This window comes from Nicotiana tomentosiformis, chromosome 5 (genome assembly GCF_000390325.3).
Source record: "Nicotiana tomentosiformis chromosome 5, ASM39032v3, whole genome shotgun sequence".
Lineage (NCBI taxonomy): Eukaryota > Viridiplantae > Streptophyta > Magnoliopsida > Solanales > Solanaceae > Nicotiana > Nicotiana tomentosiformis.
Window position 1 is genome coordinate 116,149,682 of NC_090816.1, and position 72,089 is coordinate 116,221,770.

Below are 72,089 nucleotides of genomic sequence, written 5' to 3' on the forward strand. Positions count from 1 at the left end.
GACCCACAAGGTCGTGTTGCTATTGAATTTAATTATTTTAAAAATATATATTTCATACTGAGTCATGTTCATCCATTGTGAGTATATTTATGGGATCGGGGTTGTCTGCCTGCAGCAGGCCATATTGGCTTTATATATATTATTACTATATGAAACGGGGTTGCCCGCCTGCAGCAGGCCTTATAGGCTTTATTATTAACGGATCAGGACTACCCGCCTGCAGTAGGTCATATTGGCTTTATATCACACTTGGGCTGAAGGAGTCTCTCCGAAGTCTGTACACACCCCCAGTGAGCGTAGATGATTATATATTCAGGATGGACTTCCCAGGGCATGGACTTGCCTTACTTATTTGTATTGTGATGAATTTTCCTTGGACATGGATCTTGTCCGTATCATTTACATTTTGGGATACATTACCCCAGGGTTGTATTGACCTTATACCGTACTTAGTGACTGACTATCAGTCGATGTGTATATATATACGGGATGGAATATCCTTGTGCTGGATTGGCCATAAACAGTACTGAGTGACCGAATGATTAGTGACCAGTAGTACATGAGGTCTTTCTACTGAGATGGCTTATTCCTCATATCATGCAGTATTGATCTATTTTGCTTATACTGAGTTTAACTGTTAAACTTGAAAGTATGCCTACATTTCTGTACCATTATTTATGTACTAGATTGTACCTCCGGAGATCGTCACTACTATCAGCCTAGAGGTTAGTCTTGTTACTTATTGAGTTGGTTGTACTCATACTACACTCTACACTTCGTGTGCAGATCCAGGTGCTTTCGTACACGGTGACTGTTAGATCTCTGAGTGCTATCAGTTAGAGACTATCAAGGTATCTGTCTGGCGTCCGCTAACCTTGACTCTCTTCCCTTTAGTTATTGTATTGTTCTATACTTTCAGACAGTGTTTTATCAGTCAAAATTTGTATTCATATTAGATGCTCATATACTTAGTGACACCGGGTTTTAGGAGTGTTTATATCTATATTTGTGAGATTTCTTTTGCTGAATTTAAATATTGTATTTTCAAATTTAAAAGATATGGTATTTTATTGAGATTGTCGGCTTGCCTAGTATTGAGATAGGCGGCATCACGACAGGTGAGATTTTGGGTCGTGACAAGTTGGTATCAGAGCCCTAGGTTACATAGGTCTCATGAGTCATGAGCAAGTGTCTAGTAGAGTTGTGCGGATCGGTATGATGACGTCCATACTTAACTTCAAGAGGCTACAGGGCATTTAGGATAAACTTCACATCTTTCTTTCCTTATCGTACGACATTGATTCATCTTGAAGCGTACCTCTTTGAATTTATTTGACTCACTCGTATGCGTATGTGAGCGCTCGGTATCAGTTGTGCATCGCCGGCTTATGATTCCATGAACGAGGTTCGAGATGAGTATTCTATGTTTTGGTGATGGACCGGTCTGGATGACTTGAGGCCAGGGTTAGACCGCAGCTTAAGCTCGGTAGCTTCAGTTGTAACTTGTACATTTGGACTCATATGTCAGGTAATGTCCCTACGAGTGGAATTTGTGGCTCGATGAGCGGTGGAATTGCTTTGTGATGAATATGATGTTGACTGCGGGATATGTTAAGACGATTTGAATGTGACGAGAAGTATTTCCTTAAAATGTAAAAGGGGCTATTGGGTGCTTGATTTTTGTTTTGATGTGACGTACAGTCTCGAGTATGAATGTTTTGAAGGATCTTTCACGTTTTGAAATTTTGAGACAAATTAAATTCTCATGTCTTGTTAATGAGTTTGGACTTGGAAAGATTAAGTGATTGCATAGTAATTGCGACTGCGAAAGGGTATAACAAGATGCCAATTTGAGGCTAGGAAGGTGGGTTATCCCTTGCGGAGTAATTTACGTAGGTGTGTTCCTTATAATGTTGAGTGAAGAGTTTCTTTTCTTCCAGCGGGGCGTATGTGTTGAGATTGAAATTTGAATCTGGTTGAGAAAGTTGACTTGAGTATCAAGAGAATGAATGCGAGCTTAGCGGATGATTGAGGTATTTTTAATGGTTGACGTTGCATGAGCTTGAGAAGATTTTTCCTTGAACTGATTGTGGTATTATGGCAGTAATAGAGTATGGGTATTGTGAGTTATCGAGTGTTTTAATCTATGAATTTGAGCCAAGTGGGGGAGCCTACTATTCATGGTTATATGTTAAATTTTAGTTTTGGTCTGAGGCATACTTGTGGATTAGTTATGACTTGCAGAGGTTGAGATCGAGGATGACTCGAGTACTGAAATTCCTAAATACGGGTTATATTGCGCTTTATAAGTATATGAAAATCATAGGATGAGTGAGTTGTTATTTGTGAAGGATGTAGTGCGCACGGAGTATGAATTTGATCGGTGGTGTTAAGGCAGGGTTACCTTTTTTAGTATTGTTGTGCTAATAGGGCACGTGTCTTTTAGCCCGTTTGGGTGGTGCAATTTAGATTTGAGCAAAGTGGGTGACTCCCGAGTAGGTTCTAATGGGTTCGAGATTTATATATAGCAATCGAGAATTTTTCTGGATTTGTGTATGGATAGAATATGAGATTTACATTTAATGGTGTCGGACTTGAAGTAATTCTGTATGACTATGGATTCTATATTTTAGTCTAAGAAAGGTAAGAAGAACAATTTTAAATTCACATAAGGTATTTTCAAAGTGAGTGTTACGGTTGTGGTATTTATGGAGGTGCTTAAGAAGAATACAATGGCTTACGGGCCTTAAGGCAGTGTGGTTTTATGTTAGGATGTCTTGTAGTGAGCTTTGGGTAAGGATCGTGAAATTCTGACGAGGAGAAGTGTCAACTTGAGGGTAATTCAGAAGAAACTCAGAGAAAATAGGACGACTGGGTAGTAGGATGGACCAATATGGTATGATCGGTTCTTTGGGTACCCATGAAGTAGTGAGGCTCTACAGATGTTTTGGTGGCAATATTCTTGGGTTTGGTAACCTACGTGACTTGGTCGAGTTAGAGGAATTCAGTTTTGATAGCTTGGTTATGTGCAAACAGATTTCAAAGTGTTCTTGATAGTTTCTACCATGGTTTGAGGAGGATATTTTCTACCAGTGTGAGGGACGTGTTGTGTATAGTGATTTCCTCCTAGAAGAGAGCATATGGAAGATTTCTAACTAATCGGGTATGTATTCTACTGGTGACTCAGAGTTGATATGAAATTCTCGTACTTTTCGTATGGTGGTCTAATAGAGGCGGTGTGTCATGTGGGATTGAGAATTTGCATGTACAAGGTGGTAGTTCAGTTTTAAGGGGAAGGTCATGAATTATGGACAACATGGTCAGTTTTAGACATTTAGATGAATGTTATAACTGCTCGGTAATTCCTGAGAATGGTGAGTACTTCAGAATGTGCATTGTGTTCTGACTTACGGATGTTCATTGGTATTGTTGTACTCACCTGGTTGATAGGCTGCTGATATTCAAATTATTATTATGTGGCACGGAAGAATTATGGAAGTATTCCTAGTGGGATGGTCGTGCATGAAGTATGTTTTAGCCATTCGAATGCTGGAGTTGTGATCAGTTACAATGGTTCATGTGTTCTATGAATTTAGGGACTAAAAGTTCTCAAGAGCAAATTGTTTGGGCCTCTGACTATGAAGGTGTGGCAAAGTTAACTAGATAATAGTACGTGTTATGGTTAAGTCATTGAGGACCTTTTATAGGGCTATTTATCCATGCTCAGATTGCGTTTGGGCCTTAATAAGCCTGGAATCGACTGTTGAGCTTTAAGCTATGATGTTTCTCATATCTGTAACATTGCGTGAGTTATTTGAGCCGTGATTAAGGCTACATAGGAGTTAAAATCCCTGAATGAACTTAATAAATGCTTCAGTGATGAAAGATTTTCGATTTGAGCTACGATAGCACACTTTGTAGATGCCTACACTTTAGCATGTCATGTATACTAGTCCATGAATGTGAGAATCTTATCTCACTCATCGTATACATGTATACCAGTTTAAATGCTCCCATATAATATGTTTGGACTGGAGGTCTTGGACTATACCGGGCGGATTATGTTATTGGCACGTGAGTTGCCCGTGCGGGTACTATTGTTAACACGTGAGTTGTCCGTTCAGATCCATATATTGATATTATTGGCATGTGAGTTATCTGTGCGGGTATTATTGTTAGCACGTGAGTTGTCCGTGTAGCGTGCAAAATTTGTGATTCCTCAATCGTTTATCGGATTAATTGTTTCCTTCCTTTGCATGCTATGATATTGCCTAATCAGGGCAATCTGAGAAAAATGTGCACATGCACACACATATGGTCTTCTCACGGAATTTTATGAGTTGGTTTTAAATAATATTTTGTGCCAGAAGGGCAAGATTACACTAGAATAGCTAAAATAGTTATGTTTTGTGATATAAGGTCATTGGACCTAGAATGGGTACTATCGAATTTGATTACGGTATATTTGGGAGAATAATATCGGTAGTGTACGAAGGTTTTAGAACGAGATTTTATGGAAAGTGGGGTTTAATACTAGTACTTGGTTGGTTTTAAGTAGTTACTGTGATCGGGAATGGTGCTGCGAGTATGCGAGTTGTGTAGTATGTTGGGTGATTATATCTGGGGTTATGGTTAAAGCTTAATACAGCTTGCTCAAATTTATACAGTGTGTAGATGTGAAATTCGGGTCTTGAAAAGAAATTTTTGGATGTTGGAAATTGAATTCCAAGGTTTATAGGCTAAGGCTAAATTAGTAATTTTCAGTTATGTGGTGTCGTCCGGCCTATAAGGAATAGGGTGATGTGGGATCACCCTCGGGATGCATGCGTGATAAGGTGAAATAGTGATTTGAAGGTTCAAACATGTCACAGAGGAAGCATCACCCCGTGATCAAATATATGGGATAGGAAATTTTATGGTCATATTTATGATAGAACATCTTAGAGAAATTGTTGGAGGTCGCCAAAGGCTTAGTTGGGTGTTCGGTGTAGAGATTTAGAGTTGAAGAAAGTGAACGGATTGTTCTCCATATTTTATTCATGAGGATGTTGTGTGAATTGCTAATAAGGGTAAAGTATGTGTAGTCACATTAGACTTATAAAATCTTGAAGGAAATAGGCTGAACTATGAGTATAATGTTTCTCCATCGTTGTTCTCTATGTACCCGGTATTTCATGTGGCTATGTATAAGAAGGCTATTGGAAATCCTTTGTCCATCGTTCTGGTGTAAACTATCAAATATGTAATTAGTGGGTAAATGGCTGATGAGAGGTACCTAATTGTAACCCTTGATTAAATAAGTCTGAAAGCTGAGAAATAAAGAAATTACCTCCGTGAAAGTGCTATGGCGAAATCAACAGGTTGAAGAGGCTACTTGGGAGGCCGGGGAAGAGATGAAGAAGAATTATCCTTATTTGTTTGAAAAACTATGTAATCTTTCTATGAAATTGTCACTTATGATTATTTTTTTCACTGTACAGTTGATGTTAAAGGTGTTCCTTTCTAGTTATATGCTGTTAGGATATGTTTCTGGGATTCTCTGACAGGTGGATAAGCCCAGTTACAAGGGAAACTCTGGCAAAAGTTTTTGAAAATTTAGAGAGTTAGTCAAAAATTTGGGTATGGTAGTGGAGTCACGTCGGATGCTAATAGTGAACTTTGTCCCTCATTCGAGGACGAATGATCCTAAGCGGGGGAGAATGTAAGGCCCCAAAAAATTTCGAAGTACTTAAGTGCTATTAAGAAAGTTGATTTGTGCTAATTATATTTTTTTTTGTGCAAACGAGAACTATTAATATGATGGATATTACTTGGATATGATAATAAGTGTACGAGGCATATTATAAGTGATGTGGGGTCTAAGGAGAGACCTAAGTCCAAGTCAAGTTGGAAAATTACATGATAGACTAAAGTTCCAAATGAGTATGCACAAGGCAAAACTTTGGACGAGTATATATATATATATGGAGTTATGTGATGAACAACCTATAAACTGAAAGTTCTTCGAGTCTAGTTTCTAACTCTTTATACCGTTCGTCATTTGGACACTCCTACAAGAAGTTATGACCAAATTACCAAAAGCTGGCAGAATGTGACACTACTGCGCCGTCCCATGCAGCGCGGCAATGCATTTTCTGGGTTTTTATAACTCGACCCCTATTTCATTTAATTCGTTTGGGGTTCATTATTTTTGGGATTTTATGGTATTTTAGAGAAAGGGGAGAGCGATTCTAGGGAGAGGTAGAAGCTCAAGAGCTTTATTCATCAAAATCTTGTCCAAGTCTTGAAATCTAACAAGATATCCCTCAAGTTCTTCATCAACGAGGTAAGTTTCCATACCCTAGTTTTCAATTTCGTTTTTGGACGATTTTGAGCGAGAATTCACGGAAAAACTTGGGATAAGTCACTTATGACCATTGTTAGTCAATAATATGGGATTATCATCGACTATTCCGACTAGATTACTTATTTTTGGGGTGAAATTCGAAGGTTTGGGCCTAGGGATTTAAAATTTTGATTTGAGGATTTGGAGGTCGAGTTGATGTCAAAATTTGATAAATTTGGTATGGTTGGACTCGTAGTTGAATGGGCATTCATATTCCGTAACTTTTGTCGAGTTCCAAGACATGGGACCCAAGGGCAATATTTGAGTTAATTTTGAATTTTTATTGGAAAATTAGTATTTTATATGGAATAAATTTCTATAATTTGAATTGACTGAATCGAATTAATTGTGGCTAGATTCGAGGCATTCGGAGGCCGAATCGCGAGGAAAAGGCATAGCGGAGTAAATGATTACACGGGTTGAGGTAAGTAACACTTCTAAACTCGGTCCTCAGGGTATGAATCCCCGAATTTGGTGTTATATAAATTATTTGGAGGTGACGCACACGATAGTTGACGAGTGTGTGGACGTGCACCATAGAAACTGTGACTTGAATAAATTCTGTGAAGTTGTAAAATTAAAGAATCATGTTATTATCTGTACATTTTCCACGTGTTAGGAAAATTGAGCTGAGACTCGTATTAAAGATCATGATTGGGCTACGTGCCGATATTTTGGGACCCACAGGGTCGTGTTGCTGTTGAATCTAATTGTTTTAAAAATGTATATTCCATACTCAATCATGTTCATCAATTGTGAGTATATTTATGGGATCGGGGCTGCCCGCCTGCCGCAGGCCTTATAGGCTTTATTATTATATGGATTGGGACTGCCTGCCTGCAGTAGGCCATATCGATTTTATATCACGCTTGGGCTGAAGGAGCTCCTCCGGAGTCTGTACACACCCTCAGTGAGCGTAGATGATTATATATTCGGGATGGACTTTCTAGGGCATGAACTTGCCTTACTTATTTATATTGTGATGAATTTTCCTTGGACATGAATCTTGTCCGTATCATTTACATTTGGGGATAAATTACCCCAGGGCAGGATTGGCCTTATACCGTACTGAGTGACTGACTGTCAGTCGATGTGTATATATATACGGGATGGAATACCCCTGGGCTGGATTGGCCATAAACAGTACCAAGTAACCGAATGATTAGTGACCAGTAGTACATGAGGTCTTTCCAGTGAGATGTCACATTCCTCATATCATGCAGTATTGATCTATTTTGCTTGTACTGAGTTTAACTGTTGAACTGGAAAGCACGCCTACATTTCTATACCAATATTTATGTACTGGACTGTACCTACGGAGCTCGTCACTACTTTCAGCCTAGAGGTTAGTCTTGTTACTTATTGAGTTGGTTGTACTCATACTACACTGTGCACCTCGTGTGCAGATCCAGGTACTTTCGGATATGGCGATTGTTAGATCTCAGAGTGCTATCAGTTGGAGACTATCACGGTAGTTGCCTAGCATTCGCTGACGTTGACTCTCTTTCCTTCAGTTATTGTAATGTTATATACTTTCAGACAATGTTTTATCAGTCAGACTTTGTATTCATATTAGATGCCCATGTACTTAGTGACACCGGATTTGGGGAGTGTTTATAGCTATATTTGTGAGATTTCTTCCGCTGAATTTAAATATTATGTTTTCAAATTTAAAAGATATGGTATTTTATTGAGATTGTCGGATTGCCTAGTATTGAGATAGGCGCCATCACGACAGGTGAGATTTTGGGTTGTGACAAGTTTTGACTTTTCTTCTTACCAAAAATACCCTTAACAAAATATAGTATATACTAAAATAACCGTTAAACTTAATACTTAGGATATTAATATATAAATATTTCTTATTATTTTTAGGATAGCTTTCTAATATATAGTGACTTTAGGGGTGAATACTTGTATATTTATTGAATGAGTTTTAATATATTTAACTTATATTAAAAGAGTTAAGTACTTTTAAATTTTGTTTTCATATTTTACTTAAATAAAATAAAAATATTTAATTATTGTCTGTAATAATAAATTTTTGAGATTATTTATTTACTTATAATATTAACTATTAAGTAAATCTATTCATAACCTTATTCGTAATTTAATACTTAAAAGCACTTTCTGAAAAGTTTGGCCAAATACGAATTATTGCTCAATAGTGATTTTCAAAGTGATTAGTCAAACACAAATTGTTTCTCTCCAAAAGTACTTTTTTCAAAAGTACTTTTGAAAAAAATACTTTTCAAAATAAGCTAATTTCTCTAGCTTGCCAAATAGGCTATAAGTGCCCCAATTCAATCCGAAACTAACTCGAAAACTAAACCAACCACACTGACAAGTCACGTAACCACAATTGAACATAGAGGAGGCAATAAATAGGGGAACGGGACTAAAATACTCAAAAAAGTCGGCCGGGTCGTTACAATAATATTTGAGATTTTACTCTATATACATTTGTTAGTGTATGATTTTTTTTTTTTGGGTCATTTTTTAAAAACAAATAAACGATCTAAATCAATTAGTACACGTCCCAAATCAGATAAGAAATTCCCAAATTATAAAACAAAAAAAAAAAAAAAAAGGAAATTGGGGAAAAGAAAATTGAACAATGGGGGGAAAGAAGAAAAAGAAAAGAAGGCCACCCGCTCTGTGTTCTGTTCGATTGTCTGCATCCCACGTACCAAATCTGCAACTAATCTCTCTTTCTTTATTCATTCAGGTGCTTCTTTCCTAAAATCACAAAAATATTGCAATTTCGATCTATACCATTTCAAGATTTGCATTCCCACTATCAAAAAAGCCGCTGTAAGTTGTCTGAATCATTTGCCAAATCTCTTCATTTGGCAAAAATATTTTGAGCGTATATCTTTGTAAATGCTCGTTTGTCATTAGATTTATTCAAGATTTTGTAAAGGTTTTTTTTTTTTTGGCCTTTGGTACACAATAAATGCTTGTTTATATGGTTCTTGATAGCATGGTTGATGCAGTATTGAAAAAGTTTTGAGTTTTTAGTAATAAAGTGAATCAAGATTCTTAAGGGGTTCTATTGGTTTTGGTAAAATGGTAGTTGGGCTAATTGTTTCTTGGATATTTACTGATGCATTATTTACGGCTTTGAGGGATCAATGGTACTGAGAAAAATGTGTTTTGGAGGTGATTACATTGGTTCATGTAGAGTTTTATATGTTAAAGTTTGAGTTTTTATTGAAGTGAATCAAGATTCAAAGGGGTTCTACTTGTTTTGGTAAAATTGTAGTTGGGCTAATGGTTTCTTGGATATTTGCTGTTCGATTATCTTGGCCTGTGAGGGACGAATGGTACTGACTAGAATGTGTTTTCAAGGTGATTACATTGGTTATTGGAAGTAGTGGAACCAATGTCTGGAACAATAAGTACTTTCGGTAGAAGTCTCTCTCATAAACAAAGGGCATTGACAGTTAGCAGCCCTAGATTGTTCGATAAGTCCGTTAGTAGCCCTAGATTTAGTAGGAAAAGCGAGGTTTCAAGACTTTTTTGTGTACTTATAGCATTAGGATCTGTTGTTTCCTTTTTCCTGGCAATTGGAGGAGGGTATTTATATGTTCTGCCCAATCTTACAAAAGCATCTCATGAGGAGGATGTCGGCCTTAGTGTTAATGGTTCGGATAGTCTTTGTGACATATTTGATGGAAAATGGGTAGTCGATAACAGCTATCCCTTGTACAATGCCTCAGAATGCCCCTTTGTAGAGAAAGGATTCAACTGTTTGGCTAACGGTAGAACCAATGGTGATTATCTGAAGTGGAGGTGGAAGCCGAGGAACTGTGAAATACCGAGGTTTGATGTGCATAATCTGTTGGAAATTCTCCGAAACAAAAGAATTGTTTTTGTTGGAGATTCAATGAGTAGGACTCAATGGGAATCCTTGATATGCCTGCTAATGACCGGGGTGCAAGATAAGGAAAGTGTATATGAAGTAAATGGGAATAAGATCACTAAAGTAATTCGCTTTTTGGGAGTGAGGTTTAGTTCCTTCAATTTCACAGTTGAATTTTATCGATCAGTATTCCTTGTCCAACACAACTGGTCTTCCAAATATGGAATAAAGAGAGTTAGATCAACCCTTAAGTTGGACAAGCTTGACGATATCAGCAACGAGTGGATTAATGCAGATGTCCTCATATTCAATTCTGGACAGTGGTGGGTACCCGGGAAGCTTTTTGGAGTGTAAGTGCTCTTTCTTCTTTTACTGGCACAAGTTCCTTTCCTTTTACGAGTATATCTCATATAATTGCAAACTATCATTGAACTAAAATATCCTTAATATATGGATGGGCCTTTCATATATGGATTCCCCCTTTTGATTTTCTTTATTCTTTTCCCCCTGTTCTTTCTCTTTCTTCTCACATGTCTCGATTTTGTTTTGTCACTCCTACATTTGTAAATATATGCTTTGTTTCTTCCTAAAAAGTAGAAAGCCTCCTTCTTTGTATGTGCACACAAGGGCGTCGGCTGGATTTTCTGCAAGTGGTTTCAATATGTAAAGAAATAAACAAAGAACATATCATACTAACGACATCATATGAGATGAACATTATGATGCTGAACTTGTTTTGACGGTTTGGTGTCCTTTAAGAAAAAAATCCATTCATTTCCTAAAAAATAGTAGGTAGCAGTGTAAAACCAATAAAGATTTCCTTTCCGATTCATCCTTGACTTATTCAAATATTGTTTTTAATCCGATGTGCAACAAAACACTATGGAAAGATAGTGGTTCAATTTGATATTGTTTAAGGAGTTGATATGAAAAAAAAAAAATCAAATTGCTAACATAGAAAACAAAAATCCAGGAACTTTCATGAGCTGGATATTGTGATTGTGATTCCTTCTTAGTTTTCATCCAGAAGTAGCTGTTTTTTTTGTGTGTCGGTTGTTCTCACAATGTTCCTAAATCGTTCTTTTACAGGGGATGCTATTTCCAACTAAATAATACACTCAAGCTTGGAATGTCAATTCCCACAGCATTCAGAACTGCCCTTGACACTTGGGCATCCTGGATAGATACCAAAATTAACCCTAACAGGACACGTGTTTTTTTCAGAACGTTTGAACCATCTCACTGGAGGTACTTGTTGTTGATAGCTATGCATTCTATACAGCTGGATGCTTTAAGCTCTGCATTAATAATATCAGCAAATATCTTTTCTTTCACCATCAAACAAACGTCGTTTATTAGTCATAGAGCTTGCTGCTTCTCCTATTGTCCTGTTTCTCAGAGTGCATTACTTTTATTGGTTTTAGATCGAACATAGTATGTTTTTGCAACTAATGAAATACATATTGGTTTTGCATCAGCAATCTAACTCTGCGGTTGTGCAATGTAACAAATCAACCTCTTTCAGAGACTAAGGGTCAGGAGAGTAACTCATTTTCAGACGCAGCACTAGAGGTGGCGCGCGGAATGAAAGTTCCAGTTACTGTGCTACACATAACCCCCATGTCTGCGTTCAGGAAAGATGCACATGTCGGTATTTGGAGTGATAATCCATCTCTCTCTGATTGCAGTCACTGGTGTCTGCCTGGAGTTCCTGATCTTTGGAATGAAATGGTCTTTTCATACCTGCATGCTAGCTATCACCATAAGCCTTTGCATCAACAAAGAGAGTAAGTTTTGATACTTGCATATAACATTTATAACACCTGTGAGCATGTGAGGCATCTGTCCTTGATGTGTCGAACTCACGTCCTTAACCAATTGGTTGTAGCACCGTAATACTGCAAATGGTGTTATATCCTTGGTACATAGTCCAAATCACTAGTTTCTTGGCACATGCATTGCGCATGTATGCCGAGTCATGAATTAAATTTATTTGTAAAATAATATCAATAAAAAGCGTTATCCATATTTTACATGAACATTTTTCAAGATAAATGCTTGGTTCTATCTTCCTTGACTCTTCGCGTATACCTTTCTATAAGTTTTACTTCTAAGATAGTCTCGGTAGTTTCCTTGCTGAAACCAAAAGTCTCCATTTTGACATGAGTATTTGGGTACATCATTGGTTCTCTTTATTTTTGCTTTGACGGTAGGGTGTCACAAAGGGTTGAAATGGGGCATCACTCTGCTCATGCAGGTTTCTTCGTCTCTAGATCATAGTGTAATATCTTAGGACCAGTGACAACTCGAGTTCTTTTGGGCCATTAAACTGCCTACCTATAAACATGACGGAGCTGTATAATATTGGATGAGATCAACTCAGATTCAACCCACAATTTTGTTCGCGTCTTCAGCCCTGGTTGTTGGATTGAGACTTGAGAGCAAACTGACCTTTCTAGATAAATAGCCTGGTGCTTAAGTTCTGCTTTTGCCACAATCTTCAACCATTCAACCTAGTGTTGTTTACAGTAAAGGTCAAAATTGCATTCACTTAGGTGGAAATCTGGCTTATAAAATTATCATTAGCTAAAGCGTGCCTGTAAAGCAAATGCTTTATATATCCAGATGGGCCAAAGTCACTTTCCTATTAAGTGAGGTCATTTTGTTTGATGCAGGTTCAACAGCATGGACTGATGTATGATAAACAGGAACTCATACCAGCTTATGTTTTTCTATGAAGGTCAATCATTTTGCAATTCCAGCAACAACAAAAAAAAAAAAACAATTTTGAACAGAAATGTATAGTTACATGGTGAGAAGAAACTCTTGTACCGGGAAATTGATTTCTTTTTCATCTTTTTTTTTTGTTCACTAAATTCATTTTGTAAGAGGGAAGGAGAAAAAATGTATATCATTCCCAGAATGTTTGTCTTGTATCGTGTAATATTTGAAAATTAATATGCAGTTTTCAAAAATTTATTACATTGATGAGAAGTGTTGCATCTGAAGTTTGACATCTCTTGAGCTTTATAAGGTCTGAATTGTTTGAATTTTGTAAACTCTTAAAACGATAGTATTTTTTATTTTTTATTTCATTTTATTGTCCAAACTTAATCATTCAGAGATAGAAGATATACAAATTCAACATTTATAGCTTGGGAATGCTTTTCCCATTTGTATCGGAAAAGTGTGCTTAATACTGAATTTCCACTATAATAGAATAGTCTCTAACCAAATTATGTTTATGGCGCAAAGACAACTTAGTCATTTTTCATTTTTTGGCCATTAATATACTTTTAACAGATTTGTTACACCAAAAATTAGTCAGTATCCGTAATATTTGAAACGTTCTGAGATTATTCAACTTGGTAAATATATAAATCTTCAGCTATAGCTTATAGAAGACAAACTTGTCTAATTTAACTTAGAAAATAGGTCAAAGTGACTATTTATATAACTGGTAGTAAACAATAAGCAAATGATTTGGCTGACAATATTACTGGTATACATATATACATGAGAAGTTGTCCAAATTTCCCCCAACACTTCCGAGCCCCTAAAAAAAAAATGGAACAAAAAGAGAACTATAATTTCAGAAAACTACCAAAATCAATCAATGGCCATTGGTGTGATCCTTTTTCTGGTAGGTTTATTAGGAATTTGTGGAGTTGATATTATTGGTTCTTGTTTCAGTTCTGTTTTCTCTTCTGCTTTTCCACTATCTATATCCATGGACTTATCACTGCTAATAGTTTGTGGAACATTTTCCTCCTGTTTCTGCTCAATATTTCTATCACCTCCAGCAATTTCTTTCTCTGCAAACAATTTCCAACAGAAACAAAATTGTTAGTCAGGATGAGGAAGATAACATGGATAAAACATTAACCATTAGTTGGAGAAACATAGCAAACCTGGGCTACATAAAGTGGATCCTAGTTCCTCATTCTCAAATTCTAGCAGAGTGCAGTAACCATCTTGGGAGGATAAAGCCAGATATTTCCCATTAGCCGACCTTGACAGTCTCATAGAAATACATCATTGCATTGTTATTTAGGTCAAAAGAAAGAACGAATTAAATAATTTCTACAATGCTGCATGGGAGAGAATGGGAGTGCTGACTGCATTTGGAAAAGAATACGGAAGCTAGGAATATACCATGCTATGTCTGTTATAGCAGCGTAATGAAGACCAGCTACGATTGCTATTGGTTGTACGCTTTCCGTGTCATAGACGTACAAAGAATTCAATGTAGCCACAGCAAAAATAAGACGATAAGGGAGCTTGAAGAATGAGGCTGCAGTCATTAAAAAGGATCGTGGTGGTATCAGAAAATAACACAGCACAATCAACTAAAAAAGGAATCCAGTAGGAGAACCTACAATTGCTTGATCCTCTCAAACTAAAAGTCATGGGGCAAAAGCGTACAGCAACAACAGGTTTGCTGGCACCGGGGAGCATTAAAGCTGGCCTGTGAATATCCAAGGAAGTTGAGACGACAGTATTAGACTGTTGTGATCTAGCTTCTAGAGCGAATATAATGGAGTCACCCTAGTAAATAATATAGTACCAAAGAGAAGAATCCTTGCCTTGAGAGATCTTTTCTGGAAAACACATAAGCAGTGTTCGATGGTTCTGAAGCAGGTGTAAACTTGTAAGAACCTGAAATAGCAGAACACGTCTATATCCTTTCAATGCAGTGTTTTTAAAAGCGTAAAAAGAGATGAGGCCCATGTGGCTTGAAACGAAAAGTGAGAAGTAGAGTTCTCGTCCACCCCCCCCAAAAATGATAATCATAACGATAAAAGTAAACAAAAAAAGAATACAGGTAGAACGCCTTTGATCTACCACATTAGCACTATCACATGAAGAAACAGATCCGAAGAAATCCAAGTTTCTTTCTCTAGAAGCTCTATCTCGAGTATAGTTCTACCTTCCATTGGCAGTAAATTGCAAGAAATGCAAATGAAGAGTCCAAAGATATGTAGCTTAAATGGGAATTATATAGCTTAAATGGGAATTACAACAGCTGTCATGTGGAGATTAACCTGACACTACAAAAATGTCAAGACAGTCATAGAGAGCCATGGGATGATTTTAGTCTGAATATTTGGGTGTACTAGTATTATCTTTTGACCACCAAATGAGGTCCCAATGCTGCATTATTGGCTCACTCTGAAAGTTTAGAAATTTTGAAAATTTCATTAGGTAAAAAAGGAACTGTTTGGATATATATATATATATTAGAATATGATATTTCACAACAGTGACTGAACAGACAACAAAAGGGGTGTTCGTCGGTCGGTACGGTATTTAGACATTTCGGTTCGGTATTCGCTTTCGTAAAATGCTATACCAATACCGTACCTAATTAAATTCGGTATGGTTCGATTTTTTTCCTTTCGGTTTTGGTTTATTCGGTTCGGTAACTTCAGTTTATTCAGTTTGAAAACTAACTAGTGCATAGAGTTATAGACGGTAATATTCTTAATTAAAGTACTCAAAAGTACAAAACTAAAAACATTTGTTGACAAAAGTTTTGTCCAAAACCAGCATATACCAACCTAGAGAGAGAAAACTTAGAGAAATGTCTTGTTACTTGCTTAGAGTTAATTGATGAACTTAGAGAATAAAGTAAAATTTTAGATTTCTTATACTTATGTTATAATTAATAAAATGTGTATTGTGTAATATAATATATATTTCGGTACGGTATCGGTTTTTCATTTTAAAATACCAAATACTATACCGAATACCAAAATTTTCGGTTTCGATACGGTAATTCGGTATTTACCAAATTATGCACATCCCTAGTCACCAATGTCACGTCATTGTAAGAACGAAGAAATATGTTCAAGTCTTCAAGATAAAAAGAACACATGAAGGCTTGATAGATCTTTTTCTTTTCGTCTCCGAGGATGGTTTTCTTTTTCTCTCTTTTTTTTTTTGGGGGGGGGTGGGGTTGGGAGCAGGGGAGAAGATGTAGAAAGAGATGAGATAACTTTAGGGAAACAAGTCAAAAGAATGATCAAAATGTCAAGGTTGTACCTGCAGGCACAAGCAGAAAGGAACCATCAGGGGACCAAGATAATCTTCTGAAGAAAGATGGTAGTGTCTCATCAAGAAAGAGATGATTTTTAGTAGACTGCACACATTTGCATGAGCAAAAGTTATTATGTATGTAACATTAACTTATACTGAAGAAGGCAATAAGGAACTGATATGATATATGACCTTGGACTCATCCGGCTGTTGTGGTTCAACCTTCATAATGACATGTTGACACACAAAATTCAACTTCTCAACTCCTTTTGTTTTAGATGATCTGTTGATGTAAATCCGGCAAGATCTATCAGAACTGAGTGAGGCAGCATACTTGGACAATGGATCCCACGTCACACCTTGCACGTAGTGCAAATGAGCATCCAATATCTGATGAACTGAACCTGATGAGGAAATGGCAGACTGTCAGTATAAAGTTTATTTATCTCTACTTAAAAATCCTTCAGTTAGATCCTCATTTATTTCTTACCTTTGTTGACATCCCATATGATGCATGAATTATCAACAGAACCAGAAATTAGAAAAGAACCATCAGTAGACCACTCCAAGTCCAATACATCCTTACGATGAAATCTGAGAAAGATCAAGTCTTGAGTACTTGTATCGAATAAGAAATAATTTCATTAAAACAATGATTATGCTCCTTTTGTTACAGCAACTCAAAGGCAATAGGTGAAATATCTTATCCATGACTATCGCAGTTGACAGTTTAAGCACTTCCTCGAAGAAAAACTAAGCTGGAAAGTTATGACCAACATTCGGGAAGTCTGTTTAATATGGACTATCAGAATATTATGGATTATTTATATTGGGATTACTTATTATTTAGGGTAGACGTTAGAAAAATAAATTTATATATATATATATATATATATATATATATATATATATATATATATACAATAACATTCTTGTTAAAGTTTGATTAGCACATAAATCCGATTCTTTTCCTGTAAAATCAGTGATTATATAGTGCATATGCTGGTTGATTGCAACATTCTGCATAAACCAAAAAGGTAGCCCGGTGCTCAAATAATCTTGCAGTCACGCAGGGTCCGAGGAAGGGCCGCACCCAAGGGATGTGATGTAGACAGCCTACCCTAATGCAAGTATTAGTGGCTAATTCCACGGCGTGAACCCGTGACCTATAGGTCACGCAAAAATAACTTTACCGTTACTCCAAGGGTCAATTCATTTGGATAATATTTTGGTTTAAGCAGAATGAAGGGGAGCCTACATTTGAGATGAATTGAACCCTTCACCTGCCATTCACAAATGGTTCACCTCTAGAGTCTAGATGGAAAGTAACGGCTGGACTCACAATTACACCCATGGACCATAATCTCTCTCTTTGAGTTCCCCTCAAGACAGGAGGCAATGAGAATCCTAGCAGGTGATTGGTTTTGGAATGATCGCCATTTAACTTTAGAATGGTGGTCACCGGCAACTGGTTCAACCTTAACGAACGATCAGCCACACTGGGTTAAAGCCTTTGGTATTCCTCTTCATGCATGGTGCTCGAGTACTTTCCGCACCATAGGAGAACTCTATGGTGGGTTTGTCGATACAGACCTGGACACCAAGTATAGAACGCACCTTCTCTGGGCTAGAATTTGTGTGAAGGATCCTATAGGCCAACAACCTGAGAAAGTAAATATTGAGGTTGGTGACTAGAATTATGAAATCACTATTCTGTCAGATAAATCGGTAAAGCTCAGTCCAATCGGGAAAAGTGATGCCGGCGAAAGCTCCTTGGGCTTATCGGAGAAGAAGGTATTGTCGACTAATGGGGTTGGTACATCGAGCCAACAAAAAATGACTCCTACTGCTTCAGGGAGTAGGCATGTGGGAGAGCAGGTGACTTCTTTTAATCGATCAGTTAAAGCCAACTTAAGTTTTAATCAACTGAGCCAGAATGTGGATCAAAGCTACTATATGGTCGACCTAAAGCATAAAGCCCAAGAGCAAAATACCAAGTCTTATTGGAAAAGGGTGGACCTAATTAGCACTACCCATTGCTCCAATCAATTCAGTGTATTATCAAAGGAGCCCATATCCAAAGCGGCAGCTGGCGATATAAACTCTAATAGAAATATTAGAGTCCCTCCACCAGCTAACTCTCGTCTCTCTACTATCTCTGATGCGGATGACGAAGCCGACCCAGAGGTAGTGTTTGAGAAAACTACTAAGTGTGGTTCCAACACCAGAGAGGTCTCTCATTAGTCAATCCGACTCTGACTTCTCTTCTTCTTCTGATTTTCTATCTCTCACATGGCATGAGGAAGGGCCGATTCCTCAATTTATACAAAACCCAGTTGTGGCCGAGACATCACGATGGACCAAAATGGTGATGGCGAAGGCTAGCAAAGTCTTCGGGGTCAACATGGCTAGATTCGAACATGAGTTTTTGGACATTATTCTGGAAGAAAGACGGCAATTGCAAATACAACAGAAAAAATTATTAAAGAAACCAACAAAGAAGAAAAAGTCAAAGGAGACAGAACTAGAGAAGCTAAAACTTTTGGTGAATTATGAGGGTGGGGAAAGTTCAGAAAGAGGGAGCACTAGTATTGAAAGGGGCAGGATTCACAAACTCCATTCAGAATGAAATTACGAATTCTGAGTTAGAATGTACGGGAGCTCAATGAAAGGAAAAATAGGGGAACTTTGAAGTCTTTAATTCAAAGTTGGAGAGCTGATATTGTATGTATTCAGGAGACCAAAATCAATGAATGGTCAGATTGTCTTTCACAACATTTGATGGGGTCTAGATGGGCAGAGATGCAAGCCATTGACAACAAGGGCGGGGTGGTAAATTTATGGGGTAAAAGGAATTGGAATTGCAGAGACATTCATCAGGGATCCTATACAACTTCAAATATGTTAGAAAGTGCCCATGAAAACTTCAGGTAGTGTTTTACAGGGGATCTATGGCCCACACACAAACCCTGAAAGAAAGGTATTTTGAGATGAACTTGCAGCAATCCGAGGGCTATGGAATAATCATTGGGCGATTGGGGGTGATTTTAATGTATGCAGATACGAGCATGAAAGGCTCAATTGCAACGATCAAAGGTAATGAAAAACTTCTTTGATACAATTAAAGATCTTTGCCTTATTGATTTGCCTCTTCATGGTGCTACTTATACTTGGACCAAGGGTGAGAACATACATCAGGCTTATAGAATTGACAGGTTCCTCATAGCTAATGACTGGAGTGACACCTTCAAGAAGGTAACTCAGATGGTGCTCCCTAATGTTATTTCAGATCATAAGCCTATAATGCTGGAAAGTGGAGACTGAAAGGTTAACCCCTTATACTTCAAATTTAAGAACATGTGGTTACAAACCGAGATATTGCAATGCATCCTTCATCGCTCTAATTCCAAAGAAAAAAGGGGCTATGGAACTCGGAGATTTTAGACCAATAAGTCAAATAGGAAATGTGTATAAAATCGTTGCAAAGCTGTTTGCTGAAAGATTGAAAAAAGTCATTTGGAGACTTATTTCTGGGAAGAAAAATGCTTTCATTAAAGGAAGGCAGATTACAGATGCATCTCTAGTTGCTAATGAGATTCTGGATTGGAAACTTAAATCAGGGGAAGCAGTTCTCTTATACAAACTGGATATAGAGAAAGCTTTTGACCAGCTAAACTAGAATTTTCTCTTTATGATGCTGAGGAAAATGGGTTTTGGAAACAAATGGATTAAAAGGATAAGTTCTGCACTACCATAATTCAAGCTCAACCGGCTTCTTCTCTCCTCAAAAGGGTCTTAGGCAGGGGATCCTCTCTCACCTTTTCTCTTCATCATTGGCATGAAAGGTCTCAGTAACATGCTAAATAAAGCCAGGAATTTACAATGATTCAAAGGCTTTGAAGTTGGTAGCAGGTCTGGGAATAGAGTGATTGTCTCACATCTGCTATATGCAGATGACACCCTAATTTTCTGTGGGGCTGAAGAATCTCAAGTGCTGCATTTAAATCTGGCCTTGCTTATTTTTGAAGCTCTTTCAGGTTTACACATTAATATGATGAAGAGTGTCTTTTGTCATGTTAATGATGTTTTTAATCTGGAGGGCCTGGCTTACATTCTATGTTGTAGTAATGGCACACTACCAACTACATATCTGGAGCTTCCACTAGGAGCAAAGTTCAAGTCATCTAATATATGGAGTGGAGTCACTGAAAAAATTGAAAGAAGACTAGCTAACTGGCAAATGCAATACCTTTCCATGGGAGGGAGACACACTCATCAACGTCTTGGATAACCTTCCCACCTATCTTATGTCTCTATTTCCCATCCTAAGAAAGGTGTTGAAGCACATATACAAATACCGGAGGAATTTTCTATGGGAAGGATAAGGAAGGAGCAAACTCATAAATTCTACTTGGTTAATTGGAAAAAAGTAACACTACCAAAGTGACAAGGTGGCCTAGGAATTAGAGATCTCACAGTCCATAAAAAGAGCATGCTTATGAAATGGCTGTGGAGATATTCACAAGAGGATCAAGCCCTTTGGAAGGAGGTGGTAACTGCAAAACATGGCAATAAAAATCACTGGAGTACCAAGGTTAGTAGATCACCATATGGAGTAGGACCTTGGAAGTATATCAACAAGCTAGGGGAAGAGTTTTATCACCAATGCAAATTTAAGGTAGGCAATGGAGCAAAAATAAGGTTATAAATGGCTGGGGGACTCAACATTGCAAGCTGATTTTCCGAATCTTTATTCAATATTCACAAGAAAACAGTCAACTATTTCACAAAACAAAGTTGATTATTCTTGGAACCCTTTATTCAGGAGGAACTGGGAGCTGCAAGATCTTCTCAACCTACTGGAAAGACTGGGGACAGTCTTAATTAATTATCAGGCATCAGACAGACTCATTTGGGGGAATAAAGTCGATGGTAAGTACTCTGTGAAGGCAGGCTACTACACACAATTTACTCAAAATGAAATGTTAATCAATTGGCCATGAAAATTAATTTGGAAAACTAAGCTTCCTCCAAAGGTGATTTGCTTTAGTTGGATAGCCCTCTATGAAGCCTTGCTCACTCAAGTCAATCTTAGCAGAAGAAGCATCCCCACAGTCAACAGATGCTACATGTGTCAACATGCCTTAGAGACCAATAGACATCTTTTTTTACATTGTACAGCTGTTGCAGATGTATGGAACATGCTCATCTCAGCTTTTGGTCTTGACTGGGTTATGCCTGAGAGTGTTAAAGATGCCCTGGTTAGCTGGAGCTCATGGAAGGTTGGGAAATCCATCAGGAAAGTTTGGAAGATGATCCCTGCATCCTGCTTGTATTTTCTGGTGTGTCTGGACAGAAAGAAACACTAGATGCTTTGAAGGCATTACTACTCCAAATTACGTTCTTAAGGCTAGATGTTTAACAAGTCTTTGTAGTTGGAGTAATCTCTCCCCTGTCAATTCCCCTTGTTAGTTTATAGATATGTATAGTGTAGTCTTGTCCCACATTGAAAGAGGAGTAATATCTCCTTGTAGTGTATAGCTATAAATAGGGACCTCTTGTATTGTATTTATTCATTCAATATATCAATAACATATTTTCTCCCGTGCCCTCTCACATGGTATCAGAGCATTAGTGAGAAAAGATCGTTGTGCGTCATTCCAGCATTAACCGGGAAGAAAGAACTTAGTCATCGTGTAATTTTTCCGGTGACCTAAGGCTTGTCTAAGTGAAAGTCACTTTCTGTCGGTGTTGTGCTAAAACCAACACCACCACCAGGTAGATCACCCTCCGACTACCAATCCCTTGAAATTTTATCCGGCAGAAAAGCCGCCACGCTCCTCCACGCGCCGGAAACAACTTTTCCGGTGAGGGTTCCGACCACTTTCCGGCCATTTTTTCGCGAAACTTCTTCAGGACAGTGTGTTCTCCTCAAAATTCCGAGCCTACCCATCTAATTCAAATCAAATTCCGGCCACTTTTATATTTTTCGGCGTGAACAGTGACCTTCTGACAATTTTTTGAAAATATTTCTTCAGGACAGCTTGCTCACAAAGGAATTCCGAGTCTATCCATCCTGGTTACAACAAATTCTGACAACTTTGGAATTTTCCGGCGAGCTACAGTGTTTCCGGCGTGAACAGTGTTCCGACGCAGAACAGTGTTCTGTTTTCCTGCTGTAAACAGTGTTTTCAAGCTATTTCTTCAATTTTCTCACAAGAGTTACTTATTTCCACTATTTCAAGTTAACCCTACTACTACAAATTGTAGCGACATGGGGACCGATGCTTTGAATAGTCGGATGGTTTCTTTAACAGAGTATATTGAGTTCCTTCAGTATAAAGCATGTAAGCAGACATTGTCTGAGATAGCTTCTGTTGTTCAAACAGGTAATAGCGTGACTTGTTTCAACCCAATCTTCATCCTCTGAGTTTTGGGTCATTGATTCAGGTGCATCAGATCATATTTCTGGTAACAAATCTCTTTTCACTACTATTTCGTATTCTCAATCTCTTCCAAAAGTCACAATGGCTAATGGGTCTCAAACCATGGCAACTGCAATAGGTCAAGCAAGCCCACTTCCTTCCTTACCTTTAGATTCAGTCCTTTATGTTCCTAATAGTCTTTTTAATCTTATAGTTGTTAGTCGCTTAGCCAAATCACTTAAATGCGCTGTTTTATTTCTTGATGACCATGTTTTTATACAAGAACGCAGTACGGGGCAGATCATTGGTACCGGGCGTGAATCAAACGGACTTTATTACCTTATCCTTGCTAATTCACATGGACTCACATCTTGTCTTCCTTCTACAACTTGTCCTGTTACTAATTCACCAGATTTATTACATAAACGGTTGGAACATCCCAGTTTGTCAAAACTTCAGAAAATGGTATCTGGTTTATCTCACTTGTCAGCTCTAGAGTGTGAGTCATGTCAGCTTGGTAAGCATACCCGCTCCCATTTCCCTCGACGTCTTGATAATCAAGCAGAGTCACCTTTTACTTTAGTCCATTCAGATATTTGGGGTCCTAGTCGGGTCAGTTCCACCTTAGGATTCCGCTACTTTGTTAGTTTCATTGATGATTATTCCAGGTGCACTTGGATATTTTTGATAAAAAATCGATCTGAGCTGTTTTCTATTTTCCAGACCTTCCACGCTAAAATTCGAAATCAATTTGGGGTTTCTATTCGCACATTTCGTAGTGATAATGCCCGAGAGTATTTGTCTTCCCCATTTCAGCAGTTTATGAAATCTCATGGGATTATTCATCAAACATCTTGTCCGTACACATCTCAACAAAATGGGGTAGCTGAAAGAAAGAATAGACATCTTATTGAAACTGCTCGTACCCTACTCATACAATCTCATGCTCCGTTGCGTTTTTGGGGATGCCGTTCTTACATCTTGCTATCTTATTAATCGTATGCCATCTTCAGCTATCCAGAACCAAGTTCCATTCTCTGTCTTGTTTCCCCACTTACCTTTGTTCTCTCTTCCACCCCGTATCTTTGGAAGCACTTGTTTTGTCCATAACCTTACTCCAGGAACAGATAAGTTAGCTCCTCGTGCTCTTAAGTGCGTATTTATGGGTTTCTCGAGAACACAAAAGGGGTATCGATGCTACTCTCCTGACCTCCAGCGCTACCTTATGTCCGCTGATGTTACCTTCTTTGAAACCCAATCATACTTCACAGGTTCAGGTCATCACTTAGATATTTCTGAGGTACTACCAGTTTCATCTTTTAGAGATTCAGTCACTCCAGCTCCACCACCTACAACTCCAGTTGTAGCTCCACCACCTATAGCTCCAGTTGTAGCTCTACCACCTATAGCTCCAGTTCCACCACCTACAACTCCGGTTGTAGCTCCACCACCTATAGCTCCAGTTCCTCCACATAATCCAGTTCAACCTTCTGCAGCTCCACCATTCTTGACTTATCATCGTCGTCCACATCCAGCATCAAGCCCAAGTGATTCACGCCCCGCATCAAATTCTGCACCTACTGCGGACTTGTCTCCTCTTAGTCAACCAATTGCACTCCGCAAAGGTGTACGATCCACACTTAATCCTAATCCCCACTATGTCAGTTTAAGTTATCATCGTCTGTCGTCACCACATTATGCTTTTATATCTTCTTTGTCCACTGTTTCTATCCCTAAGTCTACAGGTGAGGCACTATCTCATCCAGGATGGCGACATGCTATGATTGACGAGATGTCTGCTTTACATGCGAGTGACACTTGGGAGCTTGTTCCTCTTCCTGCAGGTAAGTCTACTGTTGGTTGCCGTTGGGTTTATGCAGTCAAAGTCGGTCCGGATGGCCAGATTGATCGGCTTAAGGCTCGTCTTGTTGCAAAAGGATATACTCAGATTTTGGGGCTTGATTATAGTGATACTTTCTCTCCCGTGACTAAAGTAGCATATATTCGTCTCTTTTTGTCCATGGCTGTTGTACGTCATTGGCCTCTTTATCAGTTAGACATTAAGAATGCTTTTCTCCACGGTGATCTTGAGGAAGAAGTTTATATGGAGCAACCACTTGGTTTTGTTGCTCAGGGGGAGTTTAATGGTTGTGTGTGCAGATTGCGCAGGTCACTATATGTTTTGAAACAGTCCCTCGAGCTTGGTTTGGTAAGTTCAGCACAATTATTCAGGAGTTCGGCATGACTCGCAGTGAGGCTGATCACTCTGTGTTTTATCGGCATTCTGCTCCTAATCTGTGTATTTATCTAATGGTTTATGTTGATGATATTGTTATTACTGGTAATGATCAGGATGGTATTACTAATCTGAAGGAACATCTCTTTCACCACTTCCAGACTAAGGATCTGGGCAGATTGAAGTATTTTCTAGGTATTGAGGTCGCTCAGTCTAGCTCAGGTATTGTTATTTCACAGCGGAAGTATGCCTTAGACATGCTTGAGGAGACTGGAATGATGGGTTGCAGACCTATTGACTCTCCTATGGATCCGAATGCTAAGCTTCTGCCTGGACATGGGGAGCCTCTTAGAGACCCTACAAGATATAGGAGGTTGGTTGGCAAATTGAATTACCTCACAGTGACTAGACCTGACATTTCTTTTCCTGTGAGTGTTATAAGTCAGTTTATGGATTCTCAATATGATAGTCACTGGGATGTTGTTGTTCGCATTCTTCGGTATATAAAGTCAGCTCCAGGCAAAGGATTACTATTCGAGGATCGAGGCCACGAGCAGATTGTTGGGTACACAGATGCTGATTGGGCAGGATCACCTTTTGATAGACATTCTACGTCTGGATATTGTGTTCTAGTAGGAGGTAATTTGGTCTCGTGGAAAAGCAAGAAACAGAATGTAGTTGCTCGATCTAGCACCGAAGCCGAATATCGGGCCATGGCTATGGCGACGTGTGAGTTAGTTTGGGTCAAGCAGTTGCTCAAGGAGTTAAAGTTCGGAGAAATCAGCAAAATGGAACTAGTGTGTGATAACCAAGTTGCTCTTCATATTGCATCAAATCCGGTATTCCATGAGAGGACTAAACACATTGAGATCGACTGTCACTTTGTCAGAGAAAAAATACTTTCAGGAAATATTGTTACAAAGTTTGTAAAGTCGAATGATCAACTAGCAGATATTTTCACGAAGTCTCTTACTGGTTCTCGTATTAGTTACATGTGTAACAAGCTCGGTACATATGATGTGTATGCACCGGCTTGAGGGGGAGTGTTAGTTTATAGATATGTATAGTGTAGTCTTGTCCCACATTGGAAGAGGAGTAATATCTCCTTGTAGTGTATAGCTATAAATAGGGACCTCTTGTATTGTATTTATTCATTCAATATATCAATAACATATTTTCTCTCGTGCCTTCTCACACCCCTGAATCTTTTTTGGACTTTGTTAGCTCCTTAACTTTAGATTAGACCTTTTGTAATAGAGCTAACATTGTCTTCTTTTTTTCTCTATTCCTTTGCTCTGTAAATTCTGAATTCTGCATCTTCTTGATGCCTTCTATGAAATACATTAACTGATCAAAAAAAAGAAAAAACATTACTTGTTATCTCACACTGCAACTGTTTCATGTGGTTAAAATATCCTATAATCCCAAAAGCAAAACCCTCGTCTACCTACCTGCATCCACTAAACAAAGTCAGGCTACTCAAATGCCAAATAGAACTATTACTTTCTTCAAACATCAGGCTAAAAATTTATTTGACAAGCATAAAAGATAAGGATCAGAATACGAAAATGCAGGACAAGAACCAAACAGCATTTTCCGATAATTCCCTGGATAAACCATAAAACTCAAACCAGAAAAACAGTAGCTAATGTTTCATTTTCGAGCCAGTGCTCTCAAATGTATTATTTTCCAGTTCCTTTCAGCATTTAAAACGCAGCAAGCACTCTATAGCTATCCCTAAGAGTACTTAGAAATTCAAAATGACAATTGGACCAAATCAAAGGCTTACGATAACGTCTTCAGGACTTTCCATGTTTTACTGTCATCTGAAGAATGAAGCTTCCAGATGATGAGCTCACCACCTACATCAGTAGTAGTACTCTTAAAATACAAAGAGACATAAATAAAAAGTGGAAAAGAAGAAAATGCAGCAGAGGAAAGTTAAATCATTTGATCTTAGGCAAAATGGAGAGATTTATAGGACAAGTCTATACCATCTGCACCAGAGGCCAAATGCTCTCCTGCATATTACAGAAAATGGTATTCAGTTTTTTGACTAACTAGATAGTACAAGTATATTATCTAACAGATTAATAAATCAGACAGAGGCATGCATCAAAAGGTCAGTTATAGTAAAACTTTTGGTAACTACAAAAGTTGCTAAAATGAAGTACCCACAGTCGCACAGTTAGCAGAAACTTTAACTTTTTCAACAAAATGATCAATCCAGAGAGGCAAGCTAGGCTTGTAATATGAATTGACTTTGAAGTAAGTCAAATAAAACTACAGAAGACTGTCACTCTAACCCTCCATCACACTGTTACACGCCGAATCAAATGCTGCAAATACTTGCAGAAACATCCATTTCTGTTGTTTCATTCGTAGCAAGAGCAACCTTCTCTCTCTACACAGTCCAAGGTAATTGATGATTTCGTGAACCTCATCACAACTCAGTATCCAACACGTCTGACTGCAAAAGAAGTTCCACACTCCACTCTGTATTTCCAGTTCTCAAATAAACGAGATCTCAACTGGATATCCAGCAAAAAGATTCTCACTACAGGAATTTCCGAATTTATAGCAAAAATTCCAGAAAATCATCTAATAATATCTAATAGCTGATAATCTAACTTTCTAGTATTAATCTTCTAAGCACCACAGAGGTCACCTGGATAAAAATACATTTTGCAGAAATTATTAGTTCAAGAAACTGGCTAACAAGCCATCAGCTTTCTGAAATTAAAGGAGGTGAAAACCTACAAGACTAATTCAACGATAGCAATATTTGAAAAAAAAAAAAGCTAAAAGAAAAAAGAAAGAACCAAGTTCACAGCCCAGTGCAGCTTAAGTAGAGTCAGCAGATAACTATATCAAATGCCGACCCTCTAGAAAACCAATATTACATTTTGCCTCACTAAAGTATACAGAAACATAGAGAAGAAAGTCAGTCATTCAAACACCAACATACACATAAATTGCATGAAACAACCTACAGCTTCAGAGGAAACTCCAACACCCCACAGAAGATAACCATGTATGAATTCTTGCCTCGTAATAATGCTTTAATCAATGTAAAATTCAAAAATAGATACCACAACCTTTTAACAAAGCCAATTACCTGAAGGAGAGAACCGAAGTGCATTAACAGCAGAACTATGGTAAGAAAGGCTAGTCTGGTATGAAACTGAAGGCGCTTTCTTCTCATTTTCCCCAGAATCAATCACCCACATCTGTTGAAAATTTTATGAACCCAATGATGTCATATTCCATTCCAAATAAAAATGGTATCAATAAAGTAAATATGTTAGTGCTTTATATATCAGCTAATTTGAAACTAGTGGTTAATACATCAACATGGTACAAGAAATGTGTCCTTAATACTCCTTGTGGTATGATTGAAGGTGCTAATTGTGCCTTTAGGAATTAAGGAACGTGGAATGCAGTATTGATTTTTTGTGCTCAACACAAGCACATTAGGAAACCAGGGGATCAAAATTATGCTTCACTGGTGGACTTTCTTGACCAAGCTGGGTAACTACAAGAGGCAGTGAAAGTCGTTGAATAATGCCAATGCAACAAATTCAATTAGCTTTGAATTGAAGAAAATAAATCTTCAGCTTATGTGGGTGAAAAGGCTTATTAGTTAGGATCTGTTAGCCCAGGCGTAGTGCGACTGCTTATAAATATCACGAAGCTACCAAACCTAGGAAAATGCTTACACGCCAACATGTTGAGGTAAAGATATTTCACAACTAATACCAGACAGAGGAGAAGCTAGATGTAGCAACCTCTGTGAGCATTCATCTGCTGTAACAACAGAAAGATAGCTGGAGGCCTATTCATTCAGGAAGAGTGAAATTTTTGTTCTTATAGTTGTTGGAAATTCGCACTAGCATAACTGATGGAATTGTCACTCCTGTTACATCATTTCTTTCAACTTTTAGGGGCATAAAGGTGGACCAACCTAAGATAAGCACGGTGAAAATAGTAAGGTCTGTTGCTGTCATTCTTTTAGTTGGATTATTTTGTCTGCATTGGACAATAAACAGATTTGGTTGGACGTTTGCATTAGTTGTGATGTTCCTTTTAATAGGAGTTATCCTGCAGCTGCAAATAAAAAAGTCGTTAAAAGGAGCATATCCACACTGCAGTTATTCAATTAAGGCTGTGTTTTTATTTATGGTCTGTTGCTCCTCCTCTCAATGGTTATGAATTAGTCAACAAAGTAAAGAGTTTTTCGAGCCAGTGCAAGGGATCATAAACTCCCTGAAGAGAAACATTGTAGTTGCTTGGTTAACTGGATGAGTACATCTGGGCAGTTAGATATTACTCTAAAATTCATGAACAAGTTTTCTAATTAGACTAATGTGGGCATTCATCGAAATGATACTCAATTGGTAAGAATATCACATGCTAGGAATATTGCATCAAATGCCTATCCCCAACTCTCGCATGATGCTGCAAAGAAGACGATACCCTTGCTGACCTTTCAGGGCCAATTTTTGCACTTTCATTTTTCGATAGTCTTGTTAACATGAATCATTCTACACGACATCAGAGATGTGACGCACCAGAAGTAACTGACCATGATTAATGATGCATGGCCTTGCCGCCTTGGAGATGGTGTTTACTGTATTTTCATTTCCTTTGAACTTTAAAGGCTCGAATTTTACAATATCATAAATATACTTTGCCGGATTGAGAAAATCAAGATAGAAACTGTAAACTAGTGAATAAAAAATAAAAAATAAAAAATCCGATATCTCCGAGGAACCAACTAAAATAATTACTAAAAGCAAAATTCACCATGCAAGAAAAATCAAAGCAGAGTCAAAATTTAGAAGTACCAGAGGGAAATGAAGAAGGGTGAAATAGTAATTTTAACCTTGATGTCATAGTCGGCGCCACCAGTAGCAAGAATGCCGGAGAGATGGTGAAAATCGAGGCACAAAACGGGCTTCGTGTCGTGCCAATTGATCTGAACTGTACCTCCCTTCATTCTTTATCTTCCTTCCCTGATCTTTTTTCCACTTTTTTATTTGAATTTATTGTTTGGGGGGATTGAAGAAGGAGGTAGGGTTTAGAACTTAGAAGAGCAGCTGGACGGTGAGTGATTTTGTGGGATAACTTTGAGATTTGGCGGGAAATTGAGGGCGCCTTAATTTCCCTTTTTCTTTTCTATTTTTAATAATTTTTCTCTCTCTTCTCTTTTTCTTATTTCTATCTGTTTGGTGGATTGATCCGAGCAGGTTTATTTACAAATCCCCTACTTTGGACTTGAATCCCCTACTTCATTAACTCCGTACTCACAACGCGCGGACCTACGTTGTGGGTTGAGGGGTCACGGGACCCTGTTAGTCTCGGCAAAAATACTGTATATATATGGGACCCAATAAATATTTAAATTGTGCCCCCAAACAGAGAAAGGCTGATGGAGGAGTGTTTGTGTTGGGCAATTAAATTTGCTCATGGCCGGATGACGAGGGTTCGAAACCCTACTTCAGCCTTTTATCCTTTTTGTTTTAGTTCTTGGAATATAACAGTTTTTATACTTAATAGTTAATACTCTGCAAATTGCTTTATTTTTAACTTTTATCTTCTTTTTGAATTCAACTATAGCTTAGTACTAATATACATAATAGTCAACTTAATTAGTTTTATTCTTTTTCAAATCTCTACCTTAAAATTAAAAGCCTCAAATTGCAACATATCGCTCCACAAATAGAAAAATTAGAATTCTTCTTCAACAATCACTTTGACTCTGACTCGGCAATGGCAACTGAGAGTTTGAAATCCCTGTTCAGTTATTTGACTATTAACATACCCATAATCTTGATTTCTTTACTAAATTTTGATAATTTACAGTTTGGACGCCCTTTTGATCATTGGCCTCTTTTTCATTTATTAAAATACTAATCATACTTAATCAAACACCTTCCCTTCCCATAGTATCCATTTTACGAAGAAATCTCTCTTTGTTCGGTGCTTTCTTTTTCTTTAGAACTTCTTTTTGTTTATATTTGAATGGTAAGTCATCATAATATTAAGATTTCAAAGAGTTACACACCAAATTTTATCGCTAGTAACTAGCATACTGTGGTGCACCCGTCTTGCTCTAATCGTGGGTCCGCCTCTGCTCACAACTTTAAATCCAAGTTTTTGTAACCCGTAAGACAAAAGTACAAGAAAATATCGTTTAAGAATTACCCCGGGTGACTTCAGAAAATGTTATACTAAAATAGGAATGCTGCAATTGCATTTCTTTACTTTCTGTTTTTGTTTTTCTAAATATAGTAGTAGTCTAGTATTTAGTACTAAGAAAACCACATAATTAGTATGAAACAAAAATGCATTTTCTCGTATCTTATACTCCACCAGTCTGCCTGCTTTAATCTTAAATGGGTTAAATTTCAGTTTCCCATCTTTGGAAATATCATAAAACAAGTTTAAAGTGATATCCTCAACGTTGAAAAAAAATCCCCTTGACAGAGAGAGCAGTAACGCTTGCCATAATTGGTTTGCAGGTGAGAAATATGATCAAACTGCTGAGCAAACGTCTATTTTATAACTTCGAATAAAACTCCTACATGTATGGACGACATGAACCATTTTTACATGTTCAGCAATACATGAAGCAATCCTCAAACTCAATCTACTACTTCTACGAACGTTCTCCAAATCGTTTCGTCAAACATTATGAACAGAAAACAGAATGGAATAGATGGAGGTAAGGAATAAAAACATAAAAGGAAGGGGGAAAAAAAACAGAAGAAAAACGAGAAAAGAGCATTCCCATATCATGAAGCTTAAAACCAATCAAGGGAATGAGAAACATAAGATGGAGGCAAACTAAAGAATACACAACTCTAACCGCGCCTACAAAATATTTGGGAGCTGAGCATCCAATCTTTGTTGCAGCTCCTTGACCTTGATTGATAACTCAGCAGTTTGCTCCTTGTAGCTCCTGATCAGATAATCCTTCCCTTCAATCACTTCTTTTAACTCATCTTTTTCGCGCTTCAGCATTTCGAACCTTTCCCCATCTCCTCCTCTTCCCTTCTCTGAGGTATCCGAATTTCTATCAATTTCCAGGTGACCATTTGTGTGACCGTTCATATGACCATATCGGACTTCAGCTGGCCATACAGGTACTGTTGGGGACTTATCGCAAGAACCCACTTGTCCAACGCAATGATCTGCAATTGCCTTCCTCAACCTCTGTATCTCTCTCTCTGAATCAAACAGATCCCTGTTTGCAGCGTCCAGCAATGACTGCAGATGGGCAGAATGCGACAGCTGAGTATTGAGAGAACCCTGCAACTCTACAATCTGCTCTTGCATCTCTAATATTGTTTCGTCCCTTCTCTTTAACTGTAGTCTCAGCTTTTGTATCACTTCTCGCTTGCTGTATATGTCAGAACCAGATTCTGAGACGCATGGCGACTCGGAGCTGTTCGAGTGATGAAATGGTTTCTGTGGCAGTTCAAGACGGTCAGGAGAGCTTGACCACGGCCCACCATTCTCTTTATTGAATTCAAGGGCAGGAACAGTCACAAGAGGGAGCACCATTTCAGGCTCAGACCCATTAAATTGCGGCTGCTTTATAACCCCCAATCCTCCAGCTCCTGTCTTGTAAAAATAGCAAATGTTCATTAACTGCACTAGTTATTTGGTAAATCTCCTGTTTTTGTAGAAAACTCAGCATAGAAGATAAAAACTGATCCTAAGTGGTAGCTAGCGCAACATGTATACCAAGAAAAGCATCATATCGATCACATGAGTTCTCCTTCATTATGTTTCAATCTTTCACTTGACATCACCATAACCCTCTTAAAGCAAGTAAGATAACTGTAAATAAGTCTAATTTGTCAAGAAGACCGTGTCTAATTTTTCAAGTTAGAAGGCAACCACAAAATCAACATTAACAAGCATAAGTTGTTTACAAATGATAGTTTCGATGCATACAACTATAATTAACTTTACTACTTCAAATTATTTTCTCACAAAATCGGGAGTTTAAAAACTGAACAGGATCATTGGAAGAAGATGATGCCAATATCAAATCACTAGCCATGTTTTTTACTCCAAAAAGAACAACGTAAATTCTAAAAACTCCAAAAGGATGGCAAGAGTTTACGTACCTGTATTGCAATTGTAGCAGCCATCATCATCTTGGGCAAAATAATAAGTACTTGACTGCAAATGACCATTTCCTAACTTCCTTCCTTCAGGAGATTTTTCGTTTCCTGCATTTTAAGCCGCTTCTCATATCTAAGAGGGCAGAATAATTTCACAAGACAAACCAAAATGCTTTAAACACTATTGGACCTTTTAAACTGCTGGTGGTCTTGTTCTGTTGTCTCGAGTCAAGCACCTGCTTCAGCTTGTAGCCTAAGCGAACAGATAATGTACTTAATAATGCACTGCCTGCAATTATGACCCAGTTTGGCCCCTCACTCTGAACACCTTTGGACCTCTGGGACCTTGGCCCCACATTGGTTCTTGGTTTCATTTTCGGAATCACTGAAATGGAAGATGGAGAAGCTGCAGACCATCAAAGTAAGCCTATATATGAAATGCAGCATAACGTCAATTTATGCCACGAGAAGCACGGTTTTCTGATCACTCAAATCAAGTGCATATAGGCTAATTGAAAAGTATTAACACTATATAACCACAAGAATTTTGCAGGTAAACAAGTCTAACACAGATATTTGATAGGGAAAAATATCCAGAAAATCCAAAGGTAAGCTGTCAAGATAAAGTCGCTGAACTCTGATTATCGCCAACATGAGGGGATTTCCAGAGTCATGTTTATTTATAATATTGCAAACACTTTAGTTATTAAAAGGCAGAAAAGCAAAGTCTACAATGGCAAAACTATGTGGAGCTCGATCAGACTTTGAGCGAAGGGTAGGGCTTTTTCCCTTTGATAAAGAACAAGTTATTTGAAGGAGGAAGCAATTTTCTATAAAACGTAAAAGTCGACATATAAAATTAAATTGTTCTTGCTAGTGTGGTTCACATTTGCACTTTATTTCCTTTTTTTCTAAAAGATACCAGAAGAATAAGTACCAGAGTGTAGAACAAGCAACAAGATTCCCAGAAGAATAAGTGCCGGAGTGTAGAACAAGCAACAAATTCCCAGTTCCCAAAAGGAAAGGTAACTGCAATCATGCAATTCTAATAGCTTAAATACCTTCACATCAAGTGCTGGTGCCACACTTTCATGAATCTGACTATAGTAGACGGTACAATAACAGTAGGACCTCACAGGAAATATTCTGAAAGAAAATGCAACGAAAATCACAGCACTTATTATCCAGAAGAAACAGAATAATAAGGAAAGAAGTAGTTAATTAGAGTACAAACAGAATTAGCTCCTGTAAACATCCACTGACATTGCAATTACAGTAACCTATTGCATGCTTGCTCGTGTAAATAAGTTGTATGTGTGGAACACGCTGCTCAATATTTAGCACTCAGAATCTTAAAATCGTACATTCACTTGGTTCATTGAAAATTGGTATACAGCATGAATCAATAGTTCACGCTGGGGTCATTTGGTACGCGGGATAAGGTGTGGGATTAAATTATACCATGTTCGGTTGATGGTGGATAAATTTATACCGTCAACCGAACATGGTATAAATTTAATCCTAGTATTAATACAAGATATCTCACCTTATCCCACGGTATCCCATCAAACTTAGGATTATATTATACCACCCCCAGGTGGGATAAATTAGTCCCGGGATTATAATCACAGGATTATAATTCCGGGATAATTTTGTCCGCGTACCAAACGACTCCTAAAGGCTCGTTTGGTACGAGGGATAAGGGATAATTAATCCCTGGATTAAATTTGAGATGAGTTTATTCCCGCGTTTGGTTGGGATAAATCGCGGTATAACTAATCCCGGGATTGTAGTGTTATTTTTTATCCCTATGGGAGGGTGTGATAACAATCCCGGGATAATTAATCTTGGGATAACTTGTTTCCCAACCAAACGACCCCTAAAAGTTTCTATGGGTAAAGCAAAGAAGGCAGAAAACAAGAACTAAAGAGCAGGTTGATGTGTTGTAGAAGAGTAGAAGCTGTAGGCCACTTCCAACCTCTTGGTGGTGGATTGGGATGTCCATCATTAATTGAACATTTTGAAAAATAAGTAACACAGGAAAGGAATTCAATTCAAGAAAATAATTTTTTAAGGCGGGAGAAGTAAGCTGGTTATGGAGAAAGCCGCCCAAGGAAAAAGGGCAACTATTATTCATCAAAAAAAAATCCGAAGAGAAGAGAGAAAGATTTATTTAAAATCAGCAGAGGAGGTGTAAAATTCCATGGTGTCTTTCTTCCCCTGGGAACGTTCAAGGCACACTTTCACTCTCCTGTTTACCCAGTGAACTGACAGAAAGAGTCCTAGTTCTAATGTCATTATTGCACCCGATGAAGTAAAATCTCAGACTTGGATCCTTTCACTTAAAATGGCTAATTAATACTAAGACAATTGTAATGGACAAGAACTAAATATTTTGTTTTAAGGCAGAGTAATATCCCAACCTTGAATAACACAGCAATGTATAAGTCACACAATATACATACACTCACAGACAATATAGGATAGAAGATCTGAAGTGAAAATGTGAAATGGACAACATAATTCCCGAATCAGCTTTTCCATGTAAAAGAAGCAGTAAGCCTATCAGAGCCATCAAATGAATGTAAAGACTAGAAGATTATAGCAGATTCAGAATGGCACCGATATAAGGAAATTGTCAATGTATCAAAGTCTTCTTTGGTCAGATGAGGAAAGCTAAGATCTTAATGAGGCAAATTCGTAAAGGTGACAAGAAAAAGAGTGAAAGAAATGCCAGCTTTTCTGCACGAGGGCACGGAAAATGATATGTTTGACATCATTTACGTTTGAATTTGATGACTAACCTAACCCTGTAATGCAATTATCCATTTACTTGCCCTCCATCACATGATAGCCTGCTAACTCATACTCTTAAACATGATCCAGAACTGCCAGAAAACCAGATAAATGCGCAACAAGCAGTTTTCAACAGCCCATGGCTGAGCGTTAAAAGTATATTAAGGTAACCACTAAAAAGATAACTTAGAAGCTGCTTTCTAGCCTAATGAGGACCAGGTTAAATACTGGATGATGGTTTAACATTCAAAAGTTTTAACAAGCAACACGCTAAACACCAAAAACAAGCACCATTTTCACATGGCTGAATATCGATTCCTGCTTGTGAGATAAATTGTAACTCTTTCAAATAAAATAGAAGTCAACCTCGAATATATAAGACGTAAAGTATGACATCCGCCAGCATGTTACCAGCATACGCTGCCTATTATAACTAATTGAAATTGACATATGCCCTTCACTTGAGGCAGCAAATAAGACATTAGACATGCATGACCATCTCTTTTGAATTTCCTCCTTCCAAATAATTTTGACCTCATTGGTCATGTAGGATATCAAATGGCTCATTGAGGTATAGGTGCATTCAGAATCACAATTCAATTATCCACCAACTCTAGCTATCTTTGACTTCCCATAATACAACAAAACGAAACCCGCAGAACTTCTATTTTCACGAAAACAGATCTGTCATACAAACCCACAGATTCAATCACCAAAAATGGCCAGAACGGCGTAAACAGCTAATAGGTGGAGACAGGGATAAATACAATTTCTCCCTTGTTACGTTCCCTTGTTTTTACTTACATGATCAAACACAAAAATATGCATTGAAATGAATAAACGCCAGTACAAAGACACAACATCAACAATAACTGCTGCGCTCAGCCCCAAACAAATTCGGGGCAGCTATATTACTCCATTTAAATTCATCTCATGCTAATATTATGCAAATACAAATAAAAGTATTAGAAGAAAATTTCTCGTTAAGCTAATCTAGACTGCTAAATGCACATAAAACACACAAGTACACAAAAAAAAAACATCTATTTTGCACACACTTAACAGGTCATAGCAAATTTAAGATGAAACTATCCATAGAAAATTAGAAATGCAAGACCCAGGTATCAAAAAAACACAACAAACAAAGAAAAGACGAAAAATACAAAACCCAAATGCCACCAAACACACAAAGACACAAACCGACACAAACCCACTGATTTCTACACATTACAGAGACCATAGCCAATGTAAGATGAAATTCCCCAAAATGAAAAGGGCATATCAAATAGTACCTGATTAATGTGGAAGATGCATCTATTTGACCAAGAACTGATAAATAAAAGAAGTTTCTGGCGTAGGGTTTTGTGGAATTAACAAACACTAATATTACTGAACCTTCTAATACAGGCGAGACTGGCTTAGGTGAGTGGGGGCGTGGCCAAAAAGAACCAGCTAAAGCAAAAGCGGGATTTTGCCTCTTTGGTTATGGGAGGGGTGGGGTGGGGATTTTGCCTGTGGATCAAAATTCAAGAATTGGTGGAATTTTCGGGGGAAAAGTACAAAATATTTTGCACGTCGTACAAGTATCGGATTCCACGTTGTCGTCTGACTATGAAAATTATAATTTTATGTGGACTACGAAATCTGGGGCCGTTAGAACGGAACTAACGGATTCAGCGTTAGTGATGCTTATCTGTTTTCCTAAAATTATGATAAAGCAATATTTTTACATTTTTTCCCTTTATATTTATAATAAATCAAGACCATCAAAGTATGTGATGGTAATTGGGACGGATAAGATCAATCTACTACTATCAAAAAATATATTCGAGCTTAAAAGTAAAAAAACTATGTCTAGAAATGGAGAAATTTCAGTAACGTTTTCCTTAAACAAATCTCACATCCTATACCATACTCGCCACGAATATAAATTAATCGATCAAAAAGTTTCGAATAACTGATTGTTATAAAAAAGAAGAATTTTATTTAGTTGAAATTTTATAAATCAAATCAAAAAAGTGAAATACTTTTAAAACTGTATGCAAAGTAACAAAGAAACAATGGGCTACAATATAATATGAAAAAGGAGTGGAGTGTATTGAGAGACCAATTTAAGCTTTCATTGATAAAGAAAATCTGGAGACAATTTGAAATTAACATTACAAAACCCAATGAATAGGAAGTTGATATAACATGTTAGCCTTTTATTAACAAGCTAAAACAGCACAGAATAATAATACTTTATGTTGTACAGTAGATTTTAATAGCACATTAAATGAGAGGCGTTAGAAACTATGTGCATCTTGAAAAAGTGCTGCTCTTTTTTGCTCCCATAAGTAGATTCAAAACCTTTGAGAAATATGAAATTGGATAGTTCAAAATTTTAAACTAAAACTTTACATATTTAGAAGCTTTACGAAATTGTTCTCTCGTAATTTTAAGTTCGACATAGATAAAAAAAAACGAACGAGCAATAGTTTGATGAGTTAAGTACTAGTACACTTAAAAAAGATGTCACAATGCAAATAACAAATGAAAGAAATAAAAAAGGAAAAGGAAGTAAAAAGAAAAGAAAAGAAAAACAACAACAACAACAACATACCCAGTATTATCCCACACCGTGAGGTCTAGAGAGGGTAGTGTGTACACAGATCTTACCCCTACCTTATGAGGATAGAGAGGTTGTTTCCAATACACTCTCGACTCAGAAAAATATAAGCTAAAGAAAAGAAAAAGTAAAGAGAAGCAAGAAAATGATAGAATTGAAGAAAAAGAAGAAAGAGCAAAGGCTCGGGGAAGTACATAAACAACTACTCTTAAGGTTGCTATTAAGGAATTAGCTAGTACTGATTTTGTCATGAAAATTTAAACTAAAATCAACAATTCAAGACATTTTTATCTCGAAAAATTAAATTAAAAATCTAAAATTCAAGGCATTATGACTAATTTCTAAATATATGTCCTTTATAGTGACCACCGGACGTCATTTCTACCAAAAGCTTTCGTTGCTTCTCTAGCTTCCTTAAAAAGCATCCTTGTAAAAGTTTCAACTTTCAACTAGAAAGAACAAATGAAGTACCAAAGAGGACATGCTATACACAATTTGCTGATTTTAGAAGCTGTTATTGGTCCCAACAAAAAGCCCCACTACACATAACTCGTAGTTATTATATTTGTTCTCTTGATCTGGAACTAAGAAATTAGACAAAGTATTGTAGTATTGTAAAGAAAAATGAAGAAGAATAATTCTTTATCTTTGGGGCGTGTGGTTGAAGATAGAGTAAAGTTTTACTTATCGGCCCAAGAAGGCTCTTCGTCTTCTTTTGAATGTGGGTTTTTTTTCTTTCTTTTTTTCTTTTAAATACATTTTTCCACTATATCAAAATGGAGTTTCATTAGTACAATACAATAGGGGTGTTCAAAATCGAACCGAAACTTAATGATTTATTGATATCGGGTTAACGGACGGGGAACAGATTGAATTTTTTTTATTAACGGTTTATTGGTTTGGGGGCAGATTATTCAATTTTCTTAACGGATAATCCGTTAACCCGTTAAGATATATATATATATTAAATATCAAAAACTCTTCCATTTCTTCCAATACTTTATCTCTAAGTTCTAACGCCTAATTCCTAAATAATCAGAACCCTAATGCCTCAACTTCAGCCAGCAGCCACCAGCAGAATTATGGTTCTCTTAATTCGACCATAATTCAACCAGCTTCAGTAGAAATTCAACCAGCACTCCAGCAGTCACCCGCAATACTCTATCTCGTCGACCTCCAGCACTCTATCTTAGTGCCCTAGTATGAAGAGCAAGTTCATATTTTTGCTTTTTAAAATTGTAAATATGGCTCCAGCACAGCCTTTGTGTTAATTATTAATATATTGTTACCTTTCTAAGAGAAATGAACAAGAAACAAAGGGAAGGATCGCACATTTATTGTAATTTTGCTTCGTTTGTGCTATGAATATATTAATAAAAGCTTAGATACCATTATATTTAATGAGCTAAACTACTGAAATTGTTCCTTTGCATCTAAACCCAGACAATCACATAGTTATCTCAATGAAATTTGATATCCTTGTATGATCCATGTTATAGCTAGCAAGAGTTACAATGGCATATCCATTAGAACTACTTTTTCCTTAATTACATCATATCATAGTCTGCTTTGGGATGTAATGTAGACTACAATGTGTTCTATTTTTTTACTCTACACCACATCACACACTACATCATTCTTATGTAGGCGTTAACAGACATATATGTCTGGACTCAATGTGTAATTTTCTATACTGAATTTGTATGCTAGGCGGTCAACAAACAATTAACGCACGCAATATAGATTGAATTAGGCCGATAAACCGCCCGATAAAAGCTAAACTGATACCAATCCGCCTGATATCTTATCGGGTGGCTAGCGGATTAATACATTTAAAAATCGATAACCGCTAAATCAAACCGTTAAGAGTAATTAACCGCTCAATCCGCCCGATAAGCAGCTCTACAATACATGGGTAGAACATACCCTACAAAAGATAATTCATAGGTGATTATATACTAGTTTACCAGTTTCCTAATAAAAAAGTGTCTAGCTAACAAAAAAAGTGGCATTGTCATATTTGGTTCTAATGCTTGGCATCTGTCTTTTATCCGGATGAAAAGTCCCCTTAGCTTCCTCGGGCAATTGTTGGTTAGAGTAGAAGAGAACAACCTTTTGAGATTTTGCAGCCATTTTTCCTAAGCAATCTACAAGTTGGTTTGCCTCTCTATAACATTGCGAAATCTGAATTTCAGAGTTATTTAAAATATGTCCAATCTTGTCTCTAATCTGACTAAGCTTGTATTATCCTGACGAGGGATATCTACAATGTATAGAGAGTCCAGATCTAGGGTGACTGTCGTGAAGCCATTTTGAACACACCAGTAGATATCAATCCACGTTGCATATGCTTCTACTAAATTATGATTCTCGCATATGTAGGGGAGTGAAAAAGCCATAATAATTTCACTATTTTCATTTTTAAGTGATCCACCTAATCCTGCCTTTCTTTCAGCTTTGAGATAGCTCCAATTTGTGTTAATCTTGACATTGCCCATGTCTGGTTTGATCCAATTAACCACGATGCATTTCTGAGCTGGTTGTAATCTTGTTAATATGTCGCATAAGGTATTCCAAAGCACTTTGAAATTGCATTTAGGGTAATGCCTAATTGACGGTTGCCTCCACACTCTAAGAGATTTGTTGGTTCAATATATACATGTCGAACTTTTTTTGATCCCCAAACCTGCAAGCACATACTTCTTTCTACAAAAATCAGTATATGACAATATGAGTAACATCAAGCACTATCCTATGTACATTATTGACAGCTTTAGTAGTACACAAATGTTTCAACATATATCTAATGGGGTGGGGATGATAGGTTATACCAAGAGCATTTTCAATTAGATCCCAAATATAACTAGCAGCATGTCCTTCCATGATTGCATGATGCATGCTATCAATAGTAGGAGTTAGACAACAGTTACATTTAGAAACCATTTGCTTTCCAAACTTGGTAATCAGCTCATCAAAAGGTAACTTACCTTTCCACAATCTCCAAACCAAGAAATATACTTTGAAAGGGATACTAGAATGACATACCTTGTTGATGAATTGCACTTTAGGACTAGACTTCCTTGTCAGATTCCAAGCACTTTAATTAGAATATTTACCACTGTCAGAAAGATCCTAGAACACTTTATCCTCAATATCTCAATTGCCAATGACAATGGAACTGACGTGATGAACCAAGTGATCTGGAATGATGTCCTTCAATTTGCAAATGTTTCACTGACCATTCGTAATGAACTCCTCAACCAAAGTCCTAGCACTCTTGGGATTGTTAGGGATCAAGACTGCAAGAGGGCCCTTTAAGTACCAATTATCCCACCAAAAGCTACTAGATCTAGAGTTCACCTGCCAAATCATATGTTTCTTTGCAATATTCCTCTGTTTGATAACATAACTCCAAGCATGAGAGTTACCTGGATCCATTTTCTTAGAGGCTAAGTGGGCCCTCACACAATATTTGTTTTTGATATATGTAGCCCATAAAGATAATGTGGACCTTATCCTCCACAGTCTTTTCATGGCTAACATGTCACTTATATCCTCCAATTTCTTGATGTCAATTCCTCCCTCCTCAGTAGGAAGAGCAAGATTATTTCAAGAACTCCAATGGTATCTTTTATGATCAACAGAATTGCCCCAAAAACATTTAGCAAAATGCTTTTCAATTAATCTAAATATACATTGGGGGGGGGGGACATAACAGACAAAGTATAAATAGGAACGCATTGAAGCACACTTTTAATCAAGACAACCTTACCACCATAAGATAGAAACTTACTCTACCAACCATTGAGCTTTTTAATAATTTTGCTAACCATATTGTCATAGTATTCAATTTTTTTCCTCCCCACATAAAGAAGGCACCCAAGATAATCAAGAGGAAATTTTTTATCTATAAAACCAGAGCAATTCCTAATTCTATTAATTCTAATAGCAACAGTATTAAAAGTTGTTAAGAAGAAACTTTTATTCCTATTTACTAATTGACCAGAACTCCTCTCATATTAAGAGATAGTTTTCATGACAAGTTTAACAGAGGCAGAATTATCACTATAAAAAATAACTATATCATCAGCATAGGCTAAGTAGTTAATCATTGGGACATTAGCAGGCATGGAAAAGGAGATGAATTTAGGATTCATATACATGGAATTAAGAGATATAGACATGACCTCAGCTGCTATAATGAATAAAGAAGGGGAAAGAGGATCCCCTTGTTTGAGCCCTTGAAAGGAGGGAAAACCCCTTGACTTGTACCATTAACAATGACAAAATACCATATATTAGAAATAAGTTTGTGAATCATATCAATCCAATTATCAAAGAAACCAAACTTTCTTAAAACAACATAGATGAATTCCAAGACATTCTATTATACGCTTTAGCCATATCAAGCTTAATCACAACATTATCACATTTATTATTATCAGTAATATGATGAATAATTTTTTTAGCAAGCAAAATATTGTCAGAAATCAACTTATCCTTAATAAATCTACTTTGATTATGAGAGACTAATTTGTGGAGGAGAGTATTCAATCTTATAGAGATGATTTTGAAAATAATCTTGCTAGAAAAGTTAGAAAGACTAATACGTCTAAAGTTAGAAAAATGTAGCATGATTATCTACTTTAGGAATTAAAACAAGACATGTATGAGAGTAGAATTTAGTCAAACTTTTTTTCCTTAAGAATTCCATCACAACGACAATTACCTCCTTATAGATGATGCCGCAACAACTTTGAAAAAATGTACCATTGAAGCCATCTGGACTTACAGTACTATTTGCACTCAGGCTAAAGATTGCTTCTTTGATTTCTTTATCATCTAGCATCCTACCTAGTATTGTATTGTCTTCCACGGTGATACAAAGTGGGATACAATGTAGAGTAGAAAGATTAATGACAGGAGGAGCAAGGTTGGATATGGATTGGAAATGACTAACAATTTTTCTGGATACTTTCTGATCCCCCTTAATCCATTTACAATTAATATTTCTTATTCTATTTATATAATGTCTTCTCTTTTATCCCCTCATAATGGAGTGAAAATATTTGGTATTATTATCCCTCTTCAAACCACTTGGCCTGTGATTTTTGTTTGAGCAAATAATTTTGTAGACTTAGCCATCTGATATACTCAGCATGAGCTTTTTTGACATCCTTTCTACTTTTTTCATAATTCTTCTCAATAGCAATGTCCTCCTGATATTGGAGTCTATCTTCCTAACTAATAACTGCTATATTAATATCCCCCAGATCATTCCTGGACCATTGATTCAATCTCTTACTGAGAGCCTTGAGCTTGGATTGAAAGATCCACATATGGTTGAACATCACATTCATACCCCCAAACTTTCTTGACAATGTCAAATAAACCTTCTTGGTTCACCCAACAATTAAGAAATCGGAAGTACTTGATAGGATGTTGGTTGCCATTCCAATTTTTCATGAGCAGAGGTCTATGATCAGAACCAGTTTTAGCTAGGTGCCTAATAGAGCATCTTTGAGAAAGTTGATCTCACAAGTAATTAACTAAAACTCTGTCAAGCCTTTTCCAAATTCTTTTGCTTGGCCTTCTGTTATTGTACCAAGTATAGTTAGGACCACTATACCCAATATCAGTAACCTCACAATTGTTCATACAAGTTTGAAATCCAAGCTCTTATGCATTATGTGTCGCTTGCTCCCCAGTTTTTCATTAGGATCCAAGATAACATAATGCACCAAAGGACATCCACAATTTGATTGTCTTGTTCAAGAGAACATCATAGGTCCTTTTTAGCATGAGACCTTCATTTGGAATATACTGCAGTAATGCAGATGTCTTGATTACTAATAACTTTATACATCATGATAGTAGTATGTTATCATTGTGAGTAATAATCTCTGTGGAGTTGTAAGCATTCCAAAAATATCAAATTTGACCGTTGTTGTTGAAACAGCAACGCTGGTACCCAAGGAATTTTTTATAGCCATCAACTTTTTCCTTAGCACAAAAAGGTTCAAAGATAGCCATAAATTGAGTATTGTTTAAGTCGATCAATTTCTTCAGCCTGTGAATGGCTTTTTTGGATCTACCCCCCTAGTATTCCAGAAAATAGCACTAAACCATCAGAATATCTTGGGGTGACATCCTTCTTTTAACTCCTTCTTAAAGAAGGTTGAGTTTTGTTTCTGTGTCTTCTACCACATTCCCTGGTTTCACTTCTTCTGCTTTTTGTCATGTGTTGTTGTTTCTCATTTTGATTTTGAGAGACAATCTCCTCATACTTCACCTAATTTCACTGTGAGTATGTTCAACCATTTGAATATTGTTACTGTTCTCTTCCACCGGGCTAGTGTTGTCTCTATTCTCTTTGCTCCCATACAGATCCACAACTAGTTGCAATCCATGCTGATTCCTTCTTTCAGTACGAACAGTCGAGGAGTTTGAGTCACAACAATATTGTTCTTGATCTTCTTTTCCATGATCTTGCCTTCCTGCCTTCCTGACATGTAATCTCTCAGGAGTTGAGTTGGTCTAGATGTTGTTTGGTTACATTAGAAGTCTCTTCCTTGGTTATGCTATCTTCCTTATTGAATTCAAACCCATTACTTTGATCAAGTTTTTGTTCTCTGCCGTTATTAACTAGACTACGAAAACTTTCCTCTATAACATGCATAAAATGTTCATTATGCTTGGAAATAGAGGCAGTTGTTTCTTTCTTTTGCTACTGCTTTGCACAGGTTTGAAAATCACTGTGTTTTTCTTTTTTAGCATCTTTTTAGTCTTCTATCTCCTGCTCTTCTTCTTGCCAACCTTCGTTTTATTGATGCTAACTATTTTTGTATCCTCCCTAATCTCCTTATGTTGGTTTTGAGAACTCTCCGAGCTTGGAGAATTTTGTTTTTCCCTGTCTTCAGTAACAACATGTTATCTCATTATCCAATTGTGTTTCCTTCTTTAACACTGTTCTTTCACCTTCTTCCTTGAGTTGCTCCACTTTTTTCTTTTTCAGAACCCTGTAATTGTACTTACACGATTCATCCATAATTTCATAGTAATCTGAAGCTTTGAAAATTACGACAAGCATACCGTTGTGGGTTGTCTGTCTTGCTATCATTTTCTCTTTCTCTTGACGAAAGGTATTCAGAGAGGAACTTGACGGAGATGTAGCATAGGAATGTTTCCCTTGGAAATTCTCATTCATGGTAGTAGTCTCACCTTTAGGGTGATTTTGGTCTTCCAAACGCGCTAGACGGAGGCCTTCCGGCGGTTCAATGGAGTGGAGCGTGGTCAGGACGCGCAACAGAAGGAGTCATCATAGAGACGTTGTAGAGAGAAATCCTTTAAGCTATTTTAGTTTAGTAAATGTGGGTTCAACTGATGATAACAGTCGTAATTATAAACGAACTTATAACTGAACCAAGAAAATGTTCTTTAACCAAATTAACAAGTATAACTACTGGTCGTTGGTAATCCGACTCTCGGATGAACCTAATTATCCTCAAATTTTGATGCAAAAAACTAACTCTAGCCGCCCTCTCTTAAGTGCGTCTCTCGATTGCCTCTGCGCTAAGCTTAGGACTAGACCTAATGGATCGACTAATTAGCTAGCACCCCTTATCGGTGGATCAGGCCCAAAAAGTTATTTTTTTCAACAAAACGTGTATTACACATTGAAATTCATATCATAGCTAGAGGGTAAGTAACACGGTAGATTTTTGAGTTTTCGACATTGATTATTAGTTGAACCACTAGAATGAGATAAGATTGCCTTCAAACAGTGGTTGAAGTAGGATTTTCACTAATAGGATTCAAAAAATAAAAAAAACAAACACGCAAAGACGCTAAAAGGATTCAATACCTAATATATATATATATATATATATATATATATATATATATATATATAATTTAACCTTATATATACAGTATAATTTTCCGTCACTTCTGTCCCTAAGCTCCGTCCTCATGGTGTAGGTTCACAAGTCTTCAGCATATTAAAATTTTGGTCTTTGTCATAGCCACAAGCTTTTTCGAGATAATATATTGCGGGAATTGTAATCTATGAAAAGTCCACAATAAGCAAAGAATCATCCTACATCAGTAAAAGGTTTACTACCCGCTGCTGCTCTTAAATGGATAATTTTTTCATCTAATCATTACAGAGGTTCGTTGTCTATTCCAGTCAAATAGTACTTGGGAATTTAACTATTGACTAGAAATCAATGTCGTTAATTTATTTTGAAATTAATTTGGTGGTTCAGTTCTAATTGTATATTGTCGATAGCAAATGTGATGAAAATGCAACATGAAGCACACTACATACTGTATAGTTCAATGCTTCAAAAGGTCTCCTACTTTCACCCCCAAAATAATATTTTATTGGATCATTTAGAAGTTTTACAAATATTAGCTAGACGAACATTGATAGTACTGAAATTTATCCACTTCAACAATAAAAATTAAAAGTAATTTCTTATCACATTAAAATAGTTTATTTATGTTCTACCGTATGGTATCCATCTTAGGACAAACGCTTAATAGTTGCTTGAGTTGGATGTTGATACTCATGATCTTCATTCTTCTTATTTCCTATTTCATTACACATTTTTTTATGGGTTCAAATTCGCATTCTACCACATTTCATCTAATTTAATAAGTTTAAAATTTAATAATATATGATCAAAAGCTAAAGGTTGAGATGAACCTATAGCCGCTGTACTGAATACGTCCCTGAGTCTTTAGACAAAGTCAATCGTTGTTTTGGGTTTTGCATAGTTACTAAACTGTAGAAGATCTTGTTGGGTTTGCCAACCTTCAAAAGAAACTTCTCGTAATAGGCCATTTTTATAGCTTGGGCCAACAGAGGAAGGACATGTAGAATTGACACCAAGTGGCCGTTCTAAAGGGTTATTGTTTAAAAATTAGTCAGTACGTTTTGAATAGCGTTATAAAATGGTTAAAACAAAACAGTTAACCACCTATATTATCCACTAAAATATGGGTTGGATAATAAATTTTTTAAAAACGGGTAAAATATGGATAAGAGTCATATTATCCATTTAGAAAATGAATAACCCATGGGTTTAACTTTTACATTTGCAAAACCTCAAATCGGGGGTTTCTCAAGTTTGGGAGACTAGGAATTCTTCCAAAAGTGATCATATTCATGAAGCCATGGATAATATGGTTACCCATATTATCCGCCGGTTAACTCATTTTTTATCCGTATTAAATATGGGTCGGGTTGGATAATTTATCCGTTTTTTCATTACCCGTTTTCGATCCGTCTCATATCCAATTAGACTCGACTGTTTGCCACCCTTAGTCTTGAATTTCAGTTTTTCAGTTCAAATTTTTGGGACAAAAATATCCTAAATTATCCTGAAGTTTAGATTTTTAATTTAAAATTTCAAAATAAAATAAGCACCGACTAATTTTTAAATAACATCCCTGGTAATAGTTATTGTACACTTGCCCCAAAGGAAATGCACAACTTGGGCCTTTCGGTCCAAATCTCGTGCGCGTGAGTCCAACTCTTCTATTTCCTTTTTACTATTTCACTAGTTGGATGACGATTTATTCACTGAAAAAATATTAACTTTTAATCGACGAGAGACTCTTTCCTTTTGAAATACTCCACTATTTTCAAAATGTATATGTATGATAAAGCAATTTGTACTAGCAATATCTTGCTTATTTGTTGCAATGCATTTCTTTAGGTCATTTCGAATTAACTTCTTATAATGCATTTACAATCATCTTCTTTTGAAAAGTACTTTTCAAAAAGATATATTTTGATAAAAAAAAAATACTTTTAACTATCAATTAGCGTTTGACCAAGCTTTTAAAATTGTTTCTAAGTATATTTTTATTAAATGTACTCAAAAAAATACTTTTGGGAAGAAACTATTTTTCTTACTTCTCAAAAACTATTGTTGCTTCTACTTAAAAGTATTTTTTCCTACTAAAACTTGAGCAAATACCTTAATTCTAGAGGAAAAATACTTTTAGCAAAAATAAAAAATATTTTTGGCAAAAAATAAAAACTTGGCCAAACTGGCTATTAATTGAAAAGTCCCAAATTAACTGTCAATGGAATAGACCACGAAAAGTTTACTCTCTCCGGTTCACTTTAAGTGAATTTTTTATTTTTTTTTACACATATTAAGGATTCACCTTTTACTCATCATTATACAATTGCTTGATATTTGTGTGTTTTGATAAGATAAAAGATTACTCCCAATTATACACATGCTATGGGGGCTTCTCATGATAACTTGAAGGCTTGAAAAACTAAAAAAGTCATTTTTTTAACCTTTCGATAACGTTAATGTTTGAATCTAACTTACAAATTAACCTCAAACAATAGTGGTAAGACTAGAATGACCACGTTATAGTAAAACACTTTTGTCTAATCGAATTGATAACATGTCATGATTTGATTGGTGTGATTAATTCATATATATAGGATATAGGATAACAATTTCGGGATTAGTAATCTCACTATTAAAAAACTGTCAAAAAACGTTCAAAACAAATCGATCGAAATCAAACAAAAACTAACCGATTTTCGACCGTTTTCCATTCGTCAAAAAAATAATGGTCGCTAATGGGGACCGACCGCATACGGTCGATATTTTCGACCTAAGTCGGTCGGTAATTGCCAACACACTTTGACCAAGTTATCTGACACAAAATAATTTTTCCGACCGATTTCGGTCGGTATTCTTGAAAATAATTTTTAATTATTTTTGAATTAGCTACCGATTTCGGTCTGAATTTTAATTATTTATTTTTTTAAAATTGTTCAATTCCGACCGAAATCGGTCGGTATTATTAAAATATTTAAAATTAAAAATTAAAAATTTCGATCAAAGTTGGTCGGTATTATTAAAATATTTAAAATCAAAAATTCCGACCGAAGTTAGTCGGTAAATTTAAATTTCTCAAAAATGAAATGAACATTTTCGACGTAGGCGGTCGGTTTTCTTGGTAAGTTTTTGGCAGAATACAACTGTTTTTGGCAGACATCGATCGAAATTTTTATGTGTGAGACGTAACAGTGTTTTTTTGTTGTGTGACCACTATTTCCGACCGATGGTGGTCGGTATCTTTATGATTTTTTTTTTTTGACTTTTGCGATCAATTTACCTATTTTCCGACCGAGTTCGATTGGATTTTCTTCCGTTCGATTTCGATCGGTATTCTGTGGACGGATTTTAATAGTTTTTTAGTAGTGCCCTGGAATTAAACAATAAAATGATACATTTGTTTATCTTCAACACTCTTCTGCTGAGCTAATTAACATTGAAAATAAAAGTTTATCCCACTTTATTTAGTTTAAATCAAACACGTATTTATATTATTCATGCAGATCCCATTTTTAGTCTAATAAACTAAACATCTACCAATAAAAATATACCTACTAAATAATCTTATCATGATTAATCCTAATATTATAATTCCATTTATTATTAATCCCAAAATATAGAATACCAAAGGTTATGATGAAGTGATACATATTCATTCATTCTTAACAAGAGCTCTAAGGTTCAAAGTCGTATTTGTTAGGGAGCACTTTATACTCCAAACGTGAGACTTCCTTATGTGAACCCGAATTTGGGTCGGACTCCAAAAGGAATATCATACACTAATAAGAAACTAAAAAGAATCCCAAATATTGTTCACCAATCAAACGAGCCGTGAGATGGGAGCATAATTATACGTTTGTTTGGAAACCAGAAATTGGTGTTCATGAGAGGAAGAAAAACTAAAAAATTGGTAGATAAAGAAGCAAGCGAAAAAGAAACAGTTTACCTTCTATATATTGTTTTAGTTTGGAAAGAAAAAAAAAACATTTTTCATTGTTGGAGTGTCAAAGGAACTGAATTTTAGTGGACACATAAATAAAATAAACTAAAATGAAAAGATTTATGTAGACGAGATATCATAAACTCTCAATTCTCTAGATTTTCTTGCATGCGTTCAGTACGGTGGATTTAATGATTCAACAATTATCCTTTAATACATATCTCTTATATATTATCATTCTTTTTTCTCAAAAAAAGAAAAAGAGAGACGATTAACCGTGGAAAAATCTTCCCACTTTTTGCTTTCATCATTTCCTCCTTTTTCCAACTTACTCCAATTGGTTTGATAAACGAAAAAACACACAGTACTCTCAAAAGAACAAATTCTATCATCATGACTATTGCCCTTTGATTTTCCTTGTATATATTGATAGGGTTAAAATATGCACTTAAATCTATTATAATAAAAAATTCAATTTTATTTTTAAGGTTACTAATATTAATATTATTTATTGTGAATAATTAATTTCAGTTTTTTTCCCGATACTAATCTTACTTTTTATAAATAATTATTTATAATTAATTTTTAACTGATCTAATTATGTAAAAGTTTTTTCGACACTAATTAACACTTTCAAGTTTCAAGGTATAGAAGGCAAATTCTAAAGAAAAAAGAGTAAACAAGGGCAACATCCAAATACTCATTTCTTTAAATCTACACAGACAAGACCACCCAAACAGAAAATTAAAAATAGGAAAGTTTACAATTCACAATATCACGTGAAAGAAGCAAGAAATCCCATGAAAAAAAAAATAGTAAAAAAAGAAAGATAAAATATATCACCAACCAAGAGCATCAAGAATACCTAAAACAACATCACAAATATGCTTAAATCCATCTTCTCTAATAGCAAGTTGAGGAGGATAAACAACTCCAGGATTTCTCTTAAATCCATTATGACAAACATTAGGGTAATCAGCAGCAGCCATAACATGCATATAAGCATAGTCATAAATTTCATCATTCAAATCTTGAAGAGAAGATTGAAGAGCATTGGCAGCAAAACCATACTTTTCAGCACAATCTTTAAGAAGTTTCTTCATTAAAATTGTATCATTATTTGTAGTGTTGTTATTACTACTAGTGTTAAGTAGTAATTTGGAAGAAAGGTATGAATTTGTGGCTGTGGCATTGACCATTCCAACTTTAATCATAATTGTTGCTAAGCCTTTTGTGTCTGCTTTGAGGCTTGTGGAATCAGATTTTAAAGAGGATATACAAAGATCATAGTATTTTGTGGTTTTGCATGTTTTTTGGATCAAATCAACTGATGATGAGGAAATTGTTGGTTGAATTGAAATCAAGAAAACAAGAATCAATAAGAAGTAGCAAGAAGACATTCTTGATTAAAAGGATTTGATTTCCTTTTTCACTTTTTCTTTTTTTTGGGGTTTTGAAGAGGGTATGGGGTTAGGGGATAAAAAGGAATTGAACTTGAGATGTTAGATTTCTTCGTCTAGTAAAGGAAGCATAGTTGTATGAAAAGGGTTGCTTTCTCTTTTATACTAGGGAAAATTTCTAATTAGGGAATAGGAAACCAAGAAATAAAAATATGGCAATTAACTTTTCATAAATTACTGAATGGGGAACAAAGAGATGGGTGTATTTATAAAATATCGCTGGAAATGAGGAAAGTTGATAATCTCATTTCCTGTTATAATTATTTTATATCAATAATAATCTATTAATATTAAAGAGAGTACAAAATAGTTGACTGAAAAATTTCCCCCAAATAAGACGTTCCAAATTGTGGATGTTATTCTCCCCCATTGTAATTTTCTTGTTAATTACTTATTCAAGAACTGAGACCTAGCCACTAGTCCTTTGACCTAACCAGTTGCCTAGTTTGGCACTAGTAAGACCTCTTGCTCTACCAAATGAAGCATAGTATAGTGTGAGAGAGAGGCTTCTATTTTCTTTTTATGTATAAAAAATTGAGATTCTTTTAACTATGCAAACTGAAAAACTGGAAAAATATTTCAAAGATTCATATGAGAGATCTTTAATGAAGAAACACTGGTTATTCATAACGAATGCAAACGGAAATTTAAGTAGAAAGAAAGAAATTCGAAATATATACAGATTAAAAAAATCTCCAAGTACAGAAAACTGTAGAAACGAAATTACTCAATAGAGAATGACGAAATGAGACATAAATCTTTATTACCTCCTAATAATAGATTTAAAGATTTCTTGTTGCCTATTTTAAGAACCTTTTAATCTAATTTTTTTTTGGTTATGTATTACTCCTTCCGTTTACTTTTGCTTGTCCGAATACTATTTTTTTTACTTTTACTTATTTATTTTAGCAAATATCAAGAGAAAAATAAACTGCTTTTCCTGATTTATCCTTATCAATAGTTTGCCCTTCCCCAAATCATTTTTCAAAATCTTTTGAAATGCTATAATTATTACTGGTATTAAGATAAAATATATACAACTAGACTTCTCTATAAAACCATCTTTTATAATAATACTTCATTATAATAGCTAAATTTCCTTTGAAACTAATTTTTGTTATAAAATAAATACTGTAAAGTAAAGACAAGTATAGAGAAAAACTGATATATTATTCAAACTTCAAACTGATGTACATAATGAACTGAAAACTCCTCTATTTATAGAAGAAAGGAAGCAACTGCGAGACTTTTCAGGAAGCAGCTGCAAGGCTTTTCTTTAGCTGCTTGTAAGCTGTCTGCATGAGCTGCTTGCAACCTGCCTGTTTAATAAGAAGCTGCTGCAAATCATTTCATTGAGCTGCTTGCAACCTGCCTACATCAGCTGCTTATAGATAAATTTCAATAGAGTACTAAATGGATAATCTTCTTCAGGAAGATTATCTATAGCGGAGTAATAAATGAACATCCACAATATAATTATTTTCATAACACTCCTCCTTGGATGTTCATTAAAAGGTATTGTGCCTCGTTAAAACCTTACTAGGAAAAATCCAGTGGGAAAAATTCTAGTGAAGGAAAAAGAGTACACATATTTAGTAATATGCATTTCTAGCTTCCTCATTAAAAACCTTATAAGGAAAACCCTGTGGGAAAAAACCTTAGTAAGGAAAAAAGAGTACATCGCGTATTTTACTCCCCCTGATGAAAACCTTGTTGCAAATATTTGAGTTTTCGCATTCCAATCTTGTATACCATATTCTCAAAAGTTGAAGTTGGAAAAGATTTAGTGAATAAATCTGTCGGATTGTCATTTGAACGGATTTGCTGCACATCAATGTCACCATTTTTCTGAAGATCGTGTGTGTAGAATAATTTTGGTGAAATGTGCTTCGTTCTATCTCCTTTTATAAATTCTTCCTTCAATTAGGCTATGCATGCAGCATTGTCTTCGTATAAAATTGTGGATCTTTTATCACATTCCAAACCACATTTTTCTTGAATAAAATGAATCATTGATATCAACCATACGCATTCCCTACTTGCTTCATGAATAGCTATTATCTCAGCATGATTTGAAGAAGTAGCAATAATTGACTGCTTTGTGGAGCGCCATGACATGACAGTACCTTCACATGTAAACACGTACCCGGTTTGAGATCGAGCTTTATGGGGATAAGATAAATAACCTGCATCTGCATAACCAACAAGATCTGCACTACCTTTGTTAGCATAAAACAAATCCATATCAAGAGTTCCCTTTAAATATCGCAAAATATGTTTAATCCCATTCCAATGTCTCCTAGTAGGAGAAGAGCTTTATCTTGCTAGTAAATTAACAGAAAATGCTATGTCAGGCCTTGTAGCATTAGTAAGATACATAAGTGCACTAATTGCACTGAGATAGGGTGTTTCAGGACCAAGGAGTTCCTCATCCTCTTCTGGAGGTCGGAACGGGTCCTTATTCACTTCAAGTGATCGAACAATCATTGGTTTACTCAATGGGTGCGCTTTGTCCATGTAAAAGCGTTTTAAGACCCTTTCTGTATAGGCAGATTGATGCATAAAGATCCCGGTTGCTAAATGTTCAATTTGCAATCCAAGACAAAGTTTTATTTTTCCAAGATCTTTCATCTCAAATTCTTTCTTAAGATATTCAGTTGCCTTTTGGAGCTCTTCTGGAGTTCCAACAAGATTTATGTCATCAACATAAACAGCAAGTATAACAAATTCTGATGTCATTTTCTTTATAAAAATACATGGACAAATAACATCATTTATGTAACCCTTTTTCAGTAAATATTCACTAAGGCGATTATACCACATGCGCCCAGATTGTTTTAAACCGTACAAAGATCTTTGTAATCTGGTTGAATACATTTCCCGAGATTTCGAATATGCTTCAGGCATTTTAAATCCTTCAGGAATTTTCATGTAAATCTCATTATCAAGTGACCCGTACAGATAAGCTGTACCCACATCCATCATATGTATTTCAAGTATTTCACGTAAGGCTAAACTGATGAGATATCGAAATGTTATGGCATCCATAACTGGTGAATATGTTTCTTCATAATCGACTCCAGGTCGTTGTGAGAATCCTTGTGCGACAAGGCGAGCCTTGTATCTTTCAACTTCATTTTGGTCATTCCTTTTTCGCACAAAAACCTATTTATGACCAACTGGTTTTACACACAGGTGTTTGGACTACTGGTCCAAAGACCTCTCTTTTAGCAAGTGCGTTCAATTCTGATTGAATTGCCCCTTGCCATTTTGGCCAATCAGATCTTTGTTGACATTCTTCGACAGATCGGGGTTCAAAATCCTCACTATCTTGCATAATGTTAAGTGCAACATTCTATGCAAAAATATTATCCACCACTATTTCAGATCGATTTAAATTAATCCCATCACCAGTAAACCTTATTAAAAGTTCCTCACTCACTTGAGTCTCGGGTTCATTGATTTCTTCAGGAATCTCAGAACTAATCAGATCTTGGGTCTCTTCAGGAGATTCCTTTATAATATCATTTTGATCATTTGTCGATTTTCTTTTTCTAGGATTTCGATCCTTAGGACCCAAAGGCCTACCACACTTCAGGCGTTCTTTAGGTTCACTAGTTCTTATGCTAGTAGATGGTCCTGCTGGGACATCAATTTGTATAGGCACATTCTCTGCAGGGATATGTGACTTAGTTATCCTTTTCAAATCAGTAAACGCGTCTGGCATTTGATTTGCTATATTTTGTAAATGGATGATCTTCTGGACCTCCTGATTACATATAGGGGTACGTGGATCAAAATGAGATAATGATGAAACTTTCCACACAATTTCTCTTTTGATTTCCTTTTTCTCTCCCCCTAATTGTGGGAAATTTGTTTTATCAAATCGATAATCTGCAAATCGAGCAGTAAATAAATCTCCCGTCAATGGTTCAAGATAGCGAATAATAAAAGGTGATTCAAACCCAATATATATTCCTAACCTTCTTTGGGGGCCCATCTTACTGTGTTGTGGTGGTGCTACTTGCACATATACGGCACATCCAAAAATTCGTAGATGGGCAATATTTGGTTCATGACCAAAAACTAATTGTGACGGAGAATATTTATTATAATGTGTTGGTCTGAGACGGATAAGTGATGTTGCGTGCAAGATAGCATGGCCCCAAACAGTAGTGGGCAATTTTGTTTTTATAAGTAGTGGTCTTGCTATCAATTGCAGTCGTTTAATAAATGACTCTGCAAGGCCATTTTGAGTATGAACATAAGCTACAGGATGTTCAACTTTTATTCCAACTGATAGACAGTAATTATCAAAAGCTTGAGATGAGAATTCTCCTGGATTATCAAGGCGAATAACCTTTATAGGATAATCTGGGAATTGTGCCCTTAATCGAATTATTTGGGCTAATAACTTTGCAAACGCCAGGTTGCGAGATGATAGTAGGCAAACATGAGACCAACTTGAAGATGCATCTATTAGGACCATAAAATATCTAAACAGCCACTTGGTGGGTGAATAGGTCCACATATATCCCATGTATACGTTCTAAAAAGGTAGGGGACTCAATGCCAACCTTCATTGGTGATGGTCTAGTGATCATTTTGTCTTGATAACAAGCATCACACGAAAATTCATCATCTGTAAGAATCTTCAGGTTCTTTAATGGATGCCCACTCGAATTTTCAGTAATTCGTCTCATCATTATTGATCCAAGATGACCCAAACGGCCATGCCAAAGCACAAAAGTATTTGAATCAGTAAACTTCTGGTTTACGATAGCGTGTGCTTCAACTGTACTAATCTTTGAATAGTATAAGCCAGAAGATAAAGTTGGTAACTTTTCTACAATGCATTTCTGGCCAGAAATATTCTTTGTAATACAAAGATATTCCACGTTCATTTCATCTATTGTCTCAACATGATACCCATTTCGGCGGATATCTATAAAACTCAACAAGTTTCTTCGGGACTTGGAGGAGAATAATGCATTGTCTATAATAAGTTTTGTTCCTTTAGACAAAAGTACAATAGCTCTTCCAGAGCCTTCAATCAAACTTATATTACCAAAAATTGTAGAAACATTTGCTTTTTCCTTATGCAAATAAGAAAAGTATTTCTGATATTTGAATATGGCATGAGTTGTTCCACTATCAATCACACAAATATCTTCATGATTGGTCTTTGATCCAAATATAATTTGAGGATTATCCATATTCTTCAAAATGACATAAACAAAATAAATATGATAGTAAACATTATTATCTAAGCATAACTTTTATTTATGTACAACAATTACATAACCATACTATCTACTACAAACACCAAAAATTAAAATATTTACATTTCTACAGATTCACTACCGATCACATGACTTGTTTCTCCTTCTGGGAGTGCAAAAATAATTAGCTACATCCAAATGCATGAAGTCTAAATTATCTTCAGAAATAAAATTTGCTTCAGCATTTTTTTCTGTCTTCTTCAGGGAGGCTTGATACAGCTCAACGAGGTGCTTTGGCGTACGACATGTACGTGACCAGTGTTATTTTCCTCCACATCTATAGCATGCATTTTCTGGCTTTGCTTCTTGCACCGCTTCATGCTTTTGTTCCTTCCTTTTTCACTGCTGGTGGTGAGGAGGGTTCTTTGGTGCATTGTTATTACCACGATTAGAGTTTCCTCTCCTACCACGGCTATGACCACAACTGGGGCCACGTCCTCTTCCACGCTTAACTTGGTGGAAGTTCGTCTCATTCACTTCAGGAAATGGACAAGAACCAGTAGGTCGGCTTTCATGGTTTTTCATTAATAGCCCATTATGTTGCTCGGCTACAAGAATATGTGAGATAAGTTCAGAATACTTTTTAAATCCCATCTCTCGATATTGCTGCTGCAGGAGCATATTTGAGGCATGAAAAGTGGTGAAAGTTTTCTCCAACATATCATGATCAGTAATATTATCACCACATAGTTTCAATTGGGAAATAATTCTGAACATAACAGAATTATACTCACTGATAGATTTAAAATCTTGTAGCCTTAGATGAGTCTAATCATAACGTGCCTGTGGAAGAACGACCATCTTCAGGTGGTCATATCTATCTTTCAAATTATTCCACAGTATGACTGGATCTTTAACAGTAAGATATTCCATTTTCAAGCCCTCATCAAGGTGATGACGTAGGAATATCATTGCTTTGGCACAATCTTGGTTTGATGCCTGATTTTTATCTTTGATGGTGTCTGCCAGACACATCGCATCAAGATGAATTTCGGCATCAAGCACCCAAGACATGTAACTTTTGCCCGATATATCCAGGGCTACAAACTCAAGTTTAGAAAGATTTGATATTATTTAGAAAAAGAAAGTTCGCACCTCTGATACTTTCAAAGTATTTTCTCGAGATGGCAGAGTCTCGTGCTGATAACGTGTTATAAAATAAATACTGTAAAGTAAAGACAAGTATAGAGAAAAACTGATATATTATTCAAACTTCAAACTGATGTACATAATGAACTGAAAACTCCTCTATTTATAGAAGAAAGGAAGCAGTTGCGAGGCTTTTCAGGAAGCAGCTGCAAGACTTTTCTTTAGCTGCTTGTAAGCTGTCTGCATGAGCTGCTTGCAACCTACCTGTTTAATAAGAAGCTGCTGCAAATCATTTCATTGAGCTGCTTGCAACCTGCCTGCATCAGCTGCTTGTAGATAAACTTCAACAGAGTAATAAATGGATAATCTTCTTCAGGAAGATTATATATAGCGGAGTAATAAATGAATATTCACAATATAATTATTTTCATAACGATTTTTATTTTATATTATAATATATATTTTTATAATAACACTTCAATATAACATTTTAAAAATTATCGAAAGAGATGGAGCTGTTATAAAAATATTTGACTGTATTTTATTTATTATAATATTTATTAAATAAAGTACAAAATTTATTATGAACGTAAAAATAAACAAAAAAGAGTATTTAATAATTTCGTCCTGCATTTATGGTTTGGACTTTGGATAGTGGTCTTGGTTTGTCACTATCGAAATCTGGTACCATAAAGTATGGACTTTGAGTTGTTTTTTGTTGCTTTTCTCCTAGTTGATTGTAAGGGTCTGTTTGGCAGGAACAGTAACAATTAATAGGCCCTTTTTGGAAGTTTCCTACCATCCAAAATGAGTTCACGGGAACATTGATAGAAAATATACTTATTGCAATATGGACCCCTTCAATATTAATGTGGAATATTTGTTTCTTTTAGACTAGGCTATAGCTACTTAAATTCACATGTTCCAACTTCCAAGTACCCATATATGTCTTTTTATATCTAAATTTATTGATATCTTGACATTTTCTTTATTATCGCTTCGAATAATGGAAGGACTTTAGTAGGAATTATAACAAAAGAATAGTGTACCTAACTCTTCGGACCTTCTTCAACTCCCGGATAAGATGAGTCGGACATTAATGTGTCAAACGATTCCGTCGATAAGAACTCCTTCATTCATTCAGACAAAACCCATACCCCCTTAACAAGTTGTACTCTAATTATCGGACTTCGAAAAGCTTGGAGATCACCGTTCGAGGGGTCAAGAGCTACAAGTATCAGAAACATTAAGGGAAAACAAAAAACAGTAAGAAAGGAAGATATATAAGGTATTTTGTTCTTACTTGTTCACATTTATGGTTTGTGAACTTTTTATTTCTCGGTAAACTTGGTTAGTGCTTTTATATACATAAATGTGAATATTATGTATATATTGGTGACATCTTTATAGTTTCAAGGATACAAATTTGTAAACTTGTAGTATTACTTTTATATAATTTGTAAAATTATGTTACGTGTGCAATTAGATACAATCAATTCATGTCTAATCTTCACTTCAAATCGATTACATTGGCCAATCTTCAAAACAAAAAGCATCATGCATGTACAAACTCGTCTTTTTTAATTTAAAATTCAATTTCTTATCCAACTTTATCACATTATTCAAGGAATTGTTGTGAATTGTGAAAGTGAATCAATGCATGTATTACGTATTCCATCCTTGCAGAGGAAGATTGTCAGCACGTGAATTGCCAAATCAAAGTCAATAAAGATCTTTTCAGCCTTGTGAAAGCTCCACCACATCACAAGTAGCAGCCAGTGGCGGATTTAATTAACATTTTTTGCCGGAAAATGTTTAAATAAGTAAAAAATATATTTTAAGTATACATATTATGTATTGAATCTCTTTATAGGGCTCAACAAAATTGATGGCTTCGAGCAAAACTTATTAAGAGGCCTTAAGTTATTTTGCCAAAAAAAAAACTTTCACATATGTATTTTTATTTAAAGTAAATTTTCTAGCTTTTTAAGATGCAAAATTGTTAATAAAATTTTACAATCGATTCTCTTTATATAATTTTTTTCAGTGGATAATTTATCCAATTCATCTAATTTTGCTTTAAGGCATTGTTTAAATCGCTCCTTTTTTTTAGATTCTATTAAAGTTCAGCTTTTCCCCTCTCTTTCTTTTTGTGTGTGTTTTGAGTAATCCGATTTATATTTTTTTAGTTGATACATTTGAATTCTAATATTCGATAAAAGTAATATACACCCGTAAGTAAAATTTACCAAATGTAAAATTTAGTTATAAAATAATAGAAAGTTAGAATAATATAACCAAATTTTAGAAGTTGATAACCTGATATTAGTACAAGATTTCACTTGCTTTAGTTCGCATGTTTCAAGACTTGAAAACTTCAAGAAAAAGAAAAGAAATGCATAATTTTATTTGTTCAATGTCCTTGCCCTTATTTTTGAGAGAATAGATAGCTTAACAGAATGAAAAAAGGAAAGTGCATGGTACAAGTTTTATTACTTACGAGAAAGGAGAAGAAAAAGAATATTGATATTAGAATGAAAATTTCAACTGTCACCATCAATCTCATGGCTAACTGGTTCTCTTTTATTTTTTAATAAAAATCTTACACGGTACTTTTTTACTATACAATAATCAAAAGAAAATTTGGTTAAGAAAAATTAACTATAAAAACTACATCATTAATTAAAAATGGGTCCTCAAAAGCTAGGGGTTTAAAGCCTTTGCTTTACTATGATGACCCAAAATGTCATTTTTAATTTAAATATTTATTACTGTGTTCTAAGACATTGAAAAAACACTACTCATTATTCTTCGACTTGCGTGCGCAATCCGTATAATTTTCCAGAAAGTTTTTATGTGAAAAATAGATTAAAATGTGAAATAGAACTTCAAAACTCAATTAAGTTGACTTCGGTCAACATTTTGAGCAAATAGATTCGGATAAGTATTTTGACAGTCCCGGTAGGTCCGTATCGTGATTTGGGACTTGGGCGTATGCTCGGAATTTAATTTGGAGGTCCCTATCTCGAGTTATCGCCATTTTTGTTGAAAATTGGAAGTTTGAAAGCTTATAGATTTCAAAGTTTGACTGCGGATTTAACTTTATTGATATCGAGGTTGGAACCCAATTATGGAAATTTGAGTAGCTCTGTTATGTCATTTATGACTTGTGTGCCAAATTTGAAATCATTCCGGATTCATTTAACATATTTCAGCACAAGTTTTGTAAATTAAATATTTTGAAACTCATAAGTCCGAATCGAGGTGTGAATTGTAATTTTGGTGTTGTTTGACGTGAATTGAAACCCTGAGTATGTCTGTATTATATTTCTGAACTTGTTGGAATATTCGGACGAGGTCCCGAGTGACTCGGATGAGTTTCGAAAGAGCCACAGAGCAATTGGAACCTGCTGCCCAGTGTTAGTTCTGGTGCGCCGCACCTGCGACATTCTATGCGCAGGTGCGTGGTCGCTTTTGCGACATTGGACAACCCTGCTGAGCTCCGCTTCTGTAGAGAAATTAGTGCAGGTGCGCAACCGCTTCCGCGATGGCCGAGCCGCTTCTGCGAGGCAGACCGTTTCTTCGGTCACTGGAGCACTTCTGCGATGTCGTAGGTGCAACATTTCTGGGCGCAGATGGGGCCACTGGACATGCTGCACTGTTCCGCAAATGCGAGCTTTGTCTCGCAAATGCTTGTCCGTAGGTGCGAAAATAAGTTCGCAAATGCGAAAAATGCTGGATAGAGTGCTTGAAAACACGAGTTAACCATTTTTTAAACCTATTTTTGAGTTTTGAGTCTCGAATTTAGGCGATTCCAAAGGGATTTTTTACGATTTCGACTTGGGTAAGTATTCTATATCCGAAAGAGATTACATTTCTTAAATTCATGTCAATATTAATCGTTTATTTCAGATTTAGATGGAAGAGATTGGGATTTTTATAAAATCTTCCAAAAATATAAAATGAAGATTTGAAAGCTAATCTGATATCGGAATTCGATAAATTTTGTATGGCTGAACTCATATCGGAACGGGTGTTCGGTTTTCTTAAGTTTTTTCGGGATTCGAGATGTGGGTCCCATTGTCGATTTTAAAAATAAATTTCGAATTTTAATCCGGAAAATTAGTAATCTCATATGGAATTAATTCCTACGATTTGTATTGAGTATATTAAATTATTTATGAGTAGATTTGAGGATTTCAGACATGAATTCATGAGGCAAAGGTTTATTAGAATCTTGAATTTGGTTGCAAATCGAGGTAAGTGTCATGGTTAACCTTGGCTTGAGGGAGTAGGCCTTATTTGTCTATTTGCTACGTGATTAAATATGCGGGTACAAAGTATATGTGAGGTGACGAGTACTTATACATTGTGGTTGAGTCAAAGCATGCATGTGGAATTTGTTTATTGTGAATAATTACCTATTTAATTAAGAATTTAAGATATTCCTGCCTAAGTTATTATTATTTATTTGATCATTTTCATGAGATTATTGTTAGTTTAATTATTGTTGAATATTTTGGAAGGTGAAGTCGATATTCTGGCATTGAATTGATTGATAAGTATATATTCCCGCATTTAAATACTCTTCCGAATCTATATTATTGTTTTCATGGTAAAGAAGAGTGTAAAAGCACGAAGTGTGATGCCGTACCAATTTCACATTATTATTTATTGAATTATGAAGTGAGGAAGAGAGGTAAAGCACGAAGGATAATGCCGTGTCATTTTTAAAGAGTGTAAAAGCAAGACGGGTGATGCCATGCCAGAAGAGAGTTAAAGCATGAAGGGTAATGTCGTGCCTAAAGAGAGTTAAAGCACGAAGGGTGATGCCGTGCCAATCTTATTATTTATTTATAAATTTATGGGAGAATGAGAGTAAAAGCACGAAGGGTGGTGCCATGCCATTTTCATATTATCAGCTGCTCATTTTATTGTTGATGAATTAATTGGTTGTTAAGTGACACTTCTCCTGCTGAAATTTCTATATTATTCTCCTTCGCATGTTCCCTCCCAAATTTATAAATTGTTAACTATTGTGTTATTGTTGCTTTGTATTTGTATATGCTTGTACAAGTTGTTTACGTACGTGTCTTATCATAGCCTCGTCACTACTTCGTCGAGGTTAGGCTCGACACTTACAGAGTACATGTGGTCGGTTGTACTCATACTACACTCTGCACTTCTTGTGCAGATTTTGGAGTTGGTCCCAGCGGAGTACCATAGACTTGCTTGGATTCAGCTACTTAGAGGAGACTTGAGGTATTGCTGCACATCGTCCATAGTTCTGAATTCCCCTTCTATCTTTTATTAGTTGTGTACTATCTTTCAAACAACTTGAATTTTATTCAGACCTTTATTTGTATTATTCGAGTAGCTCGTGCACTTGTGATACCAGATTCGGGGATGTATTTTGATGATTCGGTAGTTATAGTCTTCCACACTTTATTTTAGTAATTGACTTCCGTTTAATTTAATTTATTTAAAAATTATTAAGATTATTTTAACGTTGGCTTACCTAGTAAGTGAAATGTTATGCGCCATCACAGTCCCTAAAGTGGGGATTTCGGGTGGTGACAAGTTGGTATCAAAATACTAGGTTACATAGGTCTCACGAGTCACGAACAAGCTTAGTAGAGTCTGAAGGATTGGTACAGAGACGTGTGTACTTATCTCTGAGAGGTTATGAAGTTTAGGAACAATATCACTTATTTCTTATTCTATCGTGCACTTTTATTCTATCATCGATGATTGAACCATTCTATTCTTATTCTCTCGCATATGGCGAGAACACATAATACATCTATCGACGGACATGGACCAGAGCCCCCAGTGGCAACTATGACTAGGTGTAGAGGCTAAGGCCGAGGTCGTGCCAGAGGCCAATGTAGAGGCAGATGTAGAGGCAGAGGTCAAACTAGAGCTCGAGCAACAACACCCATAGTAGAATCTCAGGTGGATCTTCAGGAGGACGTTCTAGTTCATACTGTATCGGTTGGACTAGTTCAGGTCCCGGAAGGGTTCATAGCTACTCTAGTGCTTCAGGACGCTCTAGTCCGTTTGGTGAGTCTTATGGAGGGCGTAGCCCAGAATGGTACATTTCCAGTGGCACCAGCCATTTCACAGGCTGGGGGAGGAGCACAAACTCCCACTACTCCCACTTCGGAGCATATGGATCCACAGTATCAGGCTCCAGCAGCCCCACCAGTTTGGGTAGTTCAGCCAGTTGTTGCGGCACAGGCCGGTGATAGGCCCGCCACGTCTTCTGAGGCTTTATTGAGGATGGAAAATTTTACTAAGCTCTTTCCAGTTCACTTCAGTGGTATACATTCTGAGGACCCACATGATTATCTTGACCGCTATCATGAGGTGAACATGGGTATAGTTGAGACCAATGAGGTCGATTTTGATGTATTTCAGATGACGGGTTCTGCCAAGAGATGGTGGAGATATTTTATGTTGACCAGATCAGCTCGGTCTCCTACACTAACTTGGGAGCAGTTCTCAAGGCTATTTCTAGAGAAGTTCCTCCCTATCACATTGAGAGAGGATTACCGCAGAAAATTTGAGCGTCTCCAGCAGGTCAGTATGACTGTTACTTAGTACGAGACCCATTCTGTGAATCTAGCCCGTCATGATCTCTTTTTACTTCCTACTGAGGGAGAGAGAGTGAGGAGGTTTATTGAGGGTTTACTCACCCTATCAGGCTTCAGATGGCCAAGGAGACAGGAAATGAGATTTCCTTTCAGGCGGCTGCTAATGTTGCTAGAAGGATCGAGATGGTTCTTGCAAAGGAAAGATGGCAGGGGTCTGATAAGAGGCCTCGTTAGTTCTGTGGGTTTAGTGGTGCCTCGTATGGAGGCAAGGGAAATTTTGGTAGGGGTCATCCTCCAAGGCCGTTTCATTCAACGCTCCAGGAATCTTACAGTACACCACCAACTCCTATCAGTGCACCTCCGATCCTAAGCTTTCAAGGTGGTTACTCAGGACGACAGGGACATTTTCAGGGTCAGTAGTCACAACAACCGAGGTCTTGTTATACTTGTGGTTATCCGAGGCACATTGGTATATTCTGCCCTAGGTCTTAGGGCATCATGCAACATCAGGATTCTCGTGCTGTGATTCCAGCACCAGTTGCTTCACCGCTTGCCCAGTCAGCTAGAGGTAGGGGTCAGAAAGCTAGAGGTGGAGGACATGCCATTAGAAGTGGAGGTTAGATCGTTAGAGGTAGAGGCCAGCCAATTAGAGGTCGTTCCAGGGATGCAGTTCAGAGTGGTGGGGCCCAACCCCAATTTTATGCTTTTCCAGCAAGGCCTGTGGCCGAATCATCTGATGTTGTGATTACATGTATTGTTCCAGTTTTCCATAGAGATGCTTCAGTTATATTTGATCCAGGATCTACTTATTCCTATGTGTCCTTTTATTTTGCTTCATATCTGGTGATGTCTCGTGATTCTCTGATTGCACCTGTGTGTGTGTCCACTCCAGTGGGAGATTATATTGTGATAGATCATGTTTATAGTTCGTGTGTGGTTACTATTGGAGTCTTGAGACTAGTATGGATCTTCTACTTCTTGATATAGGAAATTTTGATGTCATCTTGGGTATGGATTGGTTGTCACATTATCATGCTATATTGGATTGTCATGCCAAGACGGTGACCCTAGAAATGCTGAGGTTACCTCGATTAGAGTGGAAAGGAACTCTTGGTCATTCTACTAGCATGGTTATTTTTTATATGAAGGCTCGGCGTATGGTTGAGAAGGGGTGTCTAGCCTATTTGGCTTATATTCGCGATCCTAGTGCGGATGTTCCTTCTATGGACTGAGTACCAGTTGTTTGTGAATTTCCAGAAGTATTTTCTGCAGATTTGCCGGGGATGCCACCCGACAGAGATATAGACTTCTGTATTGATTTGGCTACGGGCACTCAGCCCATTTCTATTCCACCATTCCGTATGTCCCCTCCAGAATTGAAAGAACTAAAGGAGCAGTTACAAGACTTGCTTGATCAGGAATTCATTAGATCTAGTGTCTCACCCTAGGGTACACTAGTGTTATTTGTAAAGAATAAAGATGGCTCTATGTGGATGTGTATAGATTTATCGGTAGTTGAACAAGGTCACTGTCAAGAACAATTATCTATTTCCAAGAATCAATGATCTATTTGATCAACTTCAGGGTGCCAAGGTGTTTTAGAAGATTCACTTGAGGTCTGGCTATCATCAGTTAAAGATTAGGGCATCTGATGTCCCTAAGATAGCTTTTCGGACTCGGTATGGGCATTAGGAATTCCTAGTGATGTCATTTGGGCTGACAAATTACCCAACAATATTTATGGATTTGATGAATCGGGTGTTCAAGCCCTATATGGATTTATTTGTGGTTGTATTCATTGATGACATCTTTATTTACTCCAGCAGTCGAGAGGAGCATGAGCAACATCTTCGTATTGTGCTTCAGACTTTGAAGAATAATCAGTTTATATGCCAAATTTTAAAAATGCGAGTTTTGGTTAAACTCAGTTGTCTTTTTGGGGCATGTTGTATCAGCATAAGGCATAAAGGTGGATCCTAAGAAGATTGAGGCAATTCAAAACTGGCCTAGGCCTACTTTTGTTTTTTGCAATCCACTAGGCAAGGTGCCTAGGGTTAGTTTTTATATATAAATAAAATAAAAAAATTACATAAACTTGTAATGTCTTTCCTAGTTTAGCTACTATAAACTTGATGATAACATAGCTTCTAGTACCAATATTGAGTAATAGATACCCAATTATGGTAGTACATTTTGAAGTAATTAAAAACTGATATGAAAATAAATAATACACATGATGAATAAAAATCTCGGCCTGTGGAAGTGGTGTTATCCTCAAACAATTACCCTGCCCATTAAGGCTGCTTGAGCAGTGTTCCTTGCTTGGGGTAAGCAATTTAGTATCTTGCATTATCTAGATTCGTGTTGATGAGCTCAAGATGCAACGATCATTATTTCCTTCGTGCTGTAAATTGTACCAGCTGAAGCACCTTGTGATCCACTGCAACTGTCTGTGACAAAGCAGAGCCAAAAAGAATGTCTCCAGCACTGCCCAGCACCAACTCCTTTTGCATTTTTGCGTCAATATTTTGGACATGATCATTGTGTTTAACCCTGCAATCCCTCCCAAAATATCTGCCTTGTACATCCTATTTGTTATTTGTCCTATGCTGCTCCATTTAGTACGCTGAAATTCCCCTGTAGGATCCTTTGAAAAACACTGCCTCGTATCTATAAGCATTCAGCTGCACTGTCCGGTACTGCATCAATGTACTATATGTGAGCTGGTCGATAAGGCACAAAAACTGCGCCATTGTGATCCTTGCCATCCTCAATAATCCATTGATATTCTCCAGCTCCATTCTTGCGCGTATCATTGCGTCACCTTCAAAATCGCATGTCATGACTGATCATCGAGCACCTAGGCAGTAGTAGTTGTTCCTCCTGAGTATTTCTTATGGGGTGAAAGTGAAACTGTATTGTATTCATATCCATCATTTGACAGTTGCATATCTCCTTTTGTCTGGTAGGAAATTCCTGTTTGCTAGGGTGATATTGAGGTGTTGATCTGCACACTCTAAACACCTCAAATGCTCTTGTATTTAATTGCCAACAGTCCCTGCATAAATCAGAAGGCAAGATCGTACGCTTCGTTAAATCTATGCTTTTGCCTACCATTAACTTCCTCCAAGTTGAATGAGTGCATTGCATTAATACCACTAACTGAGAGTCCATCACATAGTAGGGCATATGGACAATAGCTTTTCCTACAAAAAAGAAAACATTGTTAGTAAACAATCTCATCACCATGTTCTCCTCCATAAGGATTTGAGCGTGGTGATCACTTGTGTAAGATCGAGTTGTCTCCTCTTCTATACTTCTCTCCTCCATATGGATTTGAGCATGATGATCGAGTGTGTTCCCAGAATTCCTCCTACTCCAGCTGTGTGTTGTTGTATTTGTTGTGTGGCACCATTCTTGGAATGTAGTGAGATAATTTCCCAATACCTTCACTTTTTGTTGATGCCAACCAATGATCCTGCCATGTACCAAAAATCTGGGTAGCCTTCTTTTGCTTCTCCAGTGGTGCAAATTCCTTCTTTGTACCTTCATATAGCAGGTACTCCTGCTTATATCAGATGTTCGAAAATCAAAATTCCAAACCCTAATTTCCTTCCTTAGACCACTGGAGACTCTCCATGCTTTCATGCTTGTGGTCACCACTGATTTCACTACCTGGGAATGAGCACATAGTGCTAATACCACCCATAGAGGTTTAGTGAGTTGCTGAGGCATGTTTATAGTAATGATCCCTGCAAAAAAGAACACGATGTTAGTGAAAAAATAGTGCACTTTGATCTCCTTTCTACAGATTTGATCACAGTATTCCCATTGATTTCCTTTCATCTCTTTGATATCCATCTCTTTCCCGTCTAATTCTTGGCAGCCTTCACCCTTAAATAAGGACATTGTAATTTATCTGAAATCACAATCCTTCTACCTTGTGAGTCAAGTTGTGCAAAACAATGAGCCTCAATATCTCCACTATCCAATGCACAATTGGCTAAGTGATCTGCTAGACTATTTCCTTCCCTCAGAGTATGAGAAACTCAAAAATTGCATTTCTCCATTAGCATTTTGATCTCCTCAACATACTCATTCACATTCCAATGGGCTACCCACTTTCCTTCTAATACATTCTTTAAGATCATGGAATTTGTTTGTAGCATAACATGTGTTACTCGATGGTCAACGCAGTATCTCATTGCCTCCAGAATTACAATAGCCTCTGCCTCATTATTTGTAGTTTGTGGTATCTCCCTTCCTAGTGCAAAAATTACATCTCCTTCCTCTATCACAACACATAGCCTATGGAACTCCTTCAAGGATTTTCCCTACTCGCACCATCTGTATTGACCTTGATCCATCCTTCAATAGGGAATTCCCAGATTACTTTTGTTACCTTCAAAACTGGAGTATATTGCTCCAATTTTTGTATTAAGTCAGGCCATTTGTGAGGCACATTTTACAGAGTAGGTTTCCTTACTTTGACAAGAGACTGTAAGGTAGTAGAAACCTGATATATAACTCGACTAATTGTCACCACCTCATCATATTTCTGACTGTTCCTTCTTTTCCATAACTCACACACGATGATTGCATGTGATGCTTGTAGAATAGGCTACAGTCGTGGTATAACTTTTGATGTCCAACATCTAACAATTGCCTGGTGTAGTGTCAAACCTTCCATACTTATTCCTGCATTTGTTAGGAAATTAGTCCATATTTTTGTAGCTGCAACTGATGTAAAAAATAGTTGAAGCAGTGATTCCTTCTCTTGAACACAACACTAATATTTCGATGGCATAAAATATCCCAACCATCTCATCCAATCATCTAGATGCAACTTTGCTTTCCAAACCTTCCATAAGAAGAAAGATATTTTAAAAGGCAATCCCTTTACTCACATTTTACTGTATGACATCGCAGGATCATTCCTTCTCCTAAACAACTCTCAAGCAGATTTCACAGTAAAATCTCCTCTTGATTCCAACATCCAGTATATTTTGTCTAGCACATCAATAACAGCTGGGGCTTTAATATCTCCAGTATATATACTGCTAACTCCTCAGGCAAAACGTTCATCAATCTATCAATATCCCATACACCATCATGTACCACCTCATATACATTATTGATAGAATCATCAATGACAAATTCTGGAGGTACGACAAAATATAAAGCTCCAAGCCCTGTCCAGTTTTCTTGCCAAAAGAGAGACGATCCCATTTTTAAATGCCATCTAATTTGATGTTCGACAAGATCTCTACATTCTAACATCTTCCTCCATATATATGATCCATATCGCCAAGGAACAATAATAGGATTGAGATTCTTACAGTACTTTTGAATCATGAATGAACTTCATAAGCTAGGTTTTGTTCTAGAGTTCCACCATAACTTACAAAATAAAGCTTTGGAGACATCATGCAGTGATCGAAAACCTAATCCTCCCTCTTCACATGGCAGGCACAATTTGTCCCAAACCGTCCAATGTCTACTCTTTTCACCCACAACACTACTCCAAAAAAAATTGAGCAAACATCTTGTGAAGCTTGTTTAGAATATAGGGAGAGGGATTGACAGCTGACATCAAGTGGATTGACATACTTTGTAAAACATGTGAAATCAATATAGCTCTACCTCCAATTGATAACAACTTTTCTTTCCAAGATTGTAGCTTATCCATGATTTTGGTGATGAGACCTTGATAATGATCCATTTTTCTTCTAATGTAGAACATAGGACGACCAAGATATATAAATGGAAAATCTTGCCTACTGATGCCAGTTATCCTTTAAACCTTGTTCACTACTCTCTCAGGTACAGAATGATGCATATAAACCATAGATTTAGATTTATTAATTAGCTGACCAGAAGCAACTTCATACACAGATAACACTACCATTATCAATTGCAAAGATGTAGCATCATAGGAGGAAAAGATAATAGTGTCATTGGCGTATGCAAGATGGTTGATATTTGGACTCTATTTAGGCAATCCAAATCCACAAAAGTACAAATTCAAATGAAGTGCATTCAAACCTCTTGATAGTGCTTCAGCTGCCAGGATAAAGGGAGTAGGAGATATTGGATCTCTTTGTTTCACTCCTCTAGTCGACTTGAAGAATCCATAATGCTGCCCATTTAACAATATAGAATACCAATTTTTTGAGATGATGCCAAAAACCAAACCTATGAATCTTTCTCCAAATCCCATCTTCATCAGAACCTTAGTTAGGAAAAGCCAAGATAATCGATTATAGGCTTTAGTCATGTCTAAGTTTATCATAACATTAGGCCCTGCTTTAGTCCTCATTCTAATATCTGTGATTATTTCTTGAGTTAGCAACACATTCTCAACGATGCTTCTCCCCTTAACAAAACCTGCCTGCTCGTTTGATATTAGATTAGGAAGTATACCAGCTAGCCTCTCATGAATAACCCTCGAGAAGACTTTATTTATAAAATTGCTAAGGCTAATTGGTCGCATATCAGAATAAGTATTAACCTCTTTCTTCTTAGGTAATAATACCAAATTTGTGTGAGTCACAAACTTTGGTAAATTCTGCCTATTGAAGAAAGCTCTAACCATGTCATACGCACCATCTCTGACTATATCCCAGCATGTGTGGAATAAACACCCAATGAAACCATTAGGTACCCATGCACTATCCCCATTGAGCCCAAACACTGCCTCTTGCACTTCATCTTTGGTAGACTGCCTCATGGGCATTTCATTCTATTCATTATTCACCATATGTGGCACATGATGCAGTATCCTAAATGCTTCAGGAACCTTATCTTCATGAAATTGAGCTTTAAAAAATTTCACAGCTTCATCTGCTATAGCTGTTGTATCTCCAATCCAAGTGCCCTCGTTATTTTGAATTCTCTTCAATTCTAACCTTTTCCTTCTTCCATTGACTTGAGCATGAAAAAACTTTGTGTTCCTATCTCCATCTTTGAACCATGACATTCCAGATTTATGCTTCCAGAATTCCTCCTCCAAAGCTAAATATTTTATGAAATCTGCTTGAACTTTCATAAGCCTTTCTCTATTCTGAAAAGCAGGATTCAATTCGAACTGTGCTTTGTGGACTAAGACAACCTCTTCCATACTAGGAATCTTTTGAAATATGTTTCCATATGTATCCTTGCTCTAGATTGAAAGGGCCTTCTTCACCTTTTTGAGCTTGTGATTGAACAAAGTGAAAGGGTTAGCATGAAAATTAGCAATCCAGTTCTCTGCTACAATAGCTTTGGAAGATGTATGCTTGGTCCAGAAATTAAGAAATTTGAATGGTTTCTTAATTGGCACTGTCGGGGCATTTACTCTCAACATCATCGGGC

General features: G+C 36.6%; 4 protein-coding genes and 1 long non-coding RNA gene across 10 annotated transcripts; 1 reads left to right on the top strand and 4 right to left on the bottom strand.

Annotated features, from left to right (window-relative positions):
* The first annotated feature begins 8,982 nt into the window (after positions 1–8,982).
* LOC104086289 (protein trichome berefringence-like 7) lies at positions 8,983–13,258 on the top strand. The gene is made up of 4 exons (XM_009590524.4): positions 8,983–10,600; positions 11,340–11,498; positions 11,729–12,037; positions 12,926–13,258. The coding sequence occupies exons 1-4, from the start codon at positions 9,771–9,773 to the stop codon at positions 12,942–12,944; spliced, it is 1,317 nt and encodes a 438-aa protein (XP_009588819.1). The 5' UTR covers positions 8,983–9,770; the 3' UTR covers positions 12,945–13,258.
* Positions 13,259–13,660: 402 nt separating this feature from the next.
* Positions 13,661–30,159, bottom strand: LOC104086291 (chromatin assembly factor 1 subunit FAS2). Its single transcript, XM_070175233.1, has 12 exons — positions 29,836–30,159; positions 28,069–28,180; positions 26,945–26,971; positions 26,740–26,812; positions 16,780–16,883; positions 16,482–16,693; positions 16,296–16,392; positions 14,837–14,909; positions 14,630–14,718; positions 14,406–14,544; positions 14,162–14,262; positions 13,661–14,065 (listed from the first exon to the last, which is right to left on the bottom strand). Exons 1-12 carry the CDS (start codon positions 29,947–29,949, stop codon positions 13,860–13,862), a joined length of 1,347 nt encoding a protein of 448 aa, XP_070031334.1. The 5' UTR covers positions 29,950–30,159; the 3' UTR covers positions 13,661–13,859.
* Positions 30,160–31,484: 1,325 nt separating this feature from the next.
* On the bottom strand, positions 31,485–37,389 carry LOC104121556 (uncharacterized). Of its 6 annotated transcripts, none has more exons than XM_009633578.3 (5): positions 37,177–37,389; positions 34,150–34,234; positions 33,279–33,473; positions 33,092–33,196; positions 31,485–32,575 (listed from the first exon to the last, which is right to left on the bottom strand). In XM_009633578.3, the coding sequence occupies exons 3-5, from the start codon at positions 33,460–33,462 to the stop codon at positions 31,827–31,829; spliced, it is 1,038 nt and encodes a 345-aa protein (XP_009631873.1). In that variant the 5' UTR covers positions 33,463–33,473; positions 34,150–34,234; positions 37,177–37,389; the 3' UTR covers positions 31,485–31,826. The 6 variants fall into 6 exon arrangements, with proteins under 6 accessions (XP_009631873.1, XP_009631874.1, XP_009631870.1 ...); XM_009633579.3 differs by having other exon boundaries at positions 33,279–33,494; XM_009633575.3 differs by having other exon boundaries at positions 33,279–33,515.
* Positions 37,390–40,485: 3,096 nt separating this feature from the next.
* Positions 40,486–46,252, bottom strand: LOC138891623 (uncharacterized). The gene is made up of 2 exons (XR_011407990.1): positions 40,813–46,252; positions 40,486–40,657 (listed from the first exon to the last, which is right to left on the bottom strand). It is a non-coding gene; the product is annotated as an uncharacterized lncRNA (long non-coding RNA).
* A 4,733-nt stretch (positions 46,253–50,985) lies between these two features.
* LOC104090168 (cell wall / vacuolar inhibitor of fructosidase 2) lies at positions 50,986–51,848 on the bottom strand. The gene has a single exon (XM_070175234.1). The coding sequence runs from the start codon at positions 51,707–51,709 to the stop codon at positions 51,149–51,151; it is 561 nt and encodes a 186-aa protein (XP_070031335.1). The 5' UTR covers positions 51,710–51,848; the 3' UTR covers positions 50,986–51,148.
* Between the last annotated feature and the right edge of the window lie 20,241 nt (positions 51,849–72,089).

Coding starts and splice junctions, on each gene's coding strand:
- LOC104086291 (XM_070175233.1), bottom strand. CDS start 29,949: ATGAAGGGAGGTACAGTTCAGATCAATTGGCACGACACGAAGCCCGTT. Junction 26,813..26,944: donor TTTGGCCTCTGGTGCAGATG/GTATAGACTTGT, acceptor CTACTGATGTAG/GTGGTGAGCTCATCATCTGG. Junction 14,263..14,405: donor GCTATAACAGACATAGCATG/GTATATTCCTAG, acceptor GAGACTGTCAAG/GTCGGCTAATGGGAAATATC.
- LOC104121556 (XM_009633581.3), bottom strand. CDS start 33,462: ATGAAACCAAGAACCAATGTGGGGCCAAGGTCCCAGAGGTCCAAAGGT. Junction 33,197..33,278: donor GACCACCAGCAGTTTAAAAG/GTCCAATAGTGT, acceptor CTTAAAATGCAG/GAAACGAAAAATCTCCTGAA. Junction 32,576..33,091: donor CTGCTACAATTGCAATACAG/GTACGTAAACTC, acceptor TTTACAAGACAG/GAGCTGGAGGATTGGGGGTT.
- LOC104086289 (XM_009590524.4), top strand. CDS start 9,771: ATGTCTGGAACAATAAGTACTTTCGGTAGAAGTCTCTCTCATAAACAA. Junction 10,601..11,339: donor CCCGGGAAGCTTTTTGGAGT/GTAAGTGCTCTT, acceptor GTTCTTTTACAG/GGGATGCTATTTCCAACTAA. Junction 11,499..11,728: donor TTTGAACCATCTCACTGGAG/GTACTTGTTGTT, acceptor GTTTTGCATCAG/CAATCTAACTCTGCGGTTGT.
- LOC104090168 (XM_070175234.1), bottom strand. CDS start 51,709: ATGTCTTCTTGCTACTTCTTATTGATTCTTGTTTTCTTGATTTCAATT.